The sequence below is a fragment of the Salmo salar genome, unplaced genomic scaffold, assembly GCF_905237065.1.
Source record: "Salmo salar unplaced genomic scaffold, Ssal_v3.1, whole genome shotgun sequence".
Lineage (NCBI taxonomy): Eukaryota > Metazoa > Chordata > Actinopteri > Salmoniformes > Salmonidae > Salmo > Salmo salar.
Window position 1 is genome coordinate 33,932 of NW_025550459.1, and position 66,753 is coordinate 100,684.

The 66,753-nt window shown below is 45.0% G+C and overlaps 1 protein-coding gene, 1 long non-coding RNA gene and 1 pseudogene across 2 annotated transcripts; all 3 read right to left on the minus strand.

Moving 5' to 3' along the window:
- Window positions 1-6,240: 6,240 nt before the first annotated feature.
- Window positions 6,241-17,175, minus strand: LOC106608438 (type I phosphatidylinositol 4,5-bisphosphate 4-phosphatase-A-like; annotated as a pseudogene).
- A 2,577-nt stretch (window positions 17,176-19,752) lies between these two features.
- On the minus strand, window positions 19,753-20,714 carry LOC123739472 (uncharacterized). Its single transcript, XR_006767718.1, has 2 exons — window positions 20,605-20,714; window positions 19,753-19,992 (listed from the first exon to the last, which is right to left on the minus strand). It is a non-coding gene; the product is annotated as an uncharacterized lncRNA (long non-coding RNA).
- Window positions 20,715-24,752: 4,038 nt separating this feature from the next.
- Window positions 24,753-41,485, minus strand: LOC123739471 (palmitoyltransferase ZDHHC3). The gene is made up of 9 exons (XM_045713817.1): window positions 41,338-41,485; window positions 40,614-40,702; window positions 38,506-38,579; window positions 37,719-37,831; window positions 31,842-31,903; window positions 26,400-26,520; window positions 26,081-26,153; window positions 25,571-25,730; window positions 24,753-25,252 (listed from the first exon to the last, which is right to left on the minus strand). Exons 1-9 carry the CDS (start codon window positions 41,460-41,462, stop codon window positions 25,161-25,163), a joined length of 909 nt encoding a protein of 302 aa, XP_045569773.1. The 5' UTR covers window positions 41,463-41,485; the 3' UTR covers window positions 24,753-25,160.
- Window positions 41,486-66,753: the final 25,268 nt, after the last annotated feature.

Sequence of the window (66,753 nt, forward strand, 5' to 3'; positions counted from 1 at the left end):
TTATGAAGACGTGTTCTCATGTATGTACCAATCTCAGCATTTCTCCTGGTAAATAAATCTCTTATATACATACGGTTGCTATTTATATTTGTTACTATTTACATCTACAGAAAGAAAAAAAATCTCATCATCCACATTTATTACTTATTAATCAATATATATATATATATATAAAAGAAATGCAATATTTAAATGTATACAATGACTATACAGAATGTAAAAATAAAAAAAAACAGCAGTGAGTTTTTATGAACTGAAAAACGACACTAGATGGCGCTCTTACCACATGGTGTGGGTTCTAAGATATTTTAATTTCGGCAGGATGACTTTCTAGCTGAATACACTCCTTGCTAATCATTGAACATTGTTTGACACTTCACTTCACTCTGTGTGTGTGAACAGACAGTGAACAGACTTTGAACAGCAGAGATTTTGTAGACCGTTGGAATGTTTGGACTTCTATCGTTCTTTGTGCTTCCCCCCTATTTTCCCCTCTCTTCTAATTTAGTGTACCCTGCGCGCACGACCCATGTGGAATTCCTGTTCTCTGGTAGTGTTTGGAACTGCTGATCTGCAGTCAAGAACGCAGAGCCTAGGCTGCTCTTCAGTCCCTTGACCTTTTGACCCTGACGGAGACATGGATCAACCCCAGAGACCACTGCTACTCCAAGCTGCTCCGTCTTCATCCGACTACGTTTTTCTCTCGTAGTCCGAGAGCATCTGGTCATCGCGGTGGTGGCACAGGGCTGCTCATTTCTCCTAAGTGGAGATTCACTTCCTCACTTCCCTCATCAACTCATCCCTGACTACTGGCGCCGTCCCATGACTTCAAAATGGCCCGAGTCGCTCCACTTCTCAAGAAACCAAAACTCGACTCCTCCGACGTCAAAAACAACAGACCTGCATCCATTCTTTCTAAAACACTTGAGCGTTCTGTCTCTGACGAACTCTCTCGCTATCTCTCTCTCAGAACCATCTTCTGGACCCTAACCAGTCAGTCTTCAAGACGGGTCAACTCAACAGAGACGGCTCTCCTCTTCTTTAGATGCAATCAGTATGTTTCTGTATATATTCGTGGGAATATTTTAAGACTTCCTTGATTAAAATCATTTTACCTGAATTCCTTGTGATTAGTCTTTTGTCCAACAATAATACAAATACAAAATGTGCATTTGTTGGTGGTCTCCATTTTTCCTCTAAGTCCCCCGCCATTGTCAGGGTACTCATCTGAAGTCGGCACCGTCGACGTGCTAACTTCTGTTTGTGGAGTCCGAAGCATTTTTAGCTATTGCAGTATGAAGATAGTTTTGTGCCTACCCAAGTTACGGGCGAGATGTTGTCAAAATAACACATTTCCTGAACTTTATGTCTCCTAGATACAGGACAAACACTTCAAAACATGGTTTCTTATTTGTTGACTGTCTGTTTTTGCCATTTATGAATGTGTTATTCAATGCATTTCTCTGGGCTATAGTAGTAAAGGCCAAATTCAATATTTGATTCCCCCCCAAAAAAAAAATTATACATCATTTTGATACCTAAAGGGGTCCTAAAATTCAAAATAAAATATCTAAATGAGCCATAGTATAACCAGCTTAAAGCAATACCATGTTAACTTAAACCCCTCCCCAATGGCTTAGACTTTTAACAATGTACTATTCTCCCTCTCTGCCTAGGCATATATTTCACACACACACACACACACACACACACACACACACACACACACACACACACACACACACACACACACACACACACACACACACACACACACACACACACACACACACACACACACACACACACACAGAGAGAGATAGAGGTTTGTTAAAAGTATTTTAGTTTCACAACATTACTCAGAATATCAGACCACAGGACTTATTATTATTATTATTAATATTCAGCTGTATAATTGTTAGGTAGCTCTGGACCAAGTTGTTACATGCATCTAGCAGGTTTAGCACCAGCAAGTCGCACGTAACGCCTTGGACCAGATCTAATCATTAGGATGTAGTGCAACAACATATTACAGTTACATTGCATCCCAAATGGCACTCTATTCCTTTTATAGGGCACTACTTAAAAGAAGGGCACAATGGCCCATAGAGCCCTGGTCAAAAGTAGGGCACTATGGCCCATAGGGCTCAGGTCAATAGTAGTAGGGAATAGGGTAGCATTTGGGACTCTGCTTAGTTAGATATTACAACAATTAACCAGAGAGGGTGACAGACAAACAAGAGGAGAAAACTCTATAATAGAAAATAAACCAGCTACTTAAAAATAAATCACATGACAATGACTGCAGAGAGTGAGTGAATATATATACACATAAATCACACCAATCTATCACCGATCGATCAAAAACCAATAAATATCTCCAGGTCTGTAGCACTCAGTGATTTTTACTGTAGAAACTGACACTCAAACATGATATATATATAGTTTCTACAGTAAAAAGTCCAGTAGGGGACTATTAGTCCAGACAGCCAGTCCAGTAGGGGACTATTAGTCCAGACAGCCAGTCCAGTAGGGGACTATTAGTCCAGACAGCCAGTCCAGTAGGGGACTATTAGTCCTGACAGCCAGTCCAGTAGGGGACTATTAGTCCTGACAGCCAGTCCAGTAGGGGACTATTAGTCCAGACAGCCAGTCCAGTCCAGTAGGGGACTATTAGACCAGACAGCCAGTCCAGTAGGGGACTATTAGTCCAGACAGCCAGTCCAGTAGGGGACTATTAGTCCTGACAGCCAGTCCAGTAGGGGACTATTAGTCCTGACAGCCAGTCCAGTAGGGGACTATTAGTCCAGACAGCCAGTCCAGTAGGGGACTATTAGTCCTGACAGCCAGTCCAGTAGGGGACTATTAGTCCAGACAGCCAGTCCAGTAGGGGACTATTAGTCCTGACAGCCAGTCCAGTAGGGGACTATTAGTCCAGACAGCCAGTCCAGTAGGGGACTATTAGTCCAGACAGCCAGTCCAGTAGGGGACTATTAGTCCAGACAGCCAGTCCAGTCCAGTAGGGGACTATTAGTCCTGACAGCCAGTCCAGTAGGGGACTATTAGTCCTAACAGCCAGTCCAGTAGGGGACTATTAGTCCTGACAGCCAGTCCAGTAGGGGACTATTGGTCCAGACAGCCAGTCCAGTAGGGGACTATTAGTCCTAACAGCCAGTCCAGTAGGGGACTATTAGTCCTAACAGCCAGTCCAGTCCAGTAGGGGACTATTAGTCCTAACAGCCAGTCCAGTAGGGGACTATTAGTCCTAACAGCCAGTCCAGTAGGGGACTATTAGTCCTGACAGCCAGTCCAGTAGGGGACTATTAGTCCTAACAGCCAGTCCAGTAGGGGACTATTAGTCCAGACAGCCAGTCCAGTAGGGGACTATTAGTCCTAACAGCCAGTCCAGTAGGGGACTATTAGTCCTAACAGCCAGTCCAGTAGGGGACTATTAGTCCTAACAGCCAGTCCAGTAGGGGACTATTAGTCCAGACAGCCAGTCCAGTCCAGTAGGGGACTATTAGTCCAGACAGCCAGTCCAGTAGGGGACTATTAGTCCAGACAGCCAGTCCAGTAGGGGACTATTAGTCCTAACAGCCAGTCCAGTAGGGGACTATTAGTCCAGACAGCCAGTCCAGTAGGGGACTATTAGTCCTAACAGCCAGTCCAGTAGGGGACTATTAGTCCTAACAGCCAGTCCAGTAGGGGACTATTAGTCCTAACAGCCAGTCCAGTAGGGGACTATTAGTCCAGACAGCCAGTCCAGTAGGGGACTATTAGTCCAGACAGCCAGTCCAGTAGGGGACTATTAGTCCAGACAGCCAGTCCAGTAGGGGACTATTAGTCCTGACAGCCAGTCCAGTAGGGGACTATTAGTCCTAACAGCCAGTCCAGTAGGGGACTATTAGTCCAGACAGCCAGTCCAGTAGGGGACTATTAGTCCTAACAGCCAGTCCAGTAGGGGACTATTAGTCCAGACAGCCAGTCCAGTAGGGGACTATTAGTCCAGACAGCCAGTCCAGTAGGGGACTATTAGTCCTAACAGCCAGTCCAGTAGGGGACTATTAGTCCTGACAGCCAGTCCAGTAGGGGACTATTAGTCCAGACAGCCAGTCCAGTAGGGGACTATTAGACCAGACAGCCAGTCCAGTAGGGGACTATTAGTCCTGACAGCCAGTCCAGTAGGGGACTATTAGTCCTAACAGCCAGTCCAGTAGGGGACTATTGGTCCAGACAGCCAGTCCAGTAGGGGACTATTAGTCCTAACAGCCAGTCCAGTAGGGGACTATTAGTCCAGACAGCCAGTCCAGTAGGGGACTATTGGTCCAGACAGCCAGTCCAGTCCAGTAGGGGACTATTAGTCCTGACAGCCAGTCCAGTAGGGGACTATTAGACCAGACAGCCAGTCCAGTAGGGGACTATTAGTCCAGACAGCCAGTCCAGTAGGGGACTATTAGTCCTAACAGCCAGTCCAGTCCAGTAGGGGACTATTAGTCCTGACAGCCAGTCCAGTAGGGGACTATTAGTCCTGACAGCCAGTCCAGTAGGGGACTATTAGTCCTAACAGCCAGTCCAGTAGGGGACTATTAGTCCAGACAGCCAGTCCAGTAGGGGACTATTAGTCCTGACAGCCAGTCCAGTAGGGGACTATTAGTCCAGACAGCCAGTCCAGTAGGGGACTATTAGTCCTGACAGCCAGTCCAGTAGGGGACTATTAGTCCAGACAGCCAGTCCAGTAGGGGACTATTAGTCCAGACAGCCAGTCCAGTAGGGGACTATTAGTCCTAACAGCCAGTCCAGTAGGGGACTATTAGTCCTAACAGCCAGTCCAGTAGGGGACTATTAGTCCAGACAGCCAGTCCAGTAGGGGACTATTAGTCCAGACAGCCAGTCCAGTAGGGGACTATTAGTCCTAACAGCCAGTCCAGTAGGGGACTATTAGTCCTAACAGCCAGTCCAGTAGGGGACTATTAGACCAGACAGCCAGTCCAGTAGGGGACTATTAGTCCAGACAGCCAGTCCAGTAGGGGACTATTAGTCCTGACAGCCAGTCCAGTAGGGGACTATTAGTCCTAACAGCCAGTCCAGTCCAGTAGGGGACTATTAGTCCAGACAGCCAGTCCAGTAGGGGACTATTAGTCCAGACAGCCAGTCCAGTAGGGGACTATTAGTCCTAACAGCCAGTCCAGTCCAGTAGGGGACTATTAGTCCTGACAGCCAGTCCAGTAGGGGACTATTAGTCCTGACAGCCAGTCCAGTAGGGGACTATTAGTCCAGACAGCCAGTCCAGTAGGGGACTATTAGTCCTAACAGCCAGTCCAGTAGGGGACTATTAGTCCAGACAGCCAGTCCAGTAGGGGACTATTAGTCCAGACAGCCAGTCCAGTAGGGGACTATTAGTCCAGACAGCCAGTCCAGTAGGGGACTATTAGTCCTAACAGCCAGTCCAGTAGGGGACTATTAGTCCAGACAGCCAGTCCAGTAGGGGACTATTAGTCCAGACAGCCAGTCCAGTAGGGGACTATTAGTCCAGACAGCCAGTCCAGTAGGGGACTATTAGTCCAGACAGCCAGTCCAGTAGGGGACTATTAGTCCTAACAGCCAGTCCAGTAGGGGACTATTAGTCCAGACAGCCAGTCCAGTCCAGTAGGGGACTATTAGTCCTAACAGCCAGTCCAGTAGGGGACTATTAGTCCAGACAGCCAGTCCAGTAGGGGACTATTAGTCCAGACAGCCAGTCCAGTAGGGGACTATTAGTCCTAACAGCCAGTCCAGTAGGGGACTATTAGTCCTAACAGCCAGTCCAGTAGGGGACTATTAGTCCTAACAGCCAGTCCAGTAGGGGACTATTAGTCCAGACAGCCAGTCCAGTAGGGGACTATTAGTCCAGACAGCCAGTCCAGTAGGGGACTATTAGTCCAGACAGCCAGTCCAGTCCAGTAGGGGACTATTGGTCCAGACAGCCAGTCCAGTAGGGGACTATTGGTCCAGACAGCCAGTCCAGTAGGGGACTATTAGTCCAGACAGCCAGTCCAGTCCAGTAGGGGACTATTGGTCCAGACAGCCAGTCCAGTAGGGGACTATTAGTCCAGACAGCCAGTCCAGTAGGGGACTATTGGTCCAGACAGCCAGTCCAGTAGGGGACTATTAGTCCAGACAGCCAGTCCAGTAGGGGACTATTAGTCCAGACAGCCAGTCCAGTAGGGGACTATTAGTCCAGACAGCCAGTCCAGTCCAGTAGGGGACTATTAGTCCTGACAGCCAGTCCAGTAGGGGACTATTAGTCCAGACAGCCAGTCCAGTCCAGTAGGGGACTATTAGTCCAGACAGCCAGTCCAGTCCAGTAGGGGACTATTAGTCCAGACAGCCAGTCCAGTCCAGTAGGGGACTACTGGTCCAGACAGCCAGTCCAAGGTTCAGCCCTATATTTCCTATATAGTGCACTGCTTTTGACCACAGATTTATATAGCGCATTACAGAGCCTATAGGTATCTGGTCTAAAGTAGTGTACTACACAGTGAATAAGGGCCCTGGGCAAACGTTGAGTGCACTGCATCGTGAATAGTGTACTATTTGGGACACAACCCCTAAGACCGGTTAGTAAATTCCAGACGGAGTCAGTTTAGACAGTTTGGATCTAGTTTGATCTAGTTTGACATGGTCATGTTAACGTTTGTTCTCACGCTCCTTCCTATACCGTACCTCTCTCTGTTCCCCTCCCCTCTATGTCAGGGCTTCCCTAATGTTTTAACCCGTCTAGAGAATATGGGTACAAGCACTGTTCACAACACAAACTATTCACCTCCCTCTTGTTGGTGGAGAGAATGTTGCAGGTTTAAAGTATAGTTCCTGCAATTCTACACATTTTGTCATGTGTTTGCAAAGAAAATGTTGCAGATTTAAAGCATTTTGTTGTTGTTGCAATTCTATACATTTTTGCCATTTCTAATGTCTATATTCATGTGATATTTGAGTGACAAAAAAAATAAAAATGTACAACAATATCAATGGCCTAAACAAAACCTTAAGGAAATGTTATCTGACATGGACTAGCTGATCTGGACATTTCTGACAAGTTACACTAATCTCTCTCTAAGGTCTATAATGACAAGAGGTACTGATAATGTACTACCCAATTTACAAACTGTACCTTGCTCATTCTACTATTACAATTTTCAAGAGTAAGTTTAAAGCTGTGCCGCCCCTGTCAGTTTGAGAACCACTGCTCTATGTGATGTTCTGGACGGGTTCGCTGATCTTCAGACAGCCCCAATAGATCATTCTGCACATGCTCAGTACAGCCAGGAGAATCAGGAAGACCCAAGAGGCATAGATCCCTCTGTGGAGCAAGGCTGGTTTACACGTTCCCACCTAGACAGAGAAACACAGAGAGAGAGAGAGGCTGGTTTACACGTTCCCACCTAGACAGAGAAACACAGAGAGAGAGAGAGGCTGGTTTACACGTTCCCACCTAGACAGAGAAACACAGAGAGAGAGAGAGGCTGGTTTACACGTTCCCACCTAGACAGAGAAACACAGAGAGAGAGAGAGAGAGAGAGAGAGGCTGGTTTACACGTTCCCACCTAGACAGAGAAACACACAGAGAGAGAGAGAGGCTGGTTTACACGTTCCCACCTAGACAGAGAAACACAGAGAGAGAGAGAGGCTGGTTTACACGTTCCCACCTAGACAGAGAAACACAGAGAGAGAGAGAGGCTGGTTTACACGTTCCCACCTAGACAGAGAAACACAGAGAGAGAGAGAGAGAGAGATAGAGGCTGGTTTACACGTTCCCACCTAGACAGAGAAACACAGAGAGAGAGAGAGAGGCTGGTTTACACGTTCCCACCTAGACAGAGAAACACAGAGAGAGAGAGAGGCTGGTTTACATGTTCCCACCTAGACAGAGAAACACAGAGAGAGAGAGAGAGAGAGAGAGAGAGAGAGAGGCTGGTTTACATGTTCCCACCTAGACAGAGAAACACAGAGAGAGAGAGGCTGGTTTACACGTTCCCACCTAGACAGAGAAACACAGAGAGAGAGAGAGGCTGGTTTACATGTTCCCACCTAGACAGAGAAACACAGAGAGAGAGAGAGAGAGAGAGAGAGGCTGGTTTACACGTTCCCACCTAGACAGAGAAACACAGAGAGAGAGAGAGGCTGGTTTACACGTTCCCACCTAGACAGAGAAACACAGAGAGAGAGAGAGAGAGAGAGAGGCTGGTTTACACGTTCCCACCTAGACAGAGAAACACACAGAGAGAGAGAGAGGCTGGTTTACACGTTCCCACCTAGACAGAGAAACACAGAGAGAGAGAGAGGCTGGTTTACACGTTCCCACCTAGACAGAGAAACACAGAGAGAGAGAGAGAGAGATAGAGGCTGGTTTACACGTTCCCACCTAGACAGAGAAACACAGAGAGAGAGAGAGAGGCTGGTTTACACGTTCCCACCTAGACAGAGAAACACACAGAGAGAGTGAGAGGCTGGTTTACACGTTCCCACCTAGACAGAGAAACACAGAGAGAGAGAGAGGCTGGTTTACACGTTCCCACCTAGACAGAGAAACACAGAGAGAGAGAGAGAGAGATAGAGGCTGGTTTACACGTTCCCACCTAGACAGAGAAACACAGAGAGAGAGAGAGAGGCTGGTTTACACGTTCCCACCTAGACAGAGAAACACAGAGAGAGAGAGAGGCTGGTTTACACGTTCCCACCTAGACAGAGAAACACACAGAGAGAGAGAGAGGCTGGTTTACACGTTCCCACCTAGACAGAGAAACACAGAGAGAGAGAGAGGCTGGTTTACATGTTCCCACCTAGACAGAGAAACACAGAGAGAGAAAGAGGGGCTGGTTTACACGTTCCTACCTAGACAGAGAAACACAGAGAGAGAGAGGCTGGTTTACATGTTCCCACCTAGACAGAGAAACACGAGAGAGAGAGAGAGAGAGAGAGAGGCTGGTTTACATGTTCCCACCTAGACAGAGAAACACAGAGAGAGAGAGAGAGAGAGAGGCTGGTTTACATGTTCCCACCTAGACAGAGAAACACAGAGAGAGAGAGAGAGGCTGGTTTACACGTTCCCACCTAGACAGAGAAACACAGAGAGAGAGAGGCTGGTTTACACGTTCCCACCTAGACAGAGAAACACAGAGAGAGAGAGGCTGGTTTACATGTTACCACCTAGACAGAGAAACACAGAGAGAGAGAGGCTGGTTTACATGTTACCACCTAGACAGAGAAACACAGAGAGAGAGAGAGGCTGGTTTACATGTTACCACCTAGACAGAGAAACACAGAGAGAGAGAGAGGCTGGTTTACATGTTCCCACCTAGACAGAGAAACACAGAGAGAGAGAGAGAGAGAGAGAGAGGCTGGTTTACATGTTCCCACCTAGACAGAGAAACACAGAGAGAGAGAGAGAGAGAGGCTGGTTTACATGTTCCCACCTAGACAGAGAAACACAGAGAGAGAGAGGCTGGTTTACATGTTCCCACCTAGACAGAGAAACACAGAGAGAGAGAGGCTGGTTTACATGTTCCCACCTAGACAGAGAAACACAGAGAGAGAGAGAGAGGCTGGTTTACATGTTACCACCTAGACAGAGAAACACACAGAGAGAGAGAGAGAGAGGCTGGTTTACATGTTACCACCTAGACAGAGAAACACAGAGAGAGAGAGAGAGGCTGGTTTACATGTTACCACCTAGACAGAGAATACACATAGAGAGAGAGAGAGAGAGGCTGGTTTACATGTTACCACCTAGACAGAGAAACACAGAGAGAGAGAGAGAGAGAGAGAGAGAGAGAGGCTGGTTTACATGTTACCACCTAGACAGAGAAACAGAGAGAGAGAGAGAGAGGCTGGTTTACATGTTCCCACCTAGACAGAGAAACAGAGAGAGAGAGAGAGAGAGAGAGGCTGGTTTACATGTTCCCACCTAGACAGAGAAACACAGAGAGAGAGAGAGAGAGAGAGAGAGAGAGGCTGGTTTACATGTTCCCACCTAGACAGAGAAACACAGAGAGAGAGAGAGGCTGGTTTACACGTTCCCACCTAGACAGAGAAACACAGAGAGAGAGAGAGAGAGAGAGGCTGGTTTACATGTTCCCACCTAGACAGAGAAACACACAGAGAGAGAGAGAGAGAGAGAGAGAGAGAGGCTGGTTTACATGTTCCCACCTAGACAGAGAAACACAGAGAGAGAGAGAGAGAGAGGCTGGTTTACATGTTCCCACCTAGACAGAGAAACACAGAGAGAGAGAGAGAGAGGCTGGTTTACATGTTCCCACCTAGACAGAGAAACACAGAGAGAGAGAGGCTGGTTTACATGTTCCCACCTAGACAGAGAAACACACAGAGAGAGAGAGAGAGAGAGAGAGAGAGAGGCTGGTTTACATGTTCCCACCTAGACAGAGAAACACAGAGAGAGAGAGGCTGGTTTACATGTTACCACCTAGACAGAGAAACACAGAGAGAGAGAGAGAGAGAGAGAGAGAGAGAGAGAGAGAGAGAGAGAGAGAGAGAGAGAGAGAGAGGCTGGTTTACATGTTCCCACCTAGACAGAGAAACACAGAGAGAGAGAGGCTGGTTTACATGTTACCACCTAGACAGAGAAACACAGAGAGAGAGAGAGGCTGGTTTACATGTTCCTACCTAGACAGAGAAACACAGAGAGAGAGAGAGAGAGAGAGAGAGGCTGGTTTACATGTTACCACCTAGACAGAGAAACACAGAGAGAGAGAGAGAGAGAGAGAGAGAGAGAGAGAGAGAGAGAGAGAGAGAGAGAGAGAGAGAGAGAGAGAGAGAGACGAGAGAGAGAGAGAGAGAGAGAGAGGCTGGTTTACATGTTCCCACCTAGACAGAGAAACACAGAGAGAGAGAGGCTGGTTTACATGTTCCCACCTAGACAGAGCAACACAGAGAGAGAGAGAGAGGCTGGTTTACATGTTCCCACCTAGACAGAGAAACACAGAGAGAGAGAGGCTGGTTTACATGTTCCCACCTAGACAGAGAAACACAGAGAGAGAGAGGCTGGTTTACATGTTCCCACCTAGACAGAGAAACACAGAGAGAGAGAGGCTGGTTTACATGTTCCCACCTAGACAGAGAAACACAGAGATAGAGGCTGGTTTACATGTTCCCACCTAGACAGAGAAACACACAGAGAGAGAGAGAGAGAGGCTGCTTTACATGTTCCCACCTAGACAGAGAAACACAGAGAGAGAGAGAGAGAGAGAGAGAGGCTGGTTTACATGTTCCCACCTAGACAGAGAAACACAGAGAGAGAGAGGCTGGTTTACACGTTCCCACCTAGACAGAGAAACACAGAGAGAGAGAGAGGCTGGTTTACATGTTCCCACCTAGACAGAGAAACACAGAGAGAGAGAGGCTGGTTTACATGTTCCCACCTAGACAGAGAAACACAGAGAGAGAGAGAGAGAGGCTGGTTTACATGTTCCCACCTAGACAGAGAAACACAGAGAGAGAGAGAGAGGCTGGTTTACATGTTACCACCTAGACAGAGAAACACAGAGAGAGAGAGGCTGGTTTACATGTTACCACCTAGACAGAGAAACACAGAGAGAGAGAGAGAGAGAGAGAGAGGCTGGTTTACATGTTCCCACCTAGACAGAGAAACACAGAGAGAGAGAGAGAGGCTGGTTTACATGTTCCCACCTAGACAGAGAAACACAGAGAGAGAGAGAGAGGCTGGTTTACATGTTACCACCTAGACAGAGAAACACAGAGAGAGAGAGAGAGGCTGGTTTACATGTTCCCACCTAGACAGAGAAACACACAGAGAGAGAGAGAGAGAGAGGCTGGTTTACATGTTACCACCTAGACAGAGAAACACACAGAGAGAGAGAGAGAGAGAGGCTGGTTTACACGTTCCCACCTAGACAGAGAAACACAGAGAGAGAGAGAGGCTGGTTTACACGTTCCCACCTAGACAGAGAAACACAGAGAGAGAGAGAGAGAGGCTGGTTTACATGTTCCCACCTAGACAGAGAAACACAGAGAGAGAGAGGCTGGTTTACATGTTCCCACCTAGACAGAGAAACACAGAGAGAGAGAGGCTGGTTTACATGTTACCACCTAGACAGAGAAACACAGAGAGAGAGAGGCTGGTTTACATGTTACCACCTAGACAGAGAAACACAGAGAGAGAGAGAGAGGCTGGTTTACATGTTCCCACCTAGACAGAGAAACACAGAGAGAGAGAGAGAGAGAGAGAGGCTGGTTTACATGTTCCCACCTAGACAGAGAAACACAGAGAGAGAGAGAGAGAGAGGCTGGTTTACATGTTCCCACCTAGACAGAGAAACACAGAGAGAGAGAGGCTGGTTTACATGTTACCACCTAGACAGAGAAACACAGAGAGAGAGAGGCTGGTTTACATGTTACCACCTAGACAGAGAAACACAGAGAGAGAGAGAGAGGCTGGTTTACATGTTCCCACCTAGACAGAGAAACACAGAGAGAGAGAGAGAGAGAGAGAGGCTGGTTTACATGTTCCCACCTAGACAGAGAAACACAGAGAGAGAGAGAGGCTGGTTTACATGTTCCCACCTAGACAGAGAAACACACAGAGAGAGAGAGAGGCTGGTTTACATGTTACCACCTAGACAGAGAAACACAGAGAGAGAGAGAGAGAGAGAGAGGCTGGTTTACATGTTACCACCTAGACAGAGAAACACAGAGAGAGAGAGAGAGAGAGAGGCTGGTTTACATGTTCCCACCTAGACAGAGAAACACAGAGAGAGAGAGAGAGAGAGAGAGAGAGAGAGAGAGGCTGGTTTACATGTTCCCACCTAGACAGAGAAACACACAGAGAGAGAGAGAGAGAGAGAGAGAGAGAGAGAGAGAGGCTGGTTTACATGTTCCCACCTAGACAGAGAAACACAGAGAGAGAGAGAGAGGCTGGTTTACATGTTCCCACCTAGACAGATAATATATATAGAGAGAGAGAGGGGGGGGGAAACAGAGAGAGAACGTAACAGAGGAGAAACAGAGATGTGAAAAAGAGAGAGGTTAGAGTACTAGGCATAGTTCCCTCTGGCTTCCATGTTCCCACCTACAGATGCTTATACACACACACACACACACGTTTGTGACTGAAATCGTATGTTCATAAACTAAACTCACCACTAGTCCTGCCGTGCCGCCGGAGAAAACCAAAAACAACAGGAAACACCACAAGCCCCGCCTCCTGGGGTACCGCCCGGCCAACAGAAGAGCTGCAATAGAGATAAACAGGAAGTCAGTACAGGAACAGAGTTGAAGATCGGTAACAGGAATAAGCTGACGTGAGATGGTAATATAGACTCACACTTTTCTGCAGTGGGGACATCTGGCTAACGTTCTGTCTGAGAACTCAGTCCACTGAAAACACACACAGTTAGTTTACACCACTACTACTACCCCCCCCTTCCCTCAGACAGACAGAGAGAGACAGACAGACAGATGGTCCTACCAGGAATGTGTTTCTGCAGTGTCCACAGACCACTCTGACCCCAGCGAGTTGTTGAGGTTCTGGACTGTCTGAACCCGACCCTGCAGCATGTACCAGACCCAAGTTCATGACACGCTTACTGGAACGAACGAACGAACACACACACACACACACACACACACACACACACGATCAGTTACAATCCTTAACCACCGACACACCAAACAGAATGGACTCTAGACCAGTAACAGAATGGACTCTAGACCAGTAACAGAATGGACTCTAGCCTAGACCAGTAACAGAATGGACTCTAGACCAGTAACAGAATGGACTCTAGACCAGTAACAGAATGGACTCTAGACCAGTAACAGAATGGACTCTAGACCAGTAACAGAATGGACTCTAGACCAGTAACAGAATGGACTCTAGACCAGTAACAGAATGGACTCTAGACCAGTAACAGAATGGACTCTAGACCAGTAACAGAATGGACTCTAGACCAGTAACAGAATGGACTCTAGACCAGTAACAGAATGGACTCTAGACCAGTAACAGAATGGACTCTAGACCAGTAACAGAATGGACTCTAGACCAGTAACAGAATGGACTCTAGACCAGTAACAGAATGGACTCTAGACCAGTAACAGAATGGACTCTAGACCAGTAACAGAATGGACTCTAGACCAGTAACAGAATGGACTCTAGACCAGTAACAGAATGGACTCTAGACCAGTAACAGAATGGACTCTAGACCAGTAACAGAATGGACTCTAGACCAGTAACAGAATGGACTCTAGACCAGTAACAGAATGGACTCTAGACCAGTAACAGAATGGACTCTAGACCAGTAACAGAATGGACTCTAGACCAGTAACAGAATGGACTCTAGACCAGTAACAGAATGGACTCTAGACCAGTAACAGAATGGACTCTAGACCAGTAACAGAATGGACTCTAGACCAGTAACAGAATGGACTCTAGACCAGTAACAGAATGGACTCTAGACCAGTAACAGAATGGACTCTAGCCTAGACCAGTAACAGAATGGACTCTAGACCAGTAACAGAATGGACTCTAGACCAGTAACAGAATGGACTCTAGACCAGTAACAGAATGGACTCTAGACCAGTAACAGAATGGACTCTAGACCAGTAACAGAATGGACTCTAGACCAGTAACAGAATGGACTCTAGACCAGTAACAGAATGGACTCTAGACCAGTAACAGAATGGACTCTAGACCAGTAACAGAATGGACTCTAGACCAGTAACAGAATGGACTCTAGACCAGTAACAGAATGGACTCTAGACCAGTAACAGAATGGACTCTAGACCAGTAACAGAATGGACTCTAGACCAGTAACAGAATGGACTCTAGACCAGTAACAGAATGGACTCTAGACCAGTAACAGAATGGACTCTAGACCAGTAACAGAATGGACTCTAGACCAGTAACAGAATGGACTCTAGCCTAGACCAGTAACAGAATGGACTCTAGACCAGTAACAGAATGGACTCTAGACCAGTAACACAATGGACTCTAGCCTAGACCAGTAACAGAATGGACTCTAGACCAGTAACAGAATGGACTCTAGCCTAGACTCTTCTCCCTCTCCCAACCAAATCTTGTCCTTTCTCTCTCTAGCCCGTCACATTCCACTTCCTTTCTCTCTACCTCGGTGCTCTCTCTCTCTACCTTGTCTTTATGTCCCCTATGTCCATCTCTCTCTCACCAGTAAAGTCGGGGACAGGCGATCCTCTGTGAGGTGACTTTACAGATGAGGAGACAGTTACAGGGACAGCGCACATACTTCTTCCCTGCCGGAGCATTCTTTATAGGCTAGAGAGAGAGAGAGAGAGAGAGAGAGAGAGAGAGAGAGAGACACAGAGAGAGACAGAGAGAGAGAGAGAGACAGAGAGACAGAGAGAGACAGAGAGAGACAGAGAGAGACAGAGAGAGAGAGAGAGAGAGAGAGAGAGAGAGAGAGACAGAGAGAGACAGAGAAAGAGAGAGAGAGAGACACAGAGAGAGAGAGAGAGAGAGAGAGAGAGAGAGAGAGAGAGAGAGGGAGACAGACGTTGATATAAGAGTTAGTTCTGATAACCTGTTAATAGTATCCTTCCATCAGTGTGTGTTGTAAGTAGATAGAACAGCCAGAAGAGGACTGGCCACCCCTCATAGCCTGGTTCCTCTCTAGGTTTCTTCCTAGGTTTTGGCCTTTCTAGGGAGTTTTTTCCTAGCCACCGTGCTTCTACACCTGCATTGCCTGCTGTTTGGGGGGTTTTAGGCTGGGTTTCTGTACAGCACTTTGTGACATCAGCTGATGTAAGAAGGGCTATATAAATTAATTTGTATTTGATTTGAACTGTGTGTGCATTCTGCTCACCGTAGCCTCATTGCAGATGACACACTTGACTACGTGTTGGTGTGTCTTTCCCTCCACGTTGATGGCACTCTGACATACCCTATAAATACAGTACAATACAACTTTATTGTCCAAATGTTACAGCAAAACAACAGATTTTGCCTTCAGCTAAAATGTTTAACCCCGTTTATCCAGTCCCCGGCCAGGGATTCAAAAAGGACAACATCTCAGCTACAGGTTCATCTGCTTAGCTGCTGAGGTAGGATGTATAGAGTGAAAGAGTGTGTGTGTGTTGCTGGGCTACCTACCTACAACTGATGATGGGAGAGCTGCCAATGTCTGGGCTGCCCAGGGGAGAGTAGGGAGGGGGGGCTTCACCGAACAGGACCGGAGGGGGGGCACTGGGGCTGAGGAATGGAGGAAAACCTGGGGTAGAGGACAGGAGGAGAGAGGTGGGTAATATATTTTACGGGAAGAAAGGCAGAGAAAGGATATGGGGGTTGAGAGATAGAATGACAGGAAATACAAAAAAAAAAAAGGGGGAATGATTCGTTCACACAAAAGCTTTCACTTCTGAGTACACATGACTGTCTAGAAATAGAATAAGGAAGTGAAATCAGTTGTTATTGATGGACAGATACCCTCTTCCACTAGGTAACGTTAGTTACTATTCAGCCAGCTAGTAGCTACGGGGAACAAAACTGTAAATAGCCGAGTTGTTAATAAACTAGCTAACTAGACAGCTTATAGTGCATCACGCTAAGCTAGCTAGTTGACCTTAGCGAGCTAGTTAGCTACTGTTGCTAGCTAGGTAGTTAGCTACTGTTGCTAGCTAGGTAGTTAACTAATGTTGTTAGCTAGGTAGTTAGCTACTGTTGCTAGCTAGGTAGTTAACTGTTGTTGTTAGCTACTGTTGCTAGCTAGGTAGTTAGCTACTGTTGCTAGCTAGGTAGTTAGCTACTGTTGCTAGCTAGGTAGTTAGCTACTGTTGCTAGCTAGGTAGTTAGCTATTGTTGTTAGCTAGCCAGCTAAGTAACATAGCCAATGCCAGCTGTTGTTATAACTACTCACTCTGTGGCCTCGGGGGAAAGTCATACGAGACGGGACCATTCGTCCCGTCGTGCTGGTCCGAAAGCAACGGGCTACGCTCTCCATCCGCCATTAGCGTAGCTAGTGGGAACCAGCGCAGGTTGTAGCGGGGTGTCGAGTACTCAAACTGGGGTAGTGTGTATGGCCGGGACGGCTGAGTGAACCTTGTTAGCTGAAGTATTCACATGATCACGGAAACCAGGAAGAAGGAAGCAAAAAAAAACAACAACAAAAAAACACTCTTGTCACATGATCACGGAAACCAGGAAGAAGAAAGCAAAAAAAAACAACAACCAAAAAAAACACTCTTGTCACATGATCACGGAAACCAGGAAGCAAAATGTTTTAATATAATAATTCAAATCAATTGAAATACAGGCATGTAGCAAATACATTTTGTTGACATTTTGTTTTGTTAAACGTTTTAATTACTCTAAAAAGTCCAAATCAGATTTATTTTAAATAAGAAAAGGGGCTTTTTCTTCATACATTTTGATTTGTGTATGAAAAATGTCCCTAAAAAAAATAGAGATTTATGACATACATTTCAATTGTGGAATCAGTGTAGTAAAAGAATATGTCAAACTTAGATATTTCAATGGTTTTATGCATTTTGTTGCCAAGATATAGTTTTACATCAGTCCAGAACACTTCACTATATAAACAATGACAGAATAAGTGTTCAATAGATTCAGTTTCTAGTTCACAAAAACTGCATTCACTGGTAACATCAGGTATATAATTAGAAGTCAATTCAAATTTTATTAGTCACATGCGCTGAATACAACAGGTGTAGACCTTACAGTGGAATGCTTACTTACGAGCCCCTAACCAACATTACAGTTTACAAAAATAGAGATAAGAATAAGAGATAAAACTAACAAGTAAATAAAGAGCAGCAGTGAAATAACAATAGTGAGACTATATACAGGGGTGTACTGGTACAGAGTCAATGTGCAGAGGCACCGGTTATTTGAGGTAGTATGTACATGTAGGTAGAGTTATTAAAGTGACTATGCATAGATGACAACAGAGAGTGGCAGTGGTGTAAAGAGGGGGGGCACTGCAAATAGTCTGGGTAGCCATTTGACTAGATGTTCAGGAGTCTTATGGCTTGGGGCTAGAAGCTGTTTAGAAGCCTCTTGGACCTAGACTTGGCGCTCCGGTACCGCTTGCCGTGCGGTAGCAGAGAGAACAGTGTATGACTAGGGTGGCTGGGGTCTTTAACAATATTTAGGGCCTTCCTCTGACACCACCTGGTATAGAGGTCCTGGATGGCTGGAAGCTTGGCCCCAGTGATGTACTGGGCCGTTCGCACTACCCTCTGAAGTGCCTTGCGGTTGGAGGCCAAGCAGTTGCCGTACCAGGCAGTGATGCAACCAGTCAGGATGCTCTCGATGGTGCAGCTGTAGAACCTTTTGAGGATCTCAGGACCCACGCCAAATATTTTCAGTCTCCTGAGGGGAAATGGGCTTTGTCATGCCCTCTTCACGACTGTCTTGGTGTGTTTGGACCATGATAATTTGTTGGTGATGTGGACACCAAGGAAGTTGAAGCTCTCAACCTGCTCCACTACAGCCCCGTTGATGAGAATGGGGGTGTGCTTGGTCCTCCTTTTCCTGTAGTCCACAATCATCTCCTTTGTCTTGATCATGTTGAGGGAGAGGTTGTTGTCCTGGCACCACACGGCCAGGTCTCTGACCTCCTCCCTATAGGCTGTGTCGTCGTTGTCGGTGATCAGGCCTACCGCTGTTGTGTCATCGGCAAACTTAATGATGGTGTTGGAGTCGTGCCTGACTGTGCAGTCATGAGTGAACAGGTAGAACAGGAGGGGACTGAGCACGCACCCCTGAGAGGTCCCCGTGTTGAGGATCAGCGAGGCGGATGTGTTGTTACCTACCCTCACCACCTGGGGCGGCCCGTCAGGAAGTCCAGGATCCAGTTGCAGGGGAGGTGTTTAGTCCCAGGGTCCTTAGCTTAGTGATGAGCTTTGAGGGACTATGGTGTTGAACGCTGAGCTGTAGTCAATGAACAACATTCTCACATAGATGTTCCTTTTATCCAGGTGGGAAATGGCAATATTAGGTTTTGGTTGAAGATTTGACAGAGAAAATCAGAAAGGGGGAAAATACTTTTTCACAGCTCTGTACATCTGATTTTGTAAACCAAGTTGACCTCGATGGTACATTTTTTTGGGGGGGCAAGTGCTGGCAACAACATTGAGTGGAGATTATGAAGAGTGTTCATTCACAGGTAGGTAAATTATAGCCTCAAAACTTTAAATCTCAGACACCCAGCGCATCTGTCCACAAGCGATTACAACCTTGTGCCCGTTATTACTGAATCGGTTGCAGCTGAGAAGAAACTAACCCTTAAAAATGTGTGAATTTAGTGAAAACTTTTGCCCATTTGCAACAAGCATCGTAAGAAGCATTTGTTGTTTTACCTCTAATTAAAAACTGCAACTACACCACCAGTTACACGTTATTACAGTTAAAAGATTAAATAAAAACGTTTTTACAATACTTGTATAATTAATCTATAATAAATGACGCCTTAAAATGAAGTGTTACTCAAATCAACGTAACTAAGAAATTATCTGTAAAGAACCTTGAATTGCTATGACTGGTTCGAGCTTCCTGTTGTGTCGGAAGACAACGGCGGCGAAGGATATATCATTGCTACTTAAACGTAGATCCAAGGTCAGTTATGAGATCCACCGGCGTCATTGGCGTAGGGTTTAGCTGGACGTTTCTGACTGGTCTTGGAACTGTGACAACGGACAACCTATCCCCACCAACCTCTTTTAAAAACATTTTTTAATCAAATAACTATCGTATTGGTTTATTAAAATCAGAACTTTATTAATATAAATGAGTAATCCAGGAATGTCACGAGTTAATTCACACAAGAAAACTCGAGAAAATATCAACTCTACAGAGCGCCGTTGGCTACAATGGAATGGCTAAATGACTTCCGGACAAGAATGGTCCATACAGCTCTTCCTCACTACTCTGTATGACAGGGGTAGGCAATTCTGTTCCTGTAGTACTGCAGGTAGTCCGTTCCAACTGGGCGCCTGTAAAAGGGATTTATAGGTTTGAATGTAATGATTAAATAATTCTACCCTGAGACTTAACTATTAGGGATATGGTCTATATAGCTTGTAGAATGAGTAACTAAAAGGGTTTAAGCCTAAGTCTAACAAGGTTGGACTAGGGTAAGAGAAGAATGTGTGTCTGTGTGTTTAAGGAAAACACCAAGAACTGTTAAACTGTGGTTGACCTGACCTAGCTTGAACTCTTGAGGGTTTAAGATATGAGAGGGAGTTCCCCTCAAGGTTTCCCCTAATCTCAGAGGAATGAATCTGTCGGCTGGGTAATGATCTACAGTGTTAAGAGATCTGGGGCCTTAATGTTTGTGTGTAATGTGTGTGCGTAAATAAGAAGTGGTACATAAATCGATGTCTCCGTACAATGGACTTCAGAGCGCCCTCGTGAATAAAAACACTTCTGATTCTTGTAATCCGCGCCTCCGCCTGTGTTATTCAACCAGAATCTTACACATTCTGGGTGGCAGACTTGAGTATTTTAATTGAAGTTAACATTGAGAACATAATTCTCATAACAGCGCCACACCTGACGGACCGAGCTAATTGATCAGTTCGGTGATTGCCTAAAATTCAACACACCTGGTCTTCCAGGTCGTTAAGAACACGAAATGGGGCTACGGTTCTCCGGGACCAGGATTTTTCTATCCGATGTAAATAAAAAAAAATGCTAAAAAAAAAAAAAAATATGTTTTTGGAAAATATAAAACATGTCATTTCACTCCTCACACAAAATAAATACCAGATTTTAAAATGTTATTTTACTTCCACATAATGCAGTAGTCGCAGCAGCATATAGAAAACAAACAAATTGTAGTTCACAGTCAGAGATACACACACAATACGTCCAAAATGGCACTCTATTCCCTTTAAAAGTAGTGCACTAAAATTGGGAATAGAGTGCCATTTGGGACAGATCCACAGTAAATATCAATATATTAATAAATGTAAACGTTATCATGAAACATGATTTCTCCTCTGTACACATATATACATTCCACTCCGCTGTCAACAAAACAAAAATCAAGATTTTCCCCAAAAAACGAGGCTGTATCCCTAACGGCGCCCTATTCCCTACAGAATGCACCGTAGGGGCTCTGGTCAAAAGTAGTGCACTAAATAGGGAATAAAGGGTGCCATTTCGGGACAAGGACGCAGCCAGTAACAATATCGTTATGAATAAATAAAAAAAAACTGTTAATCGTTTCAACATAAAACCAAGAGGCAAACCAGTACCCTGATCATGTTGTTAGAATCAACTTAAAATGGTAGCCGTCTCAAATGGTACTCTAGTAGTTAGTGCACTATATAGGGAATAGGGTGCTGTTTGGGACGAATACCATATCTCCCCCCTTCATATGAATAGAACACATAAAATACACCTGTACACTGAGTATACCAAATATTAAGAACACCTTCCTAATGTTGACTACTGAGCATACTAAATATTAAGAACACCTTCCTAATGTTGAGTACCTAGCATACTAAATATTAAGAACACCTTCCTAATGTTGAGTACCGAGCATACTAAATATTAAGAACACCTTCCTAATGTTGAGTACCGAGCATTCTAAAAATTAAGAACACCTTCCTAATGTTGAGTACCTAGCATACTAAATATTAAGAACACCTTCCTAATGTTGACTACCTAGCATACTAAATATTAAGAACACCTTCCTAATGTTGACTACCTAGCATACTAAATATTAAGAACACCTTCCTAATGTTGAGTACCTAGCATACTAAATATTAAGAACACCTTCCTAATGTTGACTACTGAGCATACTAAATATTAAGAACACCTTCCTTCCTAATGTTGACTACTGAGCATACTAAATATTAAGAACACCTTCCTAATGTTGACTACCTAGCATACTAAATATTAAGAACACCTTCCTAATGTTGACTACCTAGCATACTAAATATTAAGAACACCTTCCTAATGTTGACTACTGAGCATACTAAATATTAAGAACACCTTCCTAATGTTGAGTACCTAGCATACTAAATATTAAGAACACCTTCCTAATGTTGATTACACCAAACTTTTGCCCTCAGAACACCCTCAATTCGTCGGGACATGGACTCTACAAAGTGTTGAAAGCGTTCCACAGGGATACCGGCCCATGTGGACTACAATGCTTCCTACAGTTGTGTCAGGTTGGCTGGTGGATCATTCTTGATAAATACGGGAAACTGAAAAACCCAGCAGCGTTGCAGTTCTTGACACAAACCGGTGCGCCTGGCACCTACTACCATTCCCTCGTTCAAAAGCACTTAAATATTTTGTCTTGCTCATTCACCCTCTGAATGGCACACACACACAATCCATGTCTCAATTGTCGCAAGGCTTAAAACTCCTTCTTTAACCTGTCTCCTCCCCTTCATCTACACTGATTGAAGTGGATTTAACAGGTGACATCAATAAGGGATCATAGCTTCCACCTGGATTCACCTGGTCAGTCTATGTCATGGAAAGAGCAGGTGTTCTTAATGTTTTGTCCACTCAGTGTAAGTACAGGTAGTAGACCTGGGTTCAAATACTATTCGACATACTTTTTCTGAAAAAGTATCTGGGCTTGATTGAGCTTCTCCACGTTTAAAAAAAATTAATAAATAGAAAAGTCCCAAAAGTACAAACCCTGGCCATCTGGCATTCGAGGCAGACTGAAGCAAACTCTCAAATCATTTCAAATTATTTAAAAAAAAAAAGTATTTGAACCCCAGGTCTGATCGGTAGGTAGGTAAAACGTTTAACCACAAAACACACACAGGTAGAGATAGAAAGCTGAGTAGTCTATATAAATGAATCAGTGGTAGGGTGTGGTAGTGGTAGGGTGTGGTGGTGTAGTGTGTGTGGTGTAGTGTGGTGTAGTGTGTGTGGTAGTGTGTGTGTGTGTGGTAGTGGTAGGGTGTGGTAGTGGTAGTGGTAGGGTGTGGTAGTGGTAGGGTGTGTGTGGTAGTGTGTGTGTGTGGTAGTGTGTGTGTGTGGTAGTGTGTGTGTGTGGTAGTGTGTGTGTGTGTGTGGTAGTGTGTGTGTGTGGTAGTGTGTGTGTGTGTGTGTGGTAGTGTGTGTGTGTGGTAGTGTGTGTGTGTGGTAGTGTGTGTGGTGTAGTGTGTGTGTGTGGTAGTGTGTGTGGTGTAGTGTGTGTGTGTGGTAGTGTGTGTGTTGTAGTGTGTGTGTGTGGTAGTGTGTGTGTGGTGTAGTGTGTGTGTGTGGTAGTGTGTGTGGTGTAGTGTGTGTGTGTGGTAGTGTGTGTGTGGTAGTGTGTGTGTGGTAGTGTGTGTGTGTGTGTGTAACAAGTCAGAATACATCAGTAGTATAATCAGTAATATCGTATCAATACCCACTCCTGTAACATTATACTGTAACCCTAACCTTCCCTCAACATCTAACCCTAACCTTCCCTCAACATCTAACCCTAACCTTCCCTCAACATCTAACCCTAACCTCAACATCTAACCCTAACCTTCCCTCAACATCTAACCCTAACCTTCCCTCAACATCTAACCCTAACCTTCCCTCAACATCTAACCCTAACCTTCCCTCAACATCTAACCCTAACCTTCCCTCAACATCTAACCCTAACCTTCCCTCAACATCTAACCCTAACCTTCCCTCAACATCTAACCCTAACCTCAACATCTAACCCTAACCTTCCCTCAACATCTAACCCTAACCTTCCCTCAACATCTAACCCTAACCTTCCCTCAACATCTAACCCTAACCTCAACATCTAACCCTAACCTCAACATCTAACCCTAACCTTCCCTCAACATCTAACCCTAACCTTCCCTCAACATCTAACCCTAACCTTCCCTCAACATCTAACCCTAACCTTCCCTCAACATCTAACCCTAACCTTCCCTCAACATCTAACCCTAACCTCAACATCTAACCCTAACCTTCCCTCAACATCTAACCCTAACCTTCACGCAAAACTGCAGTAACCAAAACTTCAAATGTAACCTTTCAGTGACCTGACCCTAACGCATACACAACGTTGAAGGAACATTATTTTTTTTTTTGAAAAGGTTCCCATGATCCCCTAACATTGTGGGAACGTTAGTTAACCAAACACATTTTCACTGCAAACATTTCAGTAACCTATGATATTAATATATACTATATTTAGGGCTGTCAAAGTTAATGTGGATTTTTTTTTAAATCGCTGTACTTTTTTTTGTTTGTTAATCTTATCTCAATTTCTAACAGGAACCTTTAAAGCGCACGTGTTTCCCAACGGAACCTTTTAAAACGCAACACAGCTACATCACTTTAGACCGCGAGCCAAAGTCATGTCAGAGCTATATGCATTTTCTTTCTTTTGCGGATTCGTGTGCATGTCGCCGGACGTTTTAAACACTTTTTTTTTTATTGTTGTTGGTTTGATTAACAAACAACATTGTTTAGCTAGAAACCTGATAACTTGACCACTGACTAGGCTATGCACAATTTGGATGGCAAAGGCAGAACTGGAAAAGAAGGCTATGGGGTGAGAGAGAGAGAGAGAGAGAGAGGGTGAGAGAGAGAGAGAGAGAGAGGGTGAGTGAGAGAGAGAGAGAGAGAGAGCGAGAGAGAGAGAGAGAGAGAGAGAGAGAGAGAGAGAGAGAGAGAGAGAGAGAGAGAGAGAGAGAGAGAGAGAGAGAGAGAGAGAGAGAGAGAGAGAGAGAGAGAGAGAGAGAGAGAGAGAGAGCGAGAGAGAGAGAGAGGGTGAGAGCGGAGAGAGAGAGAGAGAGAGAGAGAGAGAGAGAGAGAGAGAGAGAGAGAGAGTGAGTGAGAGAGAGAGAGAGAGAGAGAGAGAGAGTGGTGAGGAGTGAGTGTGTAGGTCTGCGTGTGTGTTCAGTACAGATGGTTACAGTGTTTTCAGAACATTGTTCTTTGTATCCATAGAGCCAGTTATTTTATCCTAAAGTCACACTCATTCAGAATGTCTGAAGCTTTAACAGTTGTGTGTGTGTGTGTGTGTGTGTGTGTGTGTGTGTGTGTGTGTGTGTGTGAAACATAGTGATGAATTGCGATTAACTAACGTCACGAAATTAAATGAATTATTTGACAGCCCTAATTATATCATGACCATAACGTAACCACAACGTTAACGCTATCACCAGAATGTTGTTTGAATGTTGTGGGAACGTTAGACATCATAATCCGGAACAGCCGAGTAGCTGATTCCACCGACGGTGGGGGGACTGGAATGTAGAGGGAACAGCCAACAGAACACCGACCCTGAGAGAAGAGAACGAGAGAGAGAGAGACAGAGACAGAGACAGAGACAGAGACAGAGACAGAGACAGAGACACAGAGAGACAGAGAGACAGAGACAGAGAGAGAGAGAGAGAGAGAGAGAGAGAGAGAGAGAGAGAGAGAGAGAGAGAGAGAGAGACAGAGACAGAGACAGAGACAGAGACAGAGACAGAGAGAGAGAGAGAGACAGAGAGATCATAAACGTGGTACTATATGTTAAGAGTTCTTTAAGGCTGTGAGCGGAACCATGTACAGATGGTTGAACAACACACACACACACACACACACACACACACACACCTCTCCCGAAGACCTCTCTGAGCAGGGCCAGTTTGGGCTTGCGTGTGTGTGGGATGTGTGTCGGTGGCTGAGAGGTGCTGCTGGTGATCGATGTTCTGTCTTTCAGCAGTCTGTTCCTCATATGTTCTATAGGAGTTTCATCTGTTATAATGGACACCAACTGAGAGACAGAGAGAGAGGTGGATAGAGAGAGAGGGATGAGAGAGAGAGGTGGATAGAGAGAGAGGTGGATAGAGAGAGAGAGAGAGAGAGAGAGGTGGATAGAGAGAGAGGGATGAGAGAGAGAGGTGGATAGAGAGAGAGGTAGATAGAGAGAGAGAGAGAGAGAGGTGGATAGAGAGAGAGAGGGGTGGATAGAGAGAGAGAGAGGTGGATGGAGAGAGAGAGAGGTGGATGGAGAGAGAGAGAGGTGGAGAATTTATCAGGTTAAAACATAAACATGTCCCCAAAGTTTCAGGTTAAAAACGAGGTCTTCTGAGGTCAACACATTTGACCGAGACTTCACCGTACCTGGTCGTAGAAGATAACCATGACGAACACACCAAACAACACCGACTCAACCAGGAGGATGATGTAGTGAGCTCTGAGGAAGGGGCAACAACGAAACACACAATATAAATTATACATCTCTCTCTCTCTCTCTCTCTCTCTCTCTCTCTCTCTCTCTCTCTCTCTCTCTCTCTCTCTCTCTCTCTCTCTCTCTCTCTCTCTCTCTCTCTCTCTCTCTCTCTCTCTCTCTCTCTCTCTCTCTCTCTCTCTCTCTCTCTCTCTCTCTCTCTCTCTCTCTCTCTCTCTCTCTCTCTCTCTCTCTCTCTCTCTCTCTACTCACACAATAAGGTGTTTGCTGGGAGACTCCTCTCCTTCTTTCTCTCCTTCCCCGTCTCTCTCGCTCCGTATTCTCCACACCCAGGCTGCCACCACCAGAGCCATGGAGTAGAGACTGGCCATACCTGGAGAGAGAGAGAGGGATGAGAGAGACAGAGAGGGATGAGAGAGACAGAGAGGGATGAGAGAGACAGAGAGGGATGAGAGAGACAGAGAGAGATGAGAGAGAGGGATGAGAGAGACAGAGAGGGATGAGAGAGAGGGATGAGAGAGACGGATGAGAGACAGAGAGAGAGGGATGAGAGAGACAGAGAGGGATGAGAGAGACAGAGAGGGATGAGAGAGACAGAGAGAGATGAGAGAGAGGGATGAGAGACAGAGAGGGATGAGAGAGAGGGATGAGAGAGACAGAGAGGGATGAGAGAGACGGAGGGAGGGATGAGAGAGACAGAGAGAGGGGGATGAGAAAGAGAGGGATGAGAAAGAGAGGGGGATGAGAAAGAGAGGGATGAGAAAGAGAGAGAGATGAGAGATGAGAGAGGGGGAGAGATGAGAGAGGGGGGATGAGAAAGAGGGGGGATGAGAAAGAGGGGGGATGAGAAAGAGGGGGGATGAGAAAGAGGGGGGATGAGAAAGAGGGGGGGATGAGAGAGAGGGGGGGGATGAGAGAGAGGGGGGATGAGAGAGAGGGGGGATGAGAGAGAGGGATATGAAATAATAAATAAATCAGAGGAGGCTGTTGAAGGGAGGACGGCTCATAATAATGGATGGAAATGTCTGACTGCACAGAGACGCTCATGACAGGGGACCAGTGTGTGTTTCAGAGGAACGGTGTGTATCTGACCTCCATCACATAGGACTCGACAATGGTTTATCAAATCTCCCCATTTTTGCCAATTTTACTCAATCTTGCCTTCTGTGACTGTACATGTAAATCAAGTCCTTTCTTGAGTTTGGCTCAGTAACAACTGTTGAGCATCTGAGCCGATGGTTCATTGTGGAGGAAAAGAGTTGAGTGTGTGTGTGTGTGTGTGTGTGTGCCACAGCTGTTGCTAGGGGGTAAAGATGTTAGGGACAATACAGGATGAATCACAATAATTGTTTGCTAAAATAATAATTGCTTGACAAAAACGTAACACAAACGGTCGTCCTGGTTATACACAACACAAACTGTCAACATTATTACGCATATTAATTCATATTAATATAATATTTATTATATAATATTAATATTATCATGGAAATTAAGAATTAAACTAATTAAGATATGCAAGATTTGTTTGAATATATGTATATACACACTACCGTTCAAAAGTTTGGGGCCACTTAGAAATGTCCTTGTTTTTGAAAGAAAAGCACATTTTCTGTCCATTAAAATAACATCAAATTGATCAGAAATACAGCGTAGACATTGTTAATGTTGTAAATGACTATTGTAGCTGGAAACGGCTGATTTTTAATGGAATATCTACATAGGCGAACAGAGGCCCATTATCAGCAACCATCACTCCTGTGTTCCAATGGCACGTTGTGTTAGCTAATCCAAGTTTATCATTTTAAAAGGCTAATTGAACATTAGAAAACCCTTTTGCAATTATGTTAGCACAGCTGAAAACTGTTGTCCTGATTAAAGAAGCAATAAAACTGACCTTCTTTAGACTAGTTGAGTATCTGGAGCATCAGCATTTGTGGGTTCGATTACAGGCTCAAAATGGCCAGAAACAATGAACTTTCTTCTGAAACTCATCAGTCTATTCTTGTTCTGAGAAATGAAGACTATTCCTTGTGAGAAAATGCCAAGAAACTGAAGATCTCATACAACGCTGTGTACTACTCCCTTCACAGAACAGCGCAAACTGGATCTAACCAGAATAGAAAGAGGAGTGGGAGGCCCCCGGTGCACAACTGAGCAAGAGGACAAGTACATTAGAGTGTCTAGTTGGAGAAACAAACGCCTCACAAGTCCTGGCCTTCTAGGCAGAGTTGTAAAGAAAAAAAGCCATATCTCAGACTGGCCAATAAAAAGAAAAGATTAAGATGGGCAAAAGAACACAGACACTGGACAGAGGAACTCTGCCTAGAAGGCCAGCATCCCGGAGTCGCCTCTTCACTGTTGACGTTGACACTGGACAGAGGAACTCTGCCTAGAAGGCCGGCATCCCGGAGTCGCCTCACAGAACACTATGAAAAATCTGTGAAACCAGGCCTGCTAGTCATAGCTGGCTTTGAAAAGGCTTTTGATAAAGTACAACTGGACTTTATATATATATATATATATATATATAAATGCCTGGAACATTTCAATTTAGGAGAATCTCTTATAAAATGAGTTAAAATCATGTATAGCAACCCGAGGTGTAAAATAGTAAATAATGGCTACTTCTCAGAAAGTATTAAACCGTCAAGAGAACTAATAAACGGGCTCTGCCCGATCACTAAAATGGCCACCCCGATCAGAACTACAGATCACAAAATGGCCGACTGCCAAAACTACAATTCCCAGAAGCAAGGGGAACCCTCAGAAGGTGGAGCCGACCCACAGATAAAAGGTCAAGAAAAACCAGGAAGAGCAAGAGAGAGGGCGGGAAGGATCTATGAACCATAGAGAAAGAGACAATCTACATTGGCTGGATTTACCGTGTACGAGCTGGACTGTTTTGGACTTACCTGTTGGCGTTTAGACCTGGACCTACCGAGAACCAGATTTGTGTACCGAACCCTGCTATCCTTGACCTTACCTGCGGCCTGGGTGGACCAGGACAGCGAAACAAACACACAGGTACTGTCATGTTCGAAAGAACTTTCATTCTGGGCTGACTTTGGTGACAGTTTAGCACTTAATTTGTGACAAACGCTCCTAACTTTGAAGAGGTTTGCCACATATATATATATATATATGATAATATTAATATTATACTCTGATGATTCATGTTTTCTTTTAAAACCACAATCTGAATCCTTCCACGGCCTCATAGAGGATCTAGATAATTTTTATAACCTCTATGGATCGAAACCAAATTATGATCAGTATTACATCACTAAATAAAATACAACGTTTAGTGTTGTTTATCAATAAAATGGTCTGATGTGGACATACTCTGTATACACCCCAAAGACAGAAATGACCTCACTCATATACATTTTAATAGAACGTTAGGTAGCCTAGTGGTTAGAGTGTAGGGACGGCAGGTAGACTAGTGGTTAGAGCGTAGGGGCGGCAGGTAGCCTAGTGGTTAGAGTGTAGGGGAGGCAGGTAGCCTAGTGGTTAGAGTGTAGGGGAGGCAGGTAGCCTAGTGGTTAGAGCGTAGGGGCGGCAGGTAGCCTAGTGGTTAGAGTGTAGGGACGGCAGGTAGACTAGTGGTTAGAGTGTAGGGGAGGCAGGTAGCCTAGTGGTTAGAGCGTAGGGGCGGCAGGTAGCCTAGTGGTTAGAGTGTAGGGGGGCAGGTAGCCTAGTGGTTAGAGTGTAGGGGCGGCAGGTAGCATAGTGGTTAGAGTGTAGGGGCGGCAGGTAGCCTAGTGGTTAGAGTGTAAGGGTGGCAGGTAGCCTAGTGGTTAGAGTGTAGGGGGGCAGGTAGCCCAGTGGTTAGAGTGTAGGGGGGCAGGTAGCCTAGTGGTTAGAGTGTAGGGGGGCAGGTAGCCTAGTGGTTAGAGTGTAAGGGTGGCAGGTAGCCTAGTGGTTAGAGCGTAGGGGCGGCAGGTAGCCTAGTGGTTAGAGCGTAGGGGCGGCAGGTAGCCTAGTGGTTAGAGTGTAGGGGCTGCAGGTAGCCTAGTGGTTAGAGTGTAGGGCGGCGGGTAGCCTAGTGGTTAGAGGGTAGGGGCGGCAGGTAGCCTAGTGGTTAGAGTGTAGGGGCGGCAGGTAGCCTAGTGGTTAGAGTGTAGGGGCGGCAGGTAGCCCAGTGGTTAGAGTGTAGGGCGGCAGGTAGCCTAGTGGTTAGAGTGTAGGGCGGCAGGTAGCCTAGTGGTTAGAGTGTAGGGCGGCAGGTAGCCTAGTGGTTAGAGTGTAGGGGCGGCAGGTAGCCTAGTGGTTAGAGTGTAGGGCGGCAGGTAGCCTAGTGGTTAGAGTGTAGAGGCTGGCAGGTAGCCTAGTGGTTAGAGTGTAGGGGGGCAGGTAGCCTAGTGGTTAGAGTGTAGGGGCGGCAGGTAGACTAGTGGTTAGAGTGTAGGGGCGGCAGGTAGTCTAGTGGTTAGAGTGGAGGGGCCGCCGGTTAGCCGAGTGGTTAGAGTGGAGGGGAGGCAGGTAGCCTAGTGGTTAGAGTGTAGGGCGGCAGGTAGCCTAGTGGTTAGAGTGTAGGGGCGGCAGGTAGCCTAGTGGTTAGAGTGTAGGGCGGCAGGTAGCCTAGTGGTTAGAGCGTAAGGGGAGGCAGGTAGCCTAGTGGTTAGAGTGTAGGGGCGGCAGGTAGCCCAGTGGTTAGAGTGTAGGGCGGCAGGTAGCCTAGTGGTTAGAGCGTAGGGCGGCGGGTAGCCTAGTGGTTAGAGCGTAGGGGCGGCAGGTAGCCTAGTGGTTAGAGCGTAGGGGCGGCAGGTAGCCTAGTGGTTAGAGTGTAGGGGCGGCAGGTAGCCTAGTGGTTAGAGTGTAGGGCGGCAGGTAGCCTAGTGGTTAGAGTGTAGGGCGGCAGGTAGCCTAGTGGTTAGAGTGTAGGGCGGCAGGTAGCCTAGTGGTTAGAGTGTAGGGCGGCAGGTAGCCTAGTGGTTAGAGCGTAGGGGCGGCAGGTAGCCTAGTGGTTAGAGCGTAGGGGCGGCAGGTAGCCTAGTGGTTAGAGCGTAGGGGCGGCAGGTAGCCTAGTGGTTAGAGTGTAGGGCGGCAGGTAGCCTAGTGGTTAGAGCGTAGGGGCGGCAGGTAGCCTAGTGGTTAGAGCGTAGGGGCGGCAGGTAGCCTAGTGGTTAGAGTGGAGGGGCGGCAGGTAGCCCAGCGGTTAGAGTGTAGGGGCGGCAGGTAGCCTAGTGGTTAGAGTGGAGGGGCGGCAGGTAGCCCAGCGGTTAGAGTGTAGGGGCGGCAGGTAGCCTAGTGGTTATAGTGGAGGGGCGGCAGGTAGCCTAGTGGTTAGAGCGTATGATTCCATGTGTGTTATTTAACATAGTTTTGATGTCTTCACTATTTTTCCACAATGTAGAAAAAAAGTCAAAATAAAGAAAATCCCCTGGAATGAGGAGCCGTATCCAAACTTTTGACTGGTACTGTATATATTTGACCCCAAAAAAATATATTTGGGGGATTAGAAATGATGCAGACAATTACATTAACGGAAGCTACAATCTGCAAAATTAAAGCTGATCGACCACATGAAGAAAAAAACAAAGTAAAAACAGGAAAAGGAATGACTGGATTGGAGCTAATGGAATCACGTGTTAGAGGTATTAGATAGAATTCCACTCCAGCCATTACCACAAGCCCGTCCTCCTAAATGAAGGTGCCACCAACCTCCTGGGTAAGTAATAAAGGACTCACCTGTATAGAAGAGAAACTGGATGAAGTACTTCTGGTTCAACTCTCCAACACAGTTATTGATCCTACAACACAACCACACACTATATTATAATGACAGACTGAGAGATAGAAGGATAGGAGAAGGGAGGGATGAGGACAGAAGGAGGGATGAGGACAGAAGGAGGGATGAGGAAGTTTAACAGGGACAGAGAGAGGTAGGAGGAGAGTAGTGTTTCTAACCAGGGACAGAGATGGAGAGGTAGTAGGAGGAGAGTAGTGTTACTAACCAGGGACAGAGATGGAGAGGTAGTAGGAGGAGAGTAGTGTTACTAACCAGGGACAGAGATGGAGAGGTAGTAGGAGGAGAGTAGTGTTACTAACCAGGGACAGAGATGGAGAGGTAGTAGGAGGAGAGTAGTGTTACTAACCAGGGACAGAGATGGAGAGGTAGTAGGAGGAGAGTAGTGTTTCTAACCAGGGACAGAGATGGAGAGGTAGTAGGAGGAGAGTAGTGTTACTAACCAGGGACAGAGATGGAGAGGTAGTAGGAGGAGAGTAGTGTTACTAACCAGGGACAGAGATGGAGAGGTAGTAGGAGGAGAGTAGTGTTACTAACCAGGGACAGAGATGGAGAGGTAGTAGGAGGAGAGTAGTGTTACTAACCAGGGACAGAGAGAGGTAGTAGGAGGAGAGTAGTGTTACTAACCAGGGACAGAGATGGAGAGGTAGTAGGAGGAGAGTAGTGTTACTAACCAGGGACAGAGAGAGGTAGTAGGAGGAGAGTAGTGTTACTAACCAGGGACAGAGATGGAGAGGTAGTAGGAGGAGAGTAGCGTTACTAACCAGGGACAGAGAGAGGTAGTAGGAGGAGAGTAGTGTTACTAACCAGGGACAGAGATGGAGAGGTAGTAGGAGGAGAGTAGCGTTACTAACCAGGGACAGAGAGAGGTAGTAGGAGGAGAGTAGTGTTACTAACCAGGGACAGAGATGGAGAGGTAGTAGGAGGAGAGTAGTGTTACTAACCAGGGACAGAGAGAGGTAGTAGGAGCAGAGTAGTGTTACTAACCAGGGACAGAGATGGAGAGGTAGTAGGAGGAGAGTAGTGTTACTAACCAGGGACAGAGATGGAGAGGTAGTAGGAGGAGAGTAGTGTTACTAACCAGGGACAGAGATGGAGAGGTAGTAGGAGGAGAGTAGTGTTACTAACCAGGGACAGAGATGGAGAGGTAGTAGGAGGAGAGTAGTGTTACTAACCAGGGACAGAGAGAGGTAGTAGGAGGAGAGTAGTGTTACTAACCAGGGACAGAGATGGAGAGGTAGTAGGAGGAGAGTAGTGTTACTAACCAGGGACAGAGAGAGGTAGTAGGAGGAGAGTAGTGTTACTAACCAGGGACAGAGAGGTAGTAGGAGGAGAGTAGTGTTACTAACCAGGGACAGAGAGAGGTAGTAGGAGGAGAGTAGCGTTACTAACCAGGGACAGAGAGAGGTAGTAGGAGCAGAGTAGTGTTACTAACCAGGGACAGAGATGGAGAGGTAGTAGGAGGAGAGTAGCGTTACTAACCAGGGACAGAGATGGAGAGGTAGTAGGAGGAGAGTAGTGTTACTAACCAGGGACAGAGATGGAGAGGTAGTAGGAGGAGAGTAGTGTTACTAACCAGGGACAGAGAGAGGTAGTAGGAGGAGAGTAGCGTTACTAACCAGGGACAGAGAGGTAGTAGGAGGAGAGTAGTGTTACTAACCAGGGACAGAGAGGTAGTAGGAGGAGAGTAGTGTTACTAACCAGGGACAGAGAGGTAGTAGGAGGAGAGTAGTGTTACTAACCAGGGACAGAGATGGAGAGGTAGTAGGAGGAGAGTAGTGTTACTAACCAGGGACAGAGATGGAGAGGTAGTAGGAGGAGAGTAGTGTTACTAACCAGGGACAGAGATGGAGAGGTAGTAGGAGGAGAGTAGCGTTACTAACCAGGGACAGAGATGGAGAGGTAGTAGGAGGAGAGTAGTGTTACTAACCAGGGACAGAGATGGAGAGGTAGTAGGAGGAGAGTAGTGTTACTAACCAGGGACAGAGATGGAGAGGTAGTAGGAGGAGAGTAGTGTTACTAACCAGGGACAGAGAGAGGTAGTAGGAGGAGAGTAGCGTTACTAACCAGGGACAGAGATGGAGAGGTAGTAGGAGGAGAGTAGTGTTACTAACCAGGGACAGAGATGGAGAGGTAGTAGGAGGAGAGTAGTGTTACTAACCAGGGACAGAGATGGAGAGGTAGTAGGAGGAGAGTAGTGTTACTAACCAGGGACAGAGATGGAGAGGTAGTAGGAGGAGAGTAGTGTTACTAACCAGGGACAGAGATGGAGAGGTAGTAGGAGGAGAGTAGTGTTACTAACCAGGGACAGAGAGAGGTAGTAGGAGGAGAGTAGTGTTACTAACCAGGGACAGAGAGAGGTAGTAGGAGGAGAGTAGCGTTACTAACCAGGGACAGAGATGGAGAGGTAGTAGGAGGAGAGTAGTGTTACTAACCAGGGACAGAGATGGAGAGGTAGTAGGAGGAGAGTAGCGTTACTAACCAGGGACAGAGAGAGGTAGTAGGAGGAGAGTAGTGTTACTAACCAGGGACAGAGATGGAGAGGTAGTAGGAGGAGAGTAGTGTTACTAACCAGGGACAGAGATGGAGAGGTAGTAGGAGGAGAGTAGTGTTACTAACCAGGGACAGAGAGAGGTAGTAGGAGGAGAGTAGCGTTACTAACCAGGGACAGAGATGGAGAGGTAGTAGGAGGAGAGTAGTGTTACTAACCAGGGACAGAGATGGAGAGGTAGTAGGAGGAGAGTAGTGTTACTAACCAGGGACAGAGATGGAGAGGTAGTAGGAGGAGAGTAGTGTTACTAACCAGGGACAGAGATGGAGAGGTAGTAGGAGGAGAGTAGTGTTACTAACCAGGGACAGAGATGGAGAGGTAGTAGGAGGAGAGTAGTGTTACTAACCAGGGACAGAGATGGAGAGGTAGTAGGAGGAGAGTAGCGTTACTAACCAGGGACAGAGAGAGGTAGTAGGAGGAGAGTAGTGTTACTAACCAGGGACAGAGATGGAGAGGTAGTAGGAGGAGAGTAGTGTTACTAACCAGGGACAGAGATGGAGAGGTAGTAGGAGGAGAGTAGTGTTACTAACCAGGGACAGAGAGAGGTAGTAGGAGGAGAGTAGCGTTACTAACCAGGGACAGAGATGGAGAGGTAGTAGGAGGAGAGTAGTGTTACTAACCAGGGACAGAGATGGAGAGGTAGTAGGAGGAGAGTAGTGTTACTAACCAGGGACAGAGAGAGGTAGTATGAGGAGAGTAGCGTTACTAACCAGGGACAGAGAGAGGTAGTAGGAGGAGAGTAGCGTTACTAACCAGGGACAGAGAGAGGTAGTAGGAGGAGAGTAGTGTTACTAACCAGGGACAGAGAGAGGTAGTAGGAGGAGAGTAGTGTTACTAACCAGGGACAGAGAGGTAGTAGGAGGAGAGTAGTGTTACTAACCAGGGACAGAGATGGAGAGGTAGTAGGAGGAGAGTAGCGTTACTAACCAGGGACAGAGATGGAGAGGTAGTAGGAGGAGAGTAGTGTTACTAACCAGGGACAGAGAGAGGTAGTAGGAGGAGAGTAGTGTTACTAACCAGGGACAGAGAGAGGTAGGAGGAGAGTAGCGTTACTAACCAGGGACAGAGATGGAGAGGTAGTAGGAGGAGAGTAGCGTTACTAACCAGGGACAGAGATGGAGAGGTAGTAGGAGGAGAGTAGTGTTACTAACCAGGGACAGAGATGGAGAGGTAGTAGGAGGAGAGTAGTGTTACTAACCAGGGACAGAGATGGAGAGGTAGTAGGAGGAGAGTAGTGTTACTAACCAGGGACAGAGATGGAGAGGTAGTAGGAGGAGAGTAGCGTTACTAACCAGGGACAGAGATGGAGAGGTAGTAGGAGGAGAGTAGTGTTACTAACCAGGGACAGAGATGGAGAGGTAGTAGGAGGAGAGTAGTGTTACTAACCAGGGACAGAGAGAGGTAGTAGGAGGAGAGTAGTGTTACTAACCAGGGACAGAGATGGAGAGGTAGTAGGAGGAGAGTAGTGTTACTAACCAGGGACAGAGATGGAGAGGTAGTAGGAGGAGAGTAGTGTTACTAACCAGGGACAGAGATGGAGAGGTAGTAGGAGGAGAGTAGTGTTACTAACCAGGGACAGAGATGGAGAGGTAGTAGGAGGAGAGTAGCGTTACTAACCAGGGACAGAGATGGAGAGGTAGTAGGAGGAGAGTAGTGTTACTAACCAGGGACAGAGAGAGGTAGTAGGAGGAGAGTAGTGTTACTAACCAGGGACAGAGATGGAGAGGTAGTAGGAGGAGAGTAGCGTTACTAACCAGGGACAGAGAGAGGTAGTAGGAGGAGAGTAGCGTTACTAACCAGGGACAGAGATGGAGAGGTAGTAGGAGGAGAGTAGTGTTACTAACCAGGGACAGAGAGAGGTAGTAGGAGGAGAGTAGTGTTACTAACCAGGGACAGAGAGAGGTAGTAGGAGGAGAGTAGTGTTACTAACCAGGGACAGAGAGAGGTAGTAGGAGGAGAGTAGTGTTACTAACCAGGGACAGAGAGAGGTAGTAGGAGGAGAGTAGCGTTACTAACCAGGGACAGAGAGGTAGTAGGAGGAGAGTAGTGTTACTAACCAGGGACAGAGAGAGGTAGTAGGAGGAGAGTAGCGTTACTAACCAGGGACAGAGAGAGGTAGTAGGAGGAGAGTAGTGTTACTAACCAGGGACAGAGAGGTAGTAGGAGGAGAGTAGCGTTACTAACCAGGGACAGAGAGAGGTAGTAGGAGGAGAGTAGTGTTACTAACCAGGGACAGAGATGGAGAGGTAGTAGGAGGAGAGTAGCGTTACTAACCAGGGACAGAGAGAGGTAGTAGGAGGAGAGTAGTGTTACTAACCAGGGACAGAGATGGAGAGGTAGTAGGAGGAGAGTAGTGTTACTAACCAGGGACAGAGAGAGGTAGTAGGAGGAGAGTAGTGTTACTAACCAGGGACAGAGATGGAGAGGTAGTAGGAGGAGAGTAGCGTTACTAACCAGGGACAGAGATGGAGAGGTAGTAGGAGGAGAGTAGTGTTACTAACCAGGGACAGAGAGAGGTAGTAGGAGGAGAGTAGTGTTACTAACCAGGGACAGAGAGAGGTAGTAGGAGGAGAGTAGCGTTACTAACCAGGGACAGAGATGGAGAGGTAGTAGGAGGAGAGTAGTGTTACTAACCAGGGACAGAGATGGAGAGGTAGTAGGAGGAGAGTAGTGTTACTAACCAGGGACAGAGATGGAGAGGTAGTAGGAGGAGAGTAGTGTTACTAACCAGGGACAGAGAGAGGTAGTAGGAGGAGAGTAGTGTTACTAACCAGGGACAGAGAGAGGTAGTAGGAGGAGAGTAGTGTTACTAACCAGGGACAGAGAGAGGTAGTAGGAGGAGAGTAGTGTTACTAACCAGGGACAGAGATGGAGAGGTAGTAGGAGGAGAGTAGTGTTACTAACCAGGGACAGAGATGGAGAGGTAGTAGGAGGAGAGTAGTGTTACTAACCAGGGACAGAGAGAGGTAGTAGGAGGAGAGTAGCGTTACTAACCAGGGACAGAGAGAGGTAGTAGGAGGAGAGTAGTGTTACTAACCAGGGACAGAGATGGAGAGGTAGTAGGAGGAGAGTAGTGTTACTAACCAGGGACAGAGATGGAGAGGTAGTAGGAGGAGAGTAGTGTTACTAACCAGGGACAGAGATGGAGAGGTAGTAGGAGGAGAGTAGTGTTACTAACCAGGGACAGAGATGGAGAGGTAGTAGGAGGAGAGTAGTGTTACTAACCAGGGACAGAGAGAGGTAGTAGGAGGAGAGTAGTGTTACTAACCAGGGACAGTGGTGGTCCATGCGTCGTATGCATCGTTGACATACTCTACAGTGGTGAGCTCTGGGGGGGCGGTATGTCTCACAACGACTACAAACAGTCCAGCCTTCACAACCCTGTAACACACAATATCATAGCGACAATATATTACACTACTGTGTGTCTGTCTGTATCAGCCTCTGGACAGCAACTAAACATTTCACAACTAAAAACGTAGGGACACACAATATCATACTAGACCCCCACACATCATAGTGAATTAGACTACACCGTTAAGTTCACTCCACAGCTTGAAAAAATATAAATCGCTCCCCTCGTTTCCCCGGATTGCTCGATTTTCGGTGGCTAAAAGACGGTTGTCACGTGTGTTTGCGAAGCAGAGGGTCCCAGGATCAAGCCTTTGTAAGGACGGTGTACCCAGATAGGGAAGGAAGCAGAGGATCAAGCCTTTGTAAGGACGGTGTACCCAGATAGGGAAGGAAGCAGAGGATCAAGCCTTTGTAAGGACGGTGTACCCAGATAGGGAAGGAAGCAGAGGATCAAGCCTTTGTAAGGACGGTGTACCCAGATAGGGAAGGAAGCAGAGGATCAAGCCTTTGTAAGGACGGTGTACCCAGATAGGGAAGGAAGCAGAGGATCAAGCCTTTGTAAGGACGGTGTACCCAGATAGGGAAGGAAGCAGAGGATCAAGCCTTTGTAAGGACGGTGTACCCAGATAGGGAAGGAAGCAGCGGGTCTAATCGAGCACAGTGACATCCATCACACTAGTGCTGTGAGTGTGTTTACTCACCCTCTCATTCATGTGTGAATTCTGGGATCTCAGGTCAGAGAAGTCTATAGCCGTCTCTGGTAGAGGAACCATACCTGGAAGACACACAGGTAGTCAGGTACAACCTGAATCACAACACAAACATATTATAAACCCATACCAGACCAGCGGTGGGAAAAATACACAACTGTCATACTTGAGTAAAAGTCTAAAGTTTAAAAATATACTTAAGTACCAAAAGTAAAAGTATAAATCATTTCAAATTCTTTATATTAAACAAAGCAGACAGCACCATTTCCTTGTTTTTTTTTAATTGACGGATTTCTCTGTAATATCTCCCTTATAGCCGCAGGCTCCAGCCTTGGAATAGTGTGTGTGTGTAATTTATTTTATAACTTGTGCCACTAACTGTATGATCAGGACTGCAGTGGGGGTGAACACACTTAGATTAACTTTCAGTTCAGAGAGAGAGGAGAGAGAGGGACGAGAGAGGGGAGAGAGGGACGAGAGCACACTCCAACATTCAGAGATAATTTACAAACGAAGCATGTGTGTTTAGTGAGTCCTCCAGATCAGAGGCAGCAGGGAGGACCAGGGATGTTCTCTGTTTAGTGAGTCCTCCAGATCAGAGGCAGTAGGGATGACCAGCGATGTTCTCTGTTTAGTGAGTCCTCCAGATCAGAGGCAGTAGGGATGACCAGGGATGTTCTCTGTTTAGTGAGTCCTCCAGATCAGAGACAGTAGGGATGACCAGGGATGTTCTCTGTTTAGTGAGTCCTCCAGATCAGAGGCAGTAGGGATGACCAGGGATGTTCTCTGTTTAGTGAGTCCTCCAGATCAGAGGCAGTAGGGATGACCAGGGATGTTCTCTGTTTAGTGAGTCCTCCAGATCAGAGGCAGTAGGGATGACCAGGGATGTTCTCTGTTTACTGAGTCCTCCAGATCAGAGGCAGTAGGGATGACCAGGGATGTTCTCTGTTTAGTGAGTCCTCCAGATCAGAGGCAGTAGGGATGACCAGGGATGTTCTCTGTTTAGTGAGTCCTCCAGATCAGAGGCAGTAGGGATGACCAGGGATGTTCTCTGTTTAGTGAGTCCTCCAGATCAGAGGCAGTAGGGATGACCAGGGATGTTCTCTGTTTAGTGAGTCCTCCAGATCAGAGGCAGTAGGGATGACCAGGGATGTTCTCTGTTTAGTGAGTCCTCCAGATCAGAGGCAGTAGGGATGACCAGGGATGTTCTCTGTTTAGTGAGTCCTCCAGATCAGAGGCAGTAGGGATGACCAGGGATGTTCTCTGTTTAGTGAGTCCTCCAGATCAGAGGCAGTAGGGATGACCAGGGATGTTCTCTGTTTAGTGAGTCCTCCAGATCAGAGGCAGTAGGGATGACCAGGGATGTTCTCTGTTTAGTGAGTCCTCCAGATCAGAGGCAGTAGGGATGACCAGGGATGTTCTCTGTTTAGTGAGTCCTCCAGATCAGAGGCAGTAGGGATGACCAGGGATGTTCTCTGTTTAGTGAGTCCTCCAGATCAGAGGCAGTAGGGATGACCAGGGATGTTCTCTGTTTAGTGAGTCCTCCAGATCAGAGGCAGTAGGGATGACCAGGGATGTTCTCTGTTTAGTGAGTCCTCCAGATCAGAGGCAGTAGGGATGACCAGGGATGTTCTCTGTTTAGTGAGTCCTCCAGATCAGAGGCAGTAGGGATGACCAGGGATGTTCTCTGTTTAGTGAGTCCTCCAGATCAGAGGCAGTAGGGATGACCAGGGATGTTCTCTGTTTAGTGAGTCCTCCAGATCAGAGGCAGTAGGGATGACCAGGGATGTTCTCTTGTTTAGTGTGTGAATTTGACCGTTTTCTGTCCTGCTAAGCATTCAACATGTAACGAGTACTTTTGGGTGTCAGGGGAAATGTATGGAGTAAAAAGTACAATATTTTCTTAAGGAGTGTAGTGAAGTAAAATACAGATTCCCAAAAAAACAACTCTAGTAGTACTTTAAAGTAGTTTTACTTAAGTACTTTACTCCACTGCACCAAATACACACAGCTACAGACAGACAGACAGCTACAAACAGGGTTAGTCTCGTTAGTTGGTAGTATTGTCTCTATCTCTCACACACACGGGCTGAACAAACCTGGGTCTGAGAAGACAGCTTTGGAGTGACAGGCCAGCAGCAGTAGTAGAATCAAGTTAAATACTGACCCATGTAGTGTACACCACACACTGAAGAAAGAGAGAGAAAGAGAGAGTCAAGGGTGGAGACTGCCAGCACCGATTGAATGAATGACAGTGAACTAGCTAGCCAACTACACTGGCTTGTAGCACCAAACAAAACTATTTTACCCTTTTCGCTAACTGAAGTAGTGAAGGGATGAAATGTTTATCCGGTTTGGCTGGTTTGACAAGGATAGATTACAATTTGTAGGTTCACCGTAAACCCACACATTGGGCGAGTTCATTATACATGTCCCGGTGCACTGGATTTGCGCATTTTATACCATTCCATTAGTCCTAAAATGCCATCCCTACCCACCCGGGGCAGCGGGCCATGCAAAACGAACTCTCAGTAGTGGAGCTCCGACTGTCAACAACATTGTTTTGATGCTACCAAACTAGCCATTCACTTTGTTCATGTGTACTGTGCTCAAAGACTGATTTGAGAAAACAAGTTAACTACCTGGTTATAGTGAATGTACATCCCCGCTACAGGTAACTAAAAGTAATATAACGAAGCCGTTGTCAAGATTGGATAATGATACAGAATACCTATACAAACAGCCAAGGTATGCTAACGTTAGCTGTACAGACGCTAAGCCGTTTTTAAGCAGTTAAGAGGAAGAAACGCACGCAATACTTACCTTCCCGAGTAGGCAGGGATGAGGACATACTGAATTACCACATAGTCGGCGTAAAAAACGCTGAAATAAGTGAGTATGAGACATATAAATCCACACGGGTCTCGCCTACAGCGTAGAAACGCCATCTTGGTTCCCCCGTCCGTCCCCCTCTTCCGGGTGACGTCAGGGGGGCGGTGACGTCAGGAGGGCGGTGACGTCAGGAGGGAGGTGACGTCAGGGGGGGAGAAGCAAAACGCCATGTTCTCTCCGATGGGGTGAACTGCGGTTACCGTCCAATGTTATTATGTGCGTTACCGCCACCAGCTGGAGGCGGTATTGAATAAGAACTGGGCTCCCGAGTGGCGCGGGGGGGGCAGTGCCCCTTTGACAACACTTTCGGACCCTCTTGTGGCCCCCCTAAATGTGGAGTATAAAATAATTTTTACATAACACATTTTTTGCTATCGTTCTTTTTTTACATCTGTTATTAGACAGCGGCAACGATGATGATTATGAACATGGTCTTTTGCCTGCTAATGCAGTGAAGAAAACAATATGACAACAATAGACTAATGTAACTGGCCCCCTCTAACAGTACAACTGCCCCCCCCCTAGTTGAAATGGTCTAGAACCGCCACTACAGACCATGGTTTGATTCCAGGCTGTATCTCAACCAACCGTGATTGGGAGCGCACAATTGTCCCAGTGTTGTTAGAGTTTGGACAGAGTAGGCCGTCATTATAAATAAGAATTTGTTCTTAACAGACTTGCCTAGTTAAATTAAGGTTAAATTTAAATAAATTTAAAAAAATCACAGTCCACTACTAATTTACATCCCTACACAGCCTCAGAAACCAGTGATGGGGCTAAATTCACCGACAGGATTTCTTGCACGGCCTCGGCTGTGAAGTCACAAAGACCCCCCCCCAAAAAAAAACATTCAGCGGCGTTCACAATCATTTCAATTTTTCTTAGACTTCTTTTCCGCTTGTGTTGTACAGTTGAAGACCAATAAATAATACAAAATCCACCTTTCACTATCCGTTCGGCTGATGAGAACCCTTCACTGGTCGAAGTGGCTCTACTACCGTTGCTTCTTCACCCGCCACTCGTTCCTTCCAATTTTCTCATCGCCTCCAGTTAGAAGAAACGCTGGACACTCCTTACCCTTTGCCACTTCATTCTCCTTCGCCCCTAACAGGGCATTTCATATAAGAAGTTAGGATTAAGAAGATTCCTCAAAGAACAGTAGTATGGATGAAGTGAACATATTTTCTCCGTCCACCATACAGGTCAGCCGACGAGCACCAACCTCTCCATCGATGTCTTCGGTTATATCATCCTCTGCCTCCATTTCTTGCGCCACCCCAGAAATAAACTCCTTTGATAGACGCCTGCTACGAAAATATGTCCCAGTTAGACAGGGTGTATGGCCCAGTTAGACAGGGTGTATGGCCCAGTTAGACAGGGTGTATGGCCCAGTTAGACAGGGTGTATGGCCCAGTTAGACAGGGTGTATGGCCCAGTTAGACAGGGTGAATGGAAAGCAAAGACATTTGAATATAAACAAGGCTGTTATTGATTTATTCACTGATTTACTGATTTGCACTTGTACATTTGGGGATATTTGATGAGAACCTCTATTTTACAGGTGATCTGTGTTTGTAACAGAAAATGACTGAAGGCAAGCTGCTATACACACATGGATGCACAGACACACACACACACACACACACACACACACACACACACACAACAGGAGGTTGGTGACACCTTAATTAGGGAGGACGGGTTCATGGTAATGGCTGGAGGGCAATATGGGGAATGATATCAAATACATGGTTTCTATTCAACTTCCTTCCAGACGTTATAATGAGCTGTTCTTCCCTTCAACTGTCTCCTGTGGCACACACACACACACACACACACACACACACACACACACACACACACACAAACACCGTTCAATCAGTGAGATGAAAGAACCACCGACGGAGAGAGCGAGGGGTCAGCATCTTCAGACTGAAGACATGTACTGTCGATAAACTGATGACTCACCCCTAAATGTTGTCGCCTCGCCACATGGAGAGGTGTGTGTGTGTGTGTGTGTGTGTGTGATTCAACAAACGACAAAATCAATGGAGGCATTTCTATTTTTCTCCCTTCCAGCACCCCTCACTCCTCTCCTCCCACCATTCTCTCTCTCTCTCTCCCCCCTCTCAATTCAATTCAATTCAATTCAAGGGGCTTTATCGACATGGGAAACATATGTTTACATTGCCAAAGCAAGTGAAGTAAATAATAAACAAAGTTAAATAAACAATAACAAATTAACATTTAAACACTACAGTCACAAAAGTTCCAAAAGAATAAAGACCTTGCAAATGTCATATGATGTGCAAATAGTTTAAGTACAAAAGGGAAAATAAATGAACATAAATATGGGTTGTATTTACAATGGTGTTTGTTCTTCACTGGTTGACCTTTTCTTGTGGCAACAGGTCACACATCTTGCTGCTGTGATGTCACACTGTGGTATTTCACCCAGTAGAATTCTGAGGGAAATATGTGTCACTAATATGGTCATACAGTTTCCACCTAATTTTGTGGGTAGTGTGCACATAGCCTCTCTCTCTCTCTCTCTCTCTCTCTCTCTCTCTCCTCTCTCTCGTCCCTCTCTCTTCTCTCCCTCTCTTCTCTCTCTCTCTTCTCTCTCTCGTCCCTCTTCTCTCTCTCATCTCGTTCTCATCTCTCCCTCTCCTCTCTCACTCTCTCTCCCTCTCCCTCCTCTCTCTCTCTCTCTCTCTCTCTCTCTCTCTCTCTCTCTCTCTCTCTCTCTCTCTCTCAACAGATAAATGGAACTTTGACTAATAGGAATTATCCGAGACAAAGATGGACACACACTAGGTGGTTATGGCACAATGCATGAATTTCTCTGTAATATCTCTCTTATTGCCGCAGGCTCCAGCCTTGGAATAGTGTGTGTGTGTAATTTATTTTATAACTTGTGCCACTGACTGTATGATCAGGACTGCAGTGGGGTGAACACACTTAGATTAACTCTCAGTTCAGAGAGAGAGAAGAGAGAGGGACGAGAGAGAGAGAGAGGAGAGAGAGAGAGAGAGAGAGAGAGAGAGGAGAGGGAGGCAGGGAGAGAGAGAGAGAAGAGGGAGAGATGAGAGGGACAAGAGAGAGAAGAGAGGGACGAGAGAGAGAAGAGGGAGAGGAGAGAGGGACGAGAGAGAGAGAGAGAGACTAGCGAGAGAAGAGAGAGGAGAGATGAGAGTGAGATGAGAGAGAAGGGAGCGAGTGATTGAAGAGCGAGAGACAGAGAGATGAGAGAGGAGAGGGACGAGAGAGAAGAGAGTGAGAGAAGAGTGAGAGACAGAGAGATGAGAGGGACGAGAGAGAAGAGAGGGAGAAGAGAGACTAGCGAGAGAAGAGAGAGAGAGATGAGAAGAGAGAGAGATGAGAGAGAGAGAGATGAGAGAGAGAGAGATGAGAGAGAGAGATGAGAGAGAGAGATGGAGAGAGCGAGAGCGAGAGAGAGATGAGATTACTCTCTGATTAGGAACACTGCCTTCCCACCTGCTTCAACTAGGTCTCAGTCTCATGGCAGAATTAGACGTTCATCCATCTTTCTGAAACGTCACATTTTGAAGTTGTTCTCAGCGTCAAATTTCAAAGTGTTTAAGGTTAAGTTTAGTCATTAACTCTGAAATCTTAAGGTTAGGATGGTTTAGGTAAGGGTTAAGGTTAGGATGGTTAAGGTAAGGGTTAAGGTTAGGATGGTTTAGGTAAGGGTTAAGGTTAGGATGGTTTAGGTAAGGGTTAAGGTTAGGATGGTTAAGGTAAGGGTTAAGGTTAGGATGGTTTAGGTAAGGGTTAAGGTTAGGATGGTTTAGGTAAGGGTTAAGGTTAGGATGGTTTAGGTAAGGGTTAAGGTTAGGATGGTTTAGGTAAGGGTTAAGGTTAGGATGGTTAAGGTAAGGGTTAAGGTTAGGATGGTTTAGGTAGGGGTTAAGGTTAGGATGGTTTAGGTAAGGGTTAAGGTTAGGATGGTTAAGGTAAGGGTTAAGGTTAGGATGGTTAAGGTTAAGGTTAGGTTGGTTTAGGTAAGGGTTAAGGTTAGGATGGTTAATGTGAGGGTTGAGGTTAGGATGGTTAAGGTGAGGGTTGAGGTTAGGATGGTTAAGGTAAGGGTTAAGGTTAGGATGGTTAAGGTTAGGGTTAAGGTTAGGATGGTTTAGGTAAGGGTTAAGGTTAGGATGGTTTAGGTAAGGGTTAAGGTTAGGATGGTTAATGTGAGGGTTAAGGTTAGGATGGTTAATGTGAGGATGGTTAAGGTAAGGGTTAAGGTTAGGATGGTTAAGGTAAGGATGGTTTAGGTAAGGCTTAAGGTAAGGATGGTTAAGATTAGTATGGTTAAGGTAAGGGTTAAGGTTAGGATGCTTAAGGTTAGGATGGATTAGGTAAGGGTTAAGGTTAGGATGGTTTAGGTTAGGGTTAAGGTTAGGATGGTTAAGGTTAGGGTTAAGGTTAGGATGGTTTAGGTAAGGATGGTTATGGTTAGGATGGTTAAGGTAAGGGTTAAGGTTAGGATGGTTAAGGTAAGGATGGTTTAGGTTAGGGTTAAGGTTAGGATGGTTTAGGTAAGGGTTAAGGTTAGGATGGTTTCACGTAAGGGTTAAGGTTAGGATGGTTTTAGGTTAGGGTTAAGGTTAGGATGGTTTAGGTAAGGGTTAAAGTTAGGATGGTTTAGGTAAGGGTTAAGGTTAGGGTTAAGGTTAGGATGGTTTAGGTAAGGGTTAAGTTTAGGATGGTTAATGTGAGGGTTAAGGTTAGGATGGTTAAGGTAAGGGTTAAGGTTAGGATGGTTTAGGTAAGGATGGTTAAGGTTAGGATGGTTAAGGTAAGGGTTAAGGTTAGGATGGTTAAGGTAAGGATGGTTAAGGTAAGGGTTAAGGTTAGGATGGGTAAGGTAAGGATGGTTTAGGTTAGGGTTAAGGTTAGGATGGTTTAGGTAAGGGTTAAGGTTAGGATGGTTTAGGTTAGGGTTAAGGTTAGGATGGTTTAGGTAAGGGTTAAGGTTAGGATGGTTTAGGTTAGGGTTAAGGTTAGGATGGTTTAGGTAAGGGTTAAGGTTAGGATGGTTAAGGTAAGGGTTAAGGTTAGGATGGTTTAGGTAAGGGTTAAGGTTAGGATGGTTAAGGTAAGGGTTAAGGTTAGGATGGTTAAGGTTAGGGTTAAGGTTAGGATGGTTTAGGTAAGGGTTAAGGTTAGGATGGTTAATGTGAGGGTTAAGGTTAGGATGGTTAAGGTAAGGGTTGAGGTTAGGATGGTTTAGGTTAGGGTTAAGGTTAGGATGGTTAAGGTTAGGGTTAAGGTTAGGATGGTTTAGGTAAGGGTTAAGGTTAGGATGGTTAAGGTAAGGGTTAAGGTTAGGATGGTTTAGGTAAGGATGGTTAAGGTAAGGGTTAACCTCTATGGGCTAGGTCCCACCCGTGGTGCACTCCATCAACAGCAGGTGCATTTCAAGAGCGGCAAATTTGAATCCAAATAAATGTCAAAATTCAAATTTTTCAAACATACAACTATTTTACACCCTTTGAAAGATAAACATCTCCTTAATCTAACCACGTTTTACGATTTCAAAAAGGTTTTACGGCGAAAGCATAAATTTAGAGTATGTTAGGACAGTACATTTACAAGAGTTGTGTGTAATGTTGTGCCAATTCAAAGACAGGCGTCACCAAAACCATAAATCAGCTAAAATGATGCACTAACCTTTTACAATCTCCATCAGATGACACTCCTAGGACATTATGTTAGACAATGCATGCATTTTTAGTTCTATCAAGTTCATATTTATATCCAAAAACAGCGTTTTACTATGGCGTTGATGTTCAGGAAATCGTTTCCCCTCCAATAACCGGCATTCAAGTCAGCACCACAAATTAAATAATTAAAATTAGAAAACATTGGTAAAATATTATATTGTCATTTAAAGAATTATAGATTTACATCTCTTGAACGCAATCAACTTGCCAGATTTAAAAATAACCTTACTGGGAAATCACACTTTGCAATAATCTGAGCACTGCGCCCAGAAAAATACGCGTTGCGATACAGACTAGCCGCCATGTTGGGGAGATCTAAAATCGAAAATACTATGTAAATAATCCATTACCTTTGATTCTCTTCATCAGATGTCACTTCCAGGTATCACAGGTCCATAACGAATGTAGTTTTGTTCAAAAAAGCTCATAATTTATGTCCAAAAATCTCCGTCTTGTTAGCACATGATCTAAGCCCGCCGGACTTCACTTCATGAACGAGGGGAAAAAATATATTTACGTTCGTTCAAACATGTCAAACGTTGTATAGCATAAATCATTAGGGCCTTTTTAACCAGAACATGAATAATATTCAAGGTGGACGAATGCATTCTCTTTTATAACGTATTGGAACGAGGGTACCCAACATGAACTCGCGCGCCAGGTGTCTAATGGGCCATCATCGTTCCATGGCTCTTGTTCGGTCAGATCTCCTCCAGAAGACTCAAAACACTTTGTAAAGGCTGGTGACATCTAGTGGAAGCAATAGGAAGTGCCAAAATATTCCTCAGCCCCTGTGTTTTTCAATGGCATAGGTTTAAAGGTAATACAACACATCAGGTATCCACTTCCTGTCAGAAAATGTCTCAGGGTTTTGCCTGCCAAATGAGTTCTGTTATACTCGCAGACACCATTCAAACAGTTTTAGAAACTTTAGGGTGTTTTCTATCCATATATAATAAGTATATGCATATTCTAGTTACTGGGTAGGATTAGTAACCAGATTAAATCGGGTACATTTTTTTTATCCAGCCGTGCAAATACTGCCCCTAGCCCCAACAGATTGGTTAGAATGGTTAAGGTAAGGATGGTTAAGGTTAGGATGGGTAAGGTAAGGATGGTTTAGGTTAGGGTTAAGGTTAGGATGGTTTAGGTAAGGGTTAAGGTTAGGATGGTTTAGGTAAGGGTTAAGGTTAGGATGGTTTAGGTTAGGGTTAAGGTTAGGATGGTTTAGGTAAGGGTTAAGGTTAGGATGGTTTAGGTAAGGGTTAAGGTTAGGATTGTTTAGGTAAGGGTTAAGGTTAGGATGGTTAAGGTAAGGGTTACGGTTAGGATGGTTTAGGTTAGGGTTAAGGTTAGGATGGTTTAGGTAAGGGTTAAGGTTAGGATGGTTAAGGTAAGGGTTAAGGTTAGGATGGTTAAGGTAAGGGTTAAGGTTAGGATGGTTTAGGTAAGGGTTAAGGTTAGGATGGTTAAGGTAAGGGTTAAGGTTAGGATGGTTTAGGTAAGGGTTAAGGTTAGGATGGTTAAGGTAAGGGTTAAGGTTAGGATGGTTAATGTGAGGGTTAAGGTTAGGATGGTTTAGGTAAGGGTTAAGGTTAGGATGGTTTAGGTAAGGATGGTTAAGGTTAGGATGGTTAAGGTAAGGGTTAAGGTTAAGATGGTTAAGGTAAGGATGGTTAAGGTAAGGTTAAGGTTAGGATGGGTAAGGTAAGGGTTAAGGTTAGGATGGTTTAGGTTAGGGTTAAGGTTAGGATGGTTTAGGTAAGGGTTAAGGTTAGGATGGTTTAGGTAGGGTTAAGGTTAGGATGGGTAAGGTAAGGGTTAAGGTTAGGATGGTTTAGGTTAGGGTTAAGGTTAGGATGGTTTAGGTAAGGGTTAAGGTTAGGATGGTTTAGGTAAGGGTTAAGGTTAGGATGGTTTAGGTTAGGGTTAAGGTTAGGATGGTTTAGGTAAGGGTTAAGGTTAGGATGGTTTAGGTAAGGGTTAAGGTTAGGATGGTTAATGTGAGGGTTAAGGTTAGGATGGTTTAGGTGAGGGTTAAGGTTAGGATGGTTAAGGTAAGGGTTAAGGTTAGGATGGTTTAGGTAAGGGTTAAGGTTAGGATGGTTTAGGTAAGGGTTAAGGTTAGGATGGTTTAGGTAAGGGTTAAGGTTAGGATGGTTTAGGTAAGGGTTAAGGTTAGGATGGTTAATGTGAGGGTTAAGGTTAGGATGGTTAAGGTGAGGGTTAAGGTTAGGATGGTTAAGGTAAGGGTTAAGGTTAGGATGGTTTAGGTAAGGGTTAAGGTTAGGATGGTTTAGGTAAGGGTTAAGGTTAGGATGGTTAATGTGAGGGTTAAGGTTAGGATGGTTAAGGTAAGGGTTAAGGTTAGGATGGTTTAGGTTATGGTTAAGGTTAGGATGGTTTAGGTAAGGGTTAAGGTTAGGATGGTTTAGGTAAGGGTTAAGGTTAGGATGGTTAATGTGAGGGTTAAGGTTAGGATGGTTTAGGTTAGGGTTAAGGTTAGGATGGTTTTAGGTAAGGGTTAAGGTTAGGATGGTTTAGGTAAGGGTTAAGGTTAGGATGGTTTAGGTAAGGGTTAAGGTTAGGATGGTTAATGTGAGGGTTAAGGTTAGGATGGTTTAGGTTAGGGTTAAGGTTAGGATGGTTTAGGTAAGGGTTAAGGTTAGGATGGTTTAGGTAAGGGTTAAGGTTAGGATGGTTTAGGTAAGGGTTAAGGTTAGGATGGTTAATGTGAGGGTTAAGGTTAGGATGGTTTAGGTAAGGGTTAAGGTTAGGGTTAAGGTTAGTATGGTTTAGGTAAGGGTTAAGGTTAGGATGGTTTAGGTAAGGGTTAAGGTTAGGATGGTTAAGGTAAGGGTTAAGGTTAGGATGGTTAATGTGAGGGTTAAGGTTAGGATGGTTTAGGTAAGGGTTAAGTTTAGGATGGTTAAGGTTAGGGTTAAGGTTAGGATGGTTAAGGTAAGGGTTAAGGTAAGGATGGTTAAGGTAAGGGTTAAGGTTAAGATGGTTGGTAAGGATGGTTAAGGTAAGGGTTAAGGTTAGGATGGTTGGTAAGGACGGTTTAGGTAAGGGTTAGGTAAGGATGGTTAAGGTTAGTATGGTTAAGGTAAGGGTTGGCAAGGATGGTTAAGGTTAGTATGGTTAAGGTAAGAGTTAAGGTTAGGATGGTTGAAGGTTAGGATGGTTTAGGTTAGGGTTAAGGTTAGGATGGTTAAGGTTAGGGTTAAGGTTAGGATGGTTTAGGTAAGGATGGTTAAGGTTAGGATGGTTAAGGTAAGGGTTAAGGTTAGGATGGTTAAGGTAAGGATGGTTAAGGTAAGGGTTAAGGTTAGGATGGGTAAGGTAAGGATGGTTTAGGTTAGGGTTAAGGTTAGGATGGTTTAGGTAAGGGTTAAGGTTAGGATGGTTTAGGTAAGGGTTAAGGTTAGGATGGTTTAGGTAAGGGTTAAGGTTAGGATGGTTTAGGTAAGGGTTAAGGTTAGGATGGGTTAGGATGGTTAAGGTAAGGGTTAAGGTTAGGATGGTTAAGGTTAGGGTTAAGGTTAGGATGGTTTAGGTAAGGGTTAAGGTTAGGATGGTTTAGGTAAGGGTTAAGGTTAGGATGGTTTAGGTAAGGGTTAAGGTTAGGATGGTTTAGGTAAGGGTTAAGGTTAGGATGGTTAAGGTAAGGGTTAAGGTTAGGATGGTTAAGGTTAAGGTTAGGATGGTTTAGGTAAGGGTTAAGGTTAGGATGGTTAATGTGAGGGTTGAGGTTAGGATGGTTAAGGTGAGGGTTGAGGTTAGGATGGTTAAGGTAAGGGTTAAGGTTAGGATGGTTAAGGTTAGGGTTAAGGTTATGATGGTTTAGGTAAGGGTTAAGGTTAGGATGGTTTAGGTGAGGGTTAAGATTAGGATGGTTTAGGTAAGGGTTAAGGTTAGGATGGTTAATGTGAGGGTTAAGTTTAGGATGGTTAATGTGAGGGTTAAGGTTAGAATGGTTTAGGTAAGGGTTAAGGTTAGGATGGTTAATGTGAGGGTTAAGGTTAGGATGGTTAATGTGAGGGTTAAGGTTAGGATGGTTTAGGTAAGGGTTAAGGTTAGGATGGTTAAGGTAAGGGTTAAGGTTAGGATGGTTAAGGTAAGGATGGTTAAGGTAAGGGTTAAGGTTAGGATGGTTAAGGTAAGGATGGTTTAGGTAAGGCTTAAGGTAAGGATGGTTAAGATTAGTATGGTTAAGGTAAGGGTTAAGGTTAGGATGCTTAAGGTTAGGATGGATTAGGTAAGGGTTAAGGTTAGGATGGTTTAGGTTAGGGTTAAGGTTAGGATGGTTTAGGTAAGGATGGTTATGGTTAGGATGGTTAAGGTTAGGGTTAAGGTTAGGATGGTTTAGGTAAGGGTTAAGGTTAGGATGGTTTAGGTAAGGGTTAAGGTTAGGATTGTTTAGGTAAGGGTTAAGGTTAGGATGGTTAAGGTAAGGGTTACGGTTAGGATGGTTTAGGTTAGGGTTAAGGTTAGGATGGTTTAGGTAAGGGTTAAGGTTCGGATGGTTAAGGTAAGGTTAAGGTTAGGATGGTTAAGGTAAGGGTTAAGGTTAGGATGGTTTAGGTAAGGGTTAAGGTTAGGATGGTTAAGGTGAGGGTTAAGGTTAGGATGGTTTAGGTAAGGGTTAAGGTTAGGATGGTTAAGGTAAGGGTTAAGGTTAGGATGGTTAATGTGAGGGTTAAGGTTAGGATGGTTTAGGTAAGGGTTAAGGTTAGGATGGTTTAGGTAAGGATGGTTAAGGTTAGGATGGTTAAGGTAAGGGTTAAGGTTAAGATGGTTACGGTAAGGATGGTTAAGGTAAGGGCTAAGGTTAGGATGGGTAAGGTAAGGGTTAAGGTTAGGATGGTTTAGGTTAGGGTTAAGGTTAGGATGGTTTAGGTAAGGGTTAAGGTTAGGATGGTTTAGGTAAGGGTTAAGGTTAGGATGGTAAGGTAAGGGTTAAGGTTAGGATGGTTTAGGTTAGGGTTAAGGTTAGGATGGTTTAGGTAAGGGTTAAGGTTAGGATGGTTTAGGTAAGGGTTAAGGTTAGGATGGTTTAGGTTAGGGTTAAGGTTAGGATGGTTTTAGGTAAGGGTTAAGGTTAGGATGGTTTAGGTAAGGGTTAAGGTTAGGATGGTTTAATGTGAGGGTTAAGGTTAGGATGGTTTGAGGTGAGGGTTAGGTTAGGATGGTTAAGGTAGGGTTAAGGTTAGGATGGTTTAGGTAAGGGTTAAGGTTAGGATGGTTTAGGTAAGGGTTAAGGTTAGGATGGTTTAGGTAAGGGTTAAGGTTAGGATGGTTTGGGTAAGGGTTAAAGTTAGGATGGTTTAGGTAAGGGTTAAGGTTAGGGTTAAGGTTAGGATGGTTTAGGTAAGGGTTAAGTTTAGGATGGTTAATGTGAGGGTTAAGGTTAGGATGGTTAAGGTAAGGGTTAAGGTTAGGATGGTTTAGGTAAGGATGGTTAAGGTTAGGGATGGTTAAGGTAAGGGTTAAGGTTAGGATGGTTAAGGTAAGGATGGTTAAGGTAAGGGTTAAGGTTAGGATGGGTAAGGTAAGGATGGTTTAGGTTAGGGTTAAGGTTAGGATGGTTTAGGTAAGGGTTAAGGTTAGGATGGTTTAGGTAAGGGTTAAGGTTAGGATGGTTTAGGGTTAGGGTTAAGGTTAGGATGGTTTAGGTAAGGGTTAAGGTTAGGATGGTTTAGGTAAGGGTCAAGGTTAGGATGGTTTAGGTGAGGGTTAAGGTTAGGATGGTTTAGGTTAGGGTTAAGGTTGGGATGGTTTAGGTAAGGGTTAAGGTTAGGATGGTTAAGGTAAGGGTTAAGGTTAGGATGGTTTAGGTAAGGGTTAAGGTTAGGGTTAAGGTTAGGATGGTTTAGGTAAGGGTTAAGTTTAGGATGGTTAATGTGAGGGTTAAGGTTAGGATGGTTAAGGTAAGGGTTAAGGTTAGGATGGTTTAGGTAAGGATGGTTAAGGTTAGGATGGTTAAGGTAAGGGTTAAGGTTAGGATGGTTAAGGTAAGGATGGTTAAGGTAAGGGTTGGAAGGTTAGGATGGGTAAGGTAAGGATGGTTTTAGGTTAGGGTTAAGGTTAGGATGGTTTAGGTAAGGGTTAAGGTTAGGATGGTTTAGGTAAGGGTTAAGGTTAGGATGGTTTAGGTTAGGGTTAAGGTTAGGATGGTTTAGGTAAGGGTTAAGGTTAGGATGGTTTTAGGTAAGGGTTAAGGTTAGGATGGTTTAGGTTAGGGTTAAGGTTAGGATGGTTTAGGTAAGGGTTAAGGTTAGGATGGTTAAGGTAAGGTTAAGGTTAGGATGGTTTAGGTAAGGGTTAAGGTTAGGATGGTTAGGTAAGGGTTAAGGTTAGGATGGTTAAGGTTAGGGTTAAGGTTAGGATGGTTTAGGTAAGGGTTAAGGTTAGGATGGTTAATGTGAGGGTTAAGGTTAGGATGGTTAGGTAAGGGTTAAGGTTAGGATGGTTTAGGTAAGGATGGTTAAGGTAAGGGTTAACCTCTATGGGCTAGGTCCCACCCGTGGTGCACTCCATCAACAGCAGGTGCATTTCGAAGAGCGGCAAATTTGAATCCAAATAAATGTCAAAATTCAAATTTTTCAAACATACAACTATTTTACACCCTTTGAAAGATAAACATCTCCTTAATCTAACCACGTTTTACGATTTCAAAAAGGTTTTTACGAAAGCATAAATTTAGAGTATGTTAGGACAGTACATTTACAAGAGTTGTGTGTAATGTTGTGCCAATTCAAAGACAGGCGTCACCAAAACCATAAATCAGCTAAAATGATGCACTAACCTTTTACAATCTCCATCAGATGACACTCCTAGGACATTATGTTAGACAATGCATGCATTTTTAGTTCTATCAAGTTCATATTTATATCCAAAAACAGCGTTTTACTATGGCGTTGATGTTCAGGAAATCGTTTCCCTCCAATAACCGGCATTCAAGTCAGCACCACAAATTAAATAATTAAAATTAGAAAACATTGGTAAAATATTATATTGTCATTTAAAGAATTATAGATTTACATCTCTTGAACGCAATCAACTTGCCAGATTTAAAAATAACCTTACTGGGAAATCACACTTTGCAATAATCTGAGCACTGCGCCCAGAAAAATACGCGTTGCGATACAGACTAGCCGCCATGTTGGGGAGATCTAAAATCGAAAATACTATGTAAATAATCCATTACCTTTGATTCTCTTCATCAGATGTCACTTCCAGGTATCACAGGTCCATAACTGAATGTAGTTTTGTTCAAAAAAGCTCATAATTTATGTCCAAAAAATCTCCGTCTTGTTAGCACATGATCTAAGCCCGCCGGACTTCACTTCATGAACGAGGGAAAAAATATATTTACGTTCGTTCAAACATGTCAAACGTTGTATAGCATAAATCATTAGGGCCTTTTAACCAGAACATGAATAATATTCAAGGTGGACGAATGCATTCTCTTTTATAACGTATTGGAACGAGGGTACCCAACATGAACTCGCCGCGCCAGGTGTCTAATGGGCCATCATCGTTCCATGGCTCTTGTTCGGTCAGATCTCCCTCCAGAAGACTCAAAACACTTTGTAAAGGCTGGTGACATCTAGTGGAAGCAATAGGAAGTGCCAAAATATTCCTCAGCCCCTGTGTTTTTCAATGGCATAGGTTTAAAGGTAATACAACACATCAGGTATCCACTTCCTGTCAGAAAATGTCTCAGGGTTTTGCCTGCCAAATGAGTTCTGTTATACTCGCAGACACCATTCAAACAGTTTTAGAAACTTTAGGGTGTTTTCTATCCATATATAATAAGTATATGCATATTCTAGTTACTGGGTAGGATTAGTAACCAGATTAAATCGGGTACATTTTTTTATCCAGCCGTTGCAAATACTGCCCCCTAGCCCCAACAGATTGGTTAGGATGGTTAAGGCAAGGATGGTTAAGGTTAGGATGGGTAAGGTAAGGATGGTTTGGGTTAGGGTTAAGGTTAGGATGGTTTAGGTAAGGGTTAAGGTTAGGATGGTTTAGGTAAGGGTTAAGGTTAGGATGGTTTAGGTTAGGGTTAAGGTTAGGATGGTTTAGGTAAGGGTTAAGGTTAGGATGGTTTTAGGTAAGGGTTAAGGTTAGGATTGTTTAGGTAAGGGTTAAGGTTAGGATGGTTAAGGTAGGGTTAAGGTTAGGATGGTTAATGTGAGGGTTAAGGTTAGGATGGTTTAGGTAAGGGTTAAAGTTAGGATGGTTTAGGTAAGGATGGTTGAGGTTAGGATGGTTAGGTAAGTGGTTAAGATGGTTAAGGTTAAGGATGGTTAAGGTAAGGATGGTTAATGGTAAGGGGGTTAAGGTTAGGATGGTTTAGGTTAGGGTTAAGGTTAGGATGGTTTAGGTAAGGGTTAAGGTTAGGATGGTTTAGGTAAGGGTTAAGGTTAGGATGGGTAAGGTAAGGGTTAGGTTAGGATGGTTTTAGGTTAGGGTTAAGGTTAGGATGGTTTAGGTAGGGTTAAGGTTAGGATGGTTTAGGTAAGGGTTAAGGTTAGGATGGTTTAGGTTAGGGTTAAGGTTAGGATGGTTTTAGGTAAGGGTTAAGGTTAGGATGGTTTAGGTAGGGGTTAAGGTTAGGATGGTTAATGTGAGGGTTAAGGTTAGGATGGTTTAGGTGAGGGTTAAGGTTAGGATGGTTGGTAAGGGTTAAGGTTAGGATGGTTTAGGTAAGGGTTAAGGTTAGGATGGTTTAGGTAGGGTTAAGGTTAGGATGGTTAATGTGAGGGTTAAGGTTAGGATGGTTAAGGTGAGGGTTAGGTTAGGATGGTTAAGGTAAGGGTTAAGGTTAGGATGGTTTAGGTAGGGGTTAAGGTTAGGATGGTTTAGGTAAGGGTTAAGGTTAGGATGGTTAACGTGAGGGTTAAGGTTAGGATGGTTGGTGAGGGTTAAGGTTAGGATGGTTTAGGTAGGGTTAAGGTTCGGATGGTTAGGTAAGGGTTAAGGTTAGGATGGTTAATGTGAGGTTAAGGTTAGGATGGTTTAGGTAAGGGTTAAGTTTAGGATGGTTGGTTAGGGTTAAGGTTAGGATGGTTAAGGTAAGGGTTAAGGTAAGGATGGTTGAAGGTAAGGGTTAAGGTTAAGATGGTTAAGGTAAGGATGGTTAAGGTAAGGGTTAGGTTAGGATGGTTAACGTAAGGATGGTTTAGGTAAGGGTTAAGGTAAGGATGGTTAAGGTTAGTATGGTTCAAGGTAAGGGTTAAGGTAAGGATGGTTAAGGTTAGTGGTTAGGTGAAGTTAGGTTAGGATGGTTGAGGTTAGGATGGTTTTAGGTTGGGGTTAAGGTTAGGATGGTTGAGGTTGGTTAAGGTTAGGATGGTTTAGGTAAGGATGGTTAAGGTTAGGATGGTTAAGGTAAGGGTTAAGGTTAGGATGGTTAAGGTAGGATGGTTAAGGTAAGGGTTAAGGTTAGGATGGGTAAGGTAGGGATGGTTTAGGTTGGGTTAAGGTTAGGATGGTTTAGGTAAGGGTTAAGGTTAGGATGGTTTAGGTAAGGGTTAAGGTTAGGATGGTTTAGGTAAGGGTTAAGGTTAGGATGGTTTAGGTAAGGGTTAAGGTTAGGATGGGTTAGGATGGTTAAGGTAAGGGTTAAGGTTATGATGGTTTGGGTAAGGTTAGGTGAGGATGGTTAGGTAAGGGTTGAAGGTTTGGATGGTTTAGGTAGGGTTAAGGTTAGGATGGTTTAGGTAGGGTTAAGGTTAGGATGGGTTAGGATGGTTAAGGTAAGGGTTAAGGTTTGGATGGTTTAGGTAAGGGTTAAGGTTAGGATGGTTTAGGTAGAGGGTTAAGGTTAGGATGGGTTAGGATGGTTAAGGTAAGGGTTAAGGTTAGGATGGTTTAAGTAAGGGTTAAGGTTAGGATGGTTTAGGATGGTTAAGGTAGGAGTTAAGGTTAGGATGGTTAAGGTAAGGGTTGAAGGTTAGGATGGTTTAGGTTAAGGTTGGTTAGGATAGTTGGTTAGGGTTAAGGTTAGGATGGTTTATGTAAGGATGGTTAAGGTTAGGATGGTTAAGGTGAGGGTTAAGGTTAGGATGGTTAAGGTAAGGATGGTTAAGGTAAGGTTAAGGTTAGGATGGTTTAGGTAAGGGTTAAGGTTAGGATGGTTAAGGTAGGTTAAGGTTAGGATGGTTAATGTGAGGGTTAAGGTTAGGATGGTTTAGGTAAGGGTTAAGTTTAGGATGGTTAAGGTTAGGGTTAAGGTTAGGATGGTTAAGGTAAGGGTTAAGGTGGATGGTTAAGGTGAGGGTTAAGGTTAAGATGGTTAAGGTAAGGATGGTTAAGGTAAGGGTTAGGGTTAGGATGGTTAAGGTAAGGATGGTTTAGGTAAGGGTTAAGGTAAGGATGGTTAAGGTTAGTATGGTTAAGGTAAGGGTTAAGGTAAGGATGGTTAAGGTTGGTATGGTTAGGGTAAGAGTTAAGGTTAGGATGGTTAAGGTTAGGATGGTTTGGGTTAGGGTTAAGGTTAGGATGGTTAAGGTTAGGGTTAAGTTAGGATGGTTTAGGTAAGGATGGTTAAGTTAGATGGTTAAGGTAAAGTTAAGGTTAATGGTTAGGTAGATGGTTAAGGTAAGGGTTAGGTTAGATGGTAAGGTAGGATGGTTTGGTTAGGGTTAAGGTTAGATGGTTTAGGTAAGGGTTAGGTTAGAATGGTTTAGGTAAGGGTTAAGGTTAGGATGGTTTAGGTAAGGTTAAGGTTAGGATGGTTTGGGTGAGGGTTAAGGTTAGGATGGGTTAGGATGGTTGAGGTAAGGGTTAAGGTTATGATGGTTTAGGTAAAGGTTAAGGTGAGGATGGTTAAGGTAAGGGTTAAGGTTTGGATGGTTTAGGTGAGGGTTAAGGTTAGGATGGTTTAGGTAAGGGTTAAGGTTAGGATGGGTTAGGATGGTTGAGGTAGGGTTAAGGTTTGGATGGTTTGGGTAAGGGTAAGGTTGGGATGGTTTAGGTAAGGGTTAAGGTTAGGATGGGTTAGGATGGTTAAGGTAAGGGTTAAGGTTAGGATGGTTTAGGTAAGGGTTAAGGTTAGGATGGTTTAGGATGGTTAAGGTAAGGGTTAAGGTTAGGATGGTTGAGGTAAGGGTTAGGGTTAGGATGGTTTAGGTTAGGGTTAAGGTTAGGATGGTTAGGGTTAGGGTTAAGTTAGGATGGTTTGTGTAAGGATGGTTAAGGTTAGGATGGTTAAGGTAAGGGTTAAGGTTAGGATGGTTAAGGTAGGATGGTTAAGGTAAGGGTTAAGTTAGGATGGGTAAGGTAGGATGGTTTAGGTTAGGGTTAAGGTTAGGATGGTTTAGGTGAGGGTTAAGGTTAGGATGGTTTAGGTAGGGTTAAGGTTAGGATGGTTTAGGTAGGGTTAAGGTTAGGATGGTTTAGGTAAGGTTAAGGTTAGGATGGTTTAGGTAAGGGTTAAGGTTAGGATGGTTTGGGTAAGGGTTAAGGTTAGGATGGTTTAGGTAAGGGTTAAGGTTAGGATGGTTAGGTAAGGGTTTAGGTTAGGATGGTTAGGTTAGGATGGTTTAGGTAAGGGTTAACGTTAGGATGGTTTAGGTAAAGGTTAAGGTTAGGATGGTTTAGGTAAGGTTAAGTTTAGGATGGTTTAGGTAGGGTTAAGGTTAGGATGGTTTAGGTAGGGTTAGTTAGGATGGTTTAGGTTAGGGTTAGGTTAGGATGGTTTAGGTAAGGGTTAAGGTTAGGATGGTTTAGGTAAGGGTTAAGGTTAGGATGGTTAATGTGAGGGTTAAGGTTAGGATGGTTTAGGTGAGGGTTAAGGTTAGGATGGTTAAGGTAGGGTTAAGGTTAGGATGGTTTAGGTAAGGGTTAAGGTTAGGATGGTTTGGGTTAGGGTTAAGGTTAGGATGGTTTAGGTAAGGGTTAAGGTTAGGATAGTTTAGGTAAGGGTTAAGGTTAGGATGGTTAATGTGAGGTTAAGGTTAGGATGGTTTAGGTGAGGGTTAAGGTTAGGATGGTTAAGGTAAGGGTTAAGGTTAGGATGGTTTAGGTAAGGGTTAAGGTTAGGATGGTTTAGGTAAGGGTTAAGGTTAGGATGGTTTAGGTAAGGGTTAAGGTTAGGATGGTTAATGTGAGGTTAAGGTTAGGATGGTTAAGGTGAGGGTTGAAGGTTAGGATGGTTAAGGTAAGGGTTAAGGTTAGGATGGTTTAGGTAAGGGTTAAGGTTAGGATGGTTTAGGTAGGGTTAAGGTTAGGATGGTTAATGTGAGGGGTTAGGTTAGGATGGTTGAGGTAAGGGTTGGTTAGGATGGTTTGAGGTTATGGTTAAGGTTAGGATGGTTTAGGTAAGGGTTAAGGTTAGGATGTTTTGGGTAAGGGTTAAGGTTAGGATGGTTAATGTGAGGGTTAAGGTTAGGATGGTTTAGGTAAGGGTTAAGGTTAGGATGGTTTAGGTGGGTTAAGGTTAGGATGGTTTAGGTAAGGGTTAAGGTTAGGATGGTTAATGTGAGGGTTAAAGTTAGGATGGTTTAGGTTAGGGTTAAGGTTAGGATGGTTTAGGTAGGGTTAAGGTTAGGATGGTTTAAGTAGGGGTTAAGGTTAGGATGGTTTAGGTGGGTTAGGTTAGGATGGTTAATGTGAGGGTTAAGGTTAGGATGGTTTGGTAAGGGTTAAGGTTAGGGTTAAGTTGGTATGGTTTAGGTAAGGGTTAAGGTTAGGATGGTTTGGGTAAGGGTTAAGGTTAGGATGGTTAAGGTGAGGGTTAAGGTTAGGATGGTTAATGTGAGGGTTAAGGTTAGGATGGTTTAGGTAAGGGTTAAGTTTAGGATGGTTGGGTTAGGGTTAAGGTTAGGATGGTTAAGGTAAGGGTTAAAGTAAGGATGGTTAAGGTAAGGGTTAAGGTTAGATGGTTAGTAAGGATGGTTGGTAGGGTTAAGGTTAGGATGGTTAGGTAAGGATGGTTTAGGTAAGGGTTAAGGTAAGGATGGTTAAGGTTAGTATGTTTAAGGTAAGGGTTAAGGTAAGGATGGTTAAGGTTAGTATGGTTAGGTAAGAGTTAAGGTTAGGATGGTTAAGGTTAGGATGGTTTAGGTTAGGGTTAGGTTAGGATGGTTAAGGTTGGGGTTAAGGTTAGGATGGTTTGGTAAGGATGGTTAAGGTTAGGATGGTTAAGGTAAGGGTTAAGGTTAGGATGGTTAAGGTAAGGTGGTTGGTGGGTTAGGTTAGGATGGGTAAGGTAAGGATGGTTTAGGTTAGGGTTAGTTAGGATGGTTTAGGTAAGGTTAAGGTTAGGATGGTTTAGGTGGGTTGAGGTTAGGATGGTTTAGGTAAGGGTTAAGGTTAGGATGGTTTAGGTGGGTTAAGGTTAGGATGGGTTGGGATGGTTACGGTAAGGGTTGAGGTTATGATGGTTTAGGTAAAGGTTAAGGTTAGGATGGTTAAGGTAAGGGTTAAGGTTTGGATGGTTTAGGTGAGGGTTAAGGTTAGGATGGTTTAGGTAAGGGTTAAGGTTAGGATGGGTTAGGATGGTTAAGGTAAGGGTTAAGGTTTGGATGGTTTAGGTAAGGGTTAAGGTTAGGATGGTTTAGGTAAGGGTTAAGGTTAGGTGGGTTAGGATGGTTAAGGTAAGGGTTAAGGTTAGGATGGTTTAGGTAAGGGTTAAGGTTAGGATGGTTTAGGATGGTTAAGGTAAGGGTTAAGGTTAGGATGGTTGGTAAGGGTTAAGGTTAGGATGGTTTAGGTTAGGGTTAAGGTTAGGATGGTTAAGGTTAGGGTTAAGGTTAGGATGGTTTATGTAAGGATGGTTAAGGTTAGGATGGTTGAAGGTAAGGGTTAAGGTTAGGATGGTTAAGGTAAGGATGGTTGGGTAAGGGTTAAGGTTAGGATGGGTAGGTAGATGGTTTAGGTTAGGGTTAAGGTTAGGATGGTTTAGGTAAGGGTTAAGGTTAGGATGGTTTAGGTAAGGTTAAGGTTAGGATGGTTTAGGTAAGGGTTAAGTTAGGATGGTTTAGGTAAAGATTAAGGTTAGGATGGTTTAGGTAGGGTTAAGGTTAGGATGGTTTAGGTAAGAGTTAAGGTTAGGATGGTTTAGGTAGGGTTAAGGTTAGGATGGTTTGGTAAAGGTTAAGGTTAGGATGGTTTAGGTTAGGGTTAAGGTTAGATGGTTTAGGTAAGGGTTAAGGTTAGGATGGTTTAGGTAAGGGTTAAGGTTAGGATGGTTTAGGTAAGGGTTAAGGTTAGGATGGTTAAGTAAGGGTTAAGGTTAGGAGGGTTTAGGTAAGGGTTTAGGTTAGGATGGTTAAGGTTAGGATGGTTTAGGTAAGGGTTAACGTTAGGATGGTTTAGGTAAGGTTAAGGTTAAGGATGGTTTAGGTAAGGGTTAAGTTTAGGATGGTTTAGGTAAGGGTTAAGGTTAGGATGGTTAAGGTTAGGATGGTTAAGGTGGGTTAAGGTTAGGATGGTTTGGTAAGGGTTAAGGTTAGGATGGTTAGGATGGTTGGTAAGGGTTAAGGTTAGGATGGTTAAGGTGGGTTAGGTTAGGATGGTTTAGGTAGGGTTAAGGTTAGGATGGTTTAGGTGAGGGTTAAGGTTAGGATGGTTTAGGTTAGGGTTAGGTTAGGATGGTTTAGGTAAGGGTTAAGTTTAGGATGGTTTAGGTAAGGGTTAAGGTTAGGATGGTTAAGGTAAGGGTTACGGTTAGGATGGTTTAGGTTAGGGTTAAGGTTCAGGATGGTTTAGGTGAGGGTTAAGGTTAGGATGGTTTAGGTGGGTTAAGGTTAGAATGGTTAAGGTTAGGATGGTTAAGGTAAGGGTTAGGTTAGGATGGTTTAGGTAAGGGTTAAGGTTAGGATGGTTTAGGATGGTTTGGGTGAGGGTTAAGGTTAGGATGGTTTAGGTGGGGTTAAGGTTAGAATGGTTAGGTTAGGATGGTTTAGGTAGGGTTAAGGTTAGGATGGTTTAGGTAAGGGTTAAGGTTAGAATGGTTAAGTTAGGATGGTTAAGAGTGGGTTAAGGTTAGGATGGTTTAGGTTAGGGTTAAGGTTAGGATGGTTAAGGTTAGGGTTAAGGTTAGGATGGTTTAGGTAAGGATGGTTGTTAGGATGGTTAAGGTAAGGGTTAGTTAGGATGGTTAGGTAAGGATGGTTAAGGTAAGCGTTAAGGTTATGATGGGTAAGGTAAGGATGGTTTAGGTTGGGTTAGGTTAGGATGGTTTAGGTGGTTAGGTTAGGATGGTTTGGTGGGTTAAGGTTAGGATGGTTTAGGTAAGGGTTAAGGTTTGGTGGTTTAGGTAAAGGTTAAGGTTAGGATGGTTTAGGTAAGGGTTAAGGTTAGGATGGTTTAGGTGGGGGTTAAGGTTAGGATGGTTTAGGTCAGGGTTAAGGTTAGGATGGTTTAGGTAAGGGTTAAGGTTAGGATGGTTTGGGTAAGGGTTAAGGTTAGGATGGTTTAGGTTAGGGTTAAGGTTAGGATGGTTTAGGTAAGGGTTAAGGTTAGGATGGTTTAGGTAAGGGTTAAGGTTAGGATGGTTTAGGTAAGGGTTAAGGTTAGGATGGTTGAGGTAAGGGTTAAGGTTAGGAGGTTTAGGTAAGGGTTTAGGTTAGGATGGTTGGGTTAGGGTTAAGGTTAGGATGGTTAAGGTAGGGTTAAGGTTAGGAGGGTTTAGGTGGGTTAAGGTTAGGATGGTTTAGGTAAGGGTTGGTTAGGATGGTTTAGGTAAGGGTTGGTTAGGATGGTTTAGGTAAGGGTTAAGGTTAGGATGGTTAAAGTAAGGGTTAAGGTTAGGAGGGTTTAGGTAAGGGTTAGGTTAGGATGGTTTAGGTAAGGGTTAAGTTAGGATGGTTAAGGTAAGGGTTAAGGTTAGGAGGGTTTAGGTAAGGGTTAAGGTTAGGATGGTTTAGGTAAGGGTTAGGTTAGGATGGTTTAGGTAAGGGTTAAGGTTAGGATGGTTTAGGTAAGGGTTAAGGTTAGGATGGTTAAGGTAAGGGGTTAAGGTTAGGATGGTTGGGGTTAGGGTTAAGGTTAGGATGGTTTAGGTAAGGGTTAAGGTTAGGATGGTTAATGTGAGGGTTGAGGTTAGGATGGTTGGTGAGGGTTGAGGTTGGGATGGTTTAGGTAAGGGTTGAGGTTAGGATGGTTAAGGTGGGTTAAGGTTAGGATGGTTGGGTTAGGAGTTAAGGTTGGATGGTTTAGGTAGGGTTGGTTGGATGGTTTGAGGTAAGGTTAGGTTAGGATGGTTTAGGTAGGGTTAAGGTTAGGATGGTTATAGGTAAGGGTTAAGGTTAGGATGGTTAGGTGGGGTTAAGGTTAGGATGGTTAGGTTAGGGTTAAGGTTAGGATGGTTTAGGTGGGTTAAGGTTAGGATGGTTTAGGTTAGGGTTAAGGTTAGGATGGTTTAGGTAATCGTTAAGGTTAGGATGGTTTAGGTAAGGGTTAAGGTTAGGATGGTTTAGGTGGGTTAAGGTTAGGATGGTTAAGGTAAGTGTTAAGGTTAGGAGGGTTTAGGTAAGGGTTTGAGGTTAGGATGGTTAAGGTTAGGATGGTTTGGTAAGGGTTAAGGTTAGGAGGGTTAAGGTTTGGGGCTTAAAACCGAAATATCAAAAACAACTTTCTATCACCGGTTCGAACTTGGAATCAGAGGCAAATGCTTACGCTCATCCATCATCCTCATCCATAACATCCATCGTCCCCATCCATAACACCCATCATCCCCATCCATCATCCCCATCCATAACACCCATCATCCCCATCCATCATCCCCATCCATAACACCCATCATCCCCATCCATAACAACCATCATCCCCATCCATAACATCCATCATCCCCATCCATAACACCCATCATCCCCATCCATCATCCCCATCCACAACACCCATCATCCCCATCCATAACAACCATCATCCCCTTCCATAACACCCATCATCCCCATCCATAACAACCATCATCCCTTCATAACATCCATCATCCCCATCCATAACACCCATCATCCCCATCCATCATCCCCATCCATAACACCCATCATCCCCATCCATAACAACCATCATCCCATCCATAACATCCATCATCCCATCCACCAACACCCATCATCCCCATCCATCATCCATCATCCAACATCCATCATAACACCATCCACCAACATCCATCATCTCATCCATAACACATCATCCCCATCCATAACAACCATCATCCCCCATCCATAACATCCATCATCCCCATCCATAACACCCATCATCCCCATCCATAACACCCATCATCCCCATCCATAACACCCATCGTCCCCATCCATAACACCCATCATCCTCATCCATAACACCCATCATCCCATCCATAACAACCATCATCCCCATCCATAACACCCATCGTCCCCATCCATAACACCCATCATCCCCACCCATCATCCCCATCCATAACACCCATCATCCCCATCCATAACATCCATCATCCCCATCCATAACAACCATCATCCCCATCCATAACACCCATCATCCCCATCCATAACACCCATCATCCCCATCCATAACATCCTCGCAAAACTGAATCCTACTTAGGTAACAGTACTCACTGTTGCCCCTAGTGGCCATCAAATATATATATTATTTTTATTTATTTAGCTAGGCAGGTCAGTTAAGAACAAATTCTTATTTACAACGACAGCTTACGGGGACCAGTTGGTTGAGTTGCTTTTGTTCAGGGGCAGAATGACAGATTTTTACCTTGTCAAATAGTGATTTGATCCAACAACCTTTTGGTTACTGGTCCAATGCTCTAACCACTAGGCTACCTGCCACCCCCACACTCTAACCGCTAGGCTACCTGCCGCCCCTCCACTCTAACCACTAGGCTACCTGCCGCCCTACACTCTAACCGCTAGGCTACCTGCCGCCCCTACACTCTAACCGCTAGGCTACCTGCCGCCCCTACACTCTAACCACTAGGCTACCTGCCGCCCCTACACTCTAACCACTAGGCTACCTGCCAGCCTCTACACTCCTAGCCACTAGGCTACCTGCCTCCCCTACATTCCAACCACTAGGCTACCTGCTTCCCCTCCACTCTAACCACTCGGCTAACCGGCGGCCCCTCACTCCTAACCACTAGACTACCTGCCGCCCCTACACTCTAACCACTAGTCTACCTGCCGCCCACACTCTAACCACTAGGCTACCCGCCAGCCTCTGCACTCTAACCACTAGGCTACCTGCCACCCTTACACTCTAACCACTAGGCTACCTGCCAGCCCCTACACTCTAACCACTCGGCTACCTGCCGCCCACACTCTAACCACTAGGCTACCTGCCAGCCTCTACACTCTAACCACTAGGCTACCTGCCTCCCCTACACTCTAACCACTAGGCTACCTGCCTCCCCTCCACTCTAACCACTCGGCCCAACCGGCGGCCCCTCCACTCTAACCACTAGACTACCTGCCGCCCCCTACACTCTAACCACTAGTCTACCCGGCCCCTACACTCTAACCACTAGGCTACCTGCCAGCCTCTGCACTCTAACCACTAGGCTACCTGCCACCCTTACACTCTAACCACTAGGCTACCTGCCGCCCCTACACTCTAACCACTCGGCTACCTGCCGCCCCCTACGCTCTAACCACTAGACTACCCGCCCCTACGCTCTAACCACTAGGCTACCTGCCGCCCTACGCCTAACCACTAGACTACCTGCCGCCCCTACGCCCAACCACAGGCTACCTGCCGCCGCTACGCCTCAACCACTCAGGCTACCTGCCGCCCCTACGCTCTAACCACTAGGCTACCTGCCTGCCCTACACTCCTAACCACTAGGCTACCTGCCACCCCTACACTCTAACCACTAGGCTACCTGCCCCCCTACGCTCTAACCACTAGGCTACCTGCCCCCTACACTCTAACCACTAGGATACCTGCCACATCACAGGTGACCTGCCTGACCTGGTTACAGGTACATGGAAAAAGCCTTTAGCTCTGACCTCTGGTGCAACATATTCATTAGCAACATCAGATCTCTAGCTCTACGACTCCGTCTCGTCCCTTCCTCCAACCTTTCCAACGCCACCTCAGCCTCTCTCTGCTTCCCTGGAAGTCACCCAGGGAGTCATTGATAAAACGCCACAATGAAACCCTAGCCCTGTACCTTGGATCCTATTCCAACAGCCCTGCTAAATCATGTACCCCATGTACTCAGCCCTCTAATAATCCCAGATTGGTAACCACTCTCTCCAATCTGGCAATGTCCCCATCTGCTTTTAATTAAGATGGCTGCCATTAGCCCCCTTCTGAAGAAACCCGTCCTGGACCGGAAGTGCTGGCAAGTAAGGCCAATAGCCACCGCGCCCTTTACCTCTTCAAGGTGCTGCTATACAGTTCCGGACCTATTTTGAGGCGTTTCAGTCAGGTTTCCCGGCCGGCCCACAGCACTGAAACAGCCCCTGCTCAGGGTCGCCAGTGACCCGCTGATGGTAGCTGATCCAGTCTCTCCCTGTCTCGACCCCCCTCCCCCAGGCCTCTGGAAGGCGCTCCCCGGACCACATGAAGGCGCCACAGACCCTGGGGTCCCATTTAAAACAGGCCTAAAGATCTTTTCTCTCTGAAAAACAGCCGCCAAGCAGCGCAA

Bases quoted from the DNA above. Each gene is read 5' to 3' on its own strand.
- LOC123739471 (XM_045713817.1), bottom strand. From the start codon at position 41,462: ATGGCGTTTCTACGCTGTAGGCGAGACCCGTGTGGATTTATATGTCTC. The intron at 38,580-40,613 runs GTTTGTTCAGCC...TGTGTCTTCCAG, and splicing joins AGCTGTCTTCTCAGACCCAG to GTATGGTTCCTCTACCAGAG. The intron at 25,731-26,080 runs GTACGGTGAAGT...TCTGTCTCTCAG, and splicing joins TGGTTATCTTCTACGACCAG to TTGGTGTCCATTATAACAGA.